The sequence below is a fragment of the Chiloscyllium plagiosum genome, unplaced genomic scaffold (genome assembly GCF_037043375.1).
Source record: "Chiloscyllium plagiosum isolate Xiang-an unplaced genomic scaffold, Cpla_swu_hap1 HiC_scaffold_44, whole genome shotgun sequence".
NCBI lineage: Eukaryota > Metazoa > Chordata > Chondrichthyes > Orectolobiformes > Hemiscylliidae > Chiloscyllium > Chiloscyllium plagiosum.
In genome coordinates, this window is record NW_028270182.1 from 10307558 (window position 1) to 10379646 (window position 72089).

The 72089-nt window shown below is 44.3% G+C and overlaps 1 protein-coding gene across 1 annotated transcript; it reads right to left on the bottom strand.

Annotated features, from left to right (window-relative positions):
* Positions 1 to 18389: 18389 nt before the first annotated feature.
* Positions 18390 to 56380, bottom strand: LOC148136906 (polyunsaturated fatty acid 5-lipoxygenase-like). Its single transcript, XM_087982817.1, has 14 exons — positions 56144 to 56380; positions 53140 to 53335; positions 51965 to 52043; positions 46016 to 46138; positions 41574 to 41677; positions 39590 to 39759; positions 37674 to 37817; positions 31085 to 31288; positions 30193 to 30279; positions 28883 to 29052; positions 23619 to 23740; positions 21746 to 21846; positions 20301 to 20471; positions 18390 to 19500 (listed from the first exon to the last, which is right to left on the bottom strand). The coding sequence occupies exons 1-14, from the start codon at positions 56291 to 56293 to the stop codon at positions 19318 to 19320; spliced, it is 2004 nt and encodes a 667-aa protein (XP_087838943.1). The 5' UTR covers positions 56294 to 56380; the 3' UTR covers positions 18390 to 19317.
* Positions 56381 to 72089: the final 15709 nt, after the last annotated feature.

A 72089-nucleotide genomic window follows, 5' to 3' on the forward strand; every position in this document is an offset into this window, starting at 1 on the left:
GCAAGCTGAGAACTGAATCTGCCAGGTACCTGCTCTGATTTCCATATTGAGTTTTCCAGATGTCTAGCATGTTTTGTGTATTGAGTAAGGTAGGAGCCTAATGAGGCAAGTTTCTTTTATTCTGTTGTGACTTATGGACGTCACCTCATCCCTAGTTACCCTTGAGAAGCTGCAGATGAGCTGCCTTCTTCAACCACTCATTTTAGTTTTCCTAAATAAACACAGGGTGTAAATTCAAATCTGCTACAGTGGTGAGATACCTAAGCTTATGGGCAAGGAACTGTACCCCTGTTGCTGTGAGCAGCAATGCCCCATCAGATTGGTTGTCCTGCAAGACTGTCTCCTGTTCTGAGAGAATTCCAGATGGATTGAGAAGCTGTGAAGCATTTTGAGGCAGGAAGAGATGCAGCAGTAAAAAAAAGTCCTTTCCATATTTCTGCCTGACTGAATTAGATTTCCTTTTCACAAACAGTATGATTGGGGTGCCCAAGTTCCTAATTCACCCTGCTCCACGAGGAAGCCTCCTCCCAGTACCAAAGGGATTGTGACCATGGAGCACATCATGGTCTCACTGCCGTCTCTCCATCAGTCCTGCCTACAGATGGCACTTCTCTAGATCCTTAAATCACCTGCAGTGGAAGATGGTAAGGAATTGATGAGTAATGTCAAGGTACTATCTATTTCTGAAGTAAAAGGCAGTTGAGTTCAATTAGGAATCCAAAATGAAATCTTAACGCTCACTGCATTGACTACAGAGATGAGAGCGTTGACTGCAGAGGAGTGATTGCATTAAAGAGATCTATCCTCTCTGTTCTTCAGAAGGATGAAACATGCACATTCTTTGTGGAGCACATGCTGAGGCTGTTCCTCAGAGAGTTAGGAGGTTGGGGTCATAGTCAAAGACACACCTTTGGTGCAACCAATGAAATCAGGAATGCACAAGAGGCAGGATTTGGAGTTGCACAGAGACTTCAGAGAATTGTCAGACTTGGGGGAGGTTCCAAAGGAAGTGAGGTTGTGGTGGGGTCAATGCAATGGGTCAGTGTGGGTCAGCGAACATCAGGGGTGGTGGGTGAAAGGGACTTGGTGCAAGTTGGAAGGAGGGTTTTGGATGATTTCAAGTTTAGGTGGGTTTGGAATACTCAAGTCTAAAAGAAAGAAAAGTAAGGATGAAGGTTACAGCAGTCGATGAGCTGAGACAGGGGCTTAGCTGGTGATGATACAGAGTTAGATATGGATAATTACAATGATGACCAGCTCAAGAGGTCATCACGGGCTTGAGCATGACCCCAAAGCTGCAAATAATCTGGTCCGGTTGGATGCAAGATCCCTGCATGGCTAAACAATGCAAGGCACAGAAACATAAGTGGGCCATTTATCCCATTGAGTCAGCTCCCTATTCAATGACATCATGGCCAATCTGATAATCAACTCAAATTTCCTGCTTTTTCCCAAAACTCTTGATTCCTTCTGACTGAAAATCTGTCTGTCTCAGCCTAGAGTATGCTTAATGACCTAGCCCAACAGTCCTCTTGACTGTCAATTGAGAGTTTGGCAGTTTCACTCCAACTTTTTATGAATGAATATTGTATGCAGTTTTGTTCTCCTTATTTAAGGAAGAACATAACAGCATCAGAGGTAGAGATTGGGCAGGTTTCCTGGATTGAACCTGGAATGCCTGGGTTGTCTTATGAGGTTAGGTCAGACAGGCTGGCTTGTTTCCACTAGAGGTTAGAAGAGTGAAAGGATATTTCCCACTGTGGGTCATTCCAGACCTGGGCGCACTGCCTTAAAATTCAGTAGGAGTGGTCAAACTTTCAGGATAGTGACAAGGAAAAAACCATTTCTCATTCAGGATTTCTGATCTTTTTTCTTCCATGGAATGGTGGAGGCTGGGTCATAGAGTCATACAGCAAAGAAACAATTCATCCATGCTGACTGTCCAATTCATCCATGCTGACCAATTTCCCTCAACTAAACCAGTCCCATTTGTCTACAATTGGCCTATATCCCTCTAAACCTTTCCCAGGCATGTAGCTATCTTTTAAATGTTGTAAATGTAGCTGCATCAACCACTTCCCCTGGCAGCTCGTTCCATACACAAATCACCCTCTGTAACAAAACATTGCCCCTCAGGTCCCTCTTAAATCTTTCCAATCTCATCTTAAACTGAAGCCCTCCAATTTTGGGTTCCCCTATCCTGGGGAAGATCTTTGCTATTCACCTTATCTATGCCCCCAAAACCTATTTGAGATCACCCCTCAGTCTCCTACACTTAAGTGAAAAAAGCCCCAGCCTATTCAGCCTCTCCTTATAACTTGTGAGAAACAAAGATCACTCACTTCAATAATTTCAGTCCGAGACAAGATCTGAATCAGTAGTGTCATTTATTTTACTCTTGCAAGACGGTGAGGTGTCCACTGTCCACAAGGCAGGGACACACACACACTGAATTCAAGTAGTACACAACATTTATGTAATTTGGTTCCTATTCTTTCATCCCATTGCTCCTCCCCTGTTTACATCTCCCACCTAAGACCGGCTCCCATTACTCTTGTTCATCTCTTGCCTTATCCGGTCTTGTCTGTGACAAAATGCTTATTTATGGCCTCACAAGGCCATTTGACCACATCCTGCTGTGGGCCATTCTCCCTTACTTGTTATGACCTTATGACCTCACGACTTCTTGATTGTGGTTTGTTCTTGTTTTTGCAGAAGCGGGAAAGATGCTTATAACTACTGTTTGTACAGGCATATCTAGCTTAACCCCCTCCCCTCACAGCACCTTAGCTATTTGTCTGTAACATCTATCATTCTTTGCAGGCACATTTCAGCTAATACAAAAACAATTATGTATTTCTTTCACATAGTTTTCATTCTTGCTGACTCAGCCCTTGGCTGAAACAATTATACACTGGTGCGAGTTCATTTACCTTGCATAAGTAATCATAATTGCAGAAATAACACTACTTTACCTATATCCCACAATTTCCCCTTTTTTCTTTAATTATCATTTGTTACCTTCTGCATTTTTCTGATGTCACTTCCAAATTGACGAGCATCTTACCTAAAAATTCATTTATTTTGGAAATCTCCCTGAGGTCACTTATTCCTTCAATGCACGGTGGCAAGCACTGCTGCCTCACAGCGCCAGAGACCCGGGTTCAATTCCCACCTCAGGCGACTGTGTGGAGTTTGCACGTTCTCCCCGTGTCTGCGTGGGTTTCCTCCGGGTGCTCCGGTTTCCTCCCACAGTCCAAAGATGTGCAGGTCAGGTGAATTGGCCATACTAAATTGCCTGTAGTGTTATGTAAGGGGTAAATGTAAATGTTGGGGTAAGGGTATGGGTGGGTTGCGCTTCGGCGGGTCGGTGTGGACTTGTTGGGCCGAAGGGCCTGTTTCCACACTGTAATGTAATGTAATCTAAAAATGTAATCTCCGAATGCTCTTTCGGGGCATTTGTTTCATTAAGGTCGTCACAATCAGTCTCTGGGTTAGCCCTCATATACAGGGTATGATTCAACAGCCAATGGCTACCAATACCTCTGCTACTACTCTCAGGGAAGTAATGATGGAAACCATCACCCCCTTCAATTTTCCAAAACATGACTCAAGCCATCCTGTGAGAGATGTGTCTACTCCTGACTTCTCAGCCAGTTCCTCAGCTAAGGTAGTCAATCCCCTTAAGGTGGCCAGAGATAGGAACTTCCCGAGGACCTGGGACAGTAGATATTAGGGAATAAACCTCCATTTCCTGTGGATTCAGAGCTGCTTCTTTCGTTACCTCATCAGCCAGTAATGTAGCTTTCCATTCTTTAATTAACAATGAATTAATGCAGTCATGTTTTAAATTAACCTTGAATAAATATGACAGGTCACTGAGACTGCGTGAAGGGATCCTGCCAATTAATATTGATTCAGGCTAGCACCACAATCGATTTATTGTAAATATTAATTATATATTATATAAATATAAAAATTATCTGTAATTCAGGGTGGAAACGCAACAAATGACCAAAACATTTTTAAAACTGTAATTGCGCAGTTCTATTTATTTACCAGTCACTTGTGCTTTCTCATTCTGTTTCTGTAATTGTTTTGCTCAAGTACATTCATTTTTAAGAACCTCAACAGATTTCATAGCACCATTTGCAGTTACTTCAGTCCCAATTTGGTGGCAGTATTTTGTCATGAGCGCAAAACTGATGCTTCGTGCCTCTCATCACAAAACTGTCACCATAATCCAATTAACTCTTTCGTTCCCCGTCTTGGTCTTAAATTTTAAGGATGACCTTGCTGCCCCTGTATTGACTAGGAAAACTCCGTCCTCTTTATAAAGTCCCACCTTTAAATTTATCAAGGGTTCCTGGTGGGTCCCTGGGGGCAGGAACTCCTGACACCTCTATTTTTCATCAAGGTTCATAAACGGTACTGTCTTCACTTCCTTTTTCAAATCTGGACACTCTCTCTTAAAGTGACCCGTCCTTTCACAGTAATAACATCCCACCTGTGGAGATTTCCACTTCGATCCTGGTTCCTGTCCACTAGACCCCTTAACATCTCCTCCCTGACCATTCCGGTTTCTTTCTCCTTTTAGTTTTGTCCTTTTCTTTATTATCTCATCAACCGTGGCTATCATTATTTTTGCCTTATGTTTCCACTTCTCATGTTACGTTGCCAGATCAATTGCTGACCCGATTTAACCAACTGAACAGCCTTAGGGCCACCTAATGGCCATTCTTCATCACCCAATGTTTTATTTAAAACTTGAGAATTTTTTAAAGAAATATTGCAATATTTCTTGCTCCCCATAACTTCAAATACCAATTCATCAATTTATGCTTGACTAACTTTAAAGCCTGTTCCTAACTTGTAAATATATTTATATTCATTGATTCAGTATTCAATATTTAAAATGTAAAATGCATACAGTTCCCAACTTTGAAATCCACCTATAATTACCCAGTTTTAGTCCCTTAATTTAAATCCAAAATTAGTTTGTTTTTTTTTCCCCGCGTGGCCACTCCCCTGTTTATATTTTTTCTTTTTTTTCCTCTTTTCTTTTCTTTTTTAATATTTAACCCCCACACTACCGCCTAACTGCAGCAGTGCTTATTTTTTCCCCAGCACCCATGGTGTGTGTGTGCAGGTGTGAGACACAGTGAGAGACACAAGGTGCACAAATCTTTATTCAATTTCCACCACCAGGAAGATTGGAAAACACCCGGGTGGCCAGTGACAAGCAGTACCCTTCACAAAAGGCAATGCTGTGTGATCAAACAGTGAAGGGGAGGGTAGGGACTAAATCAAAATAGAGTTGGAGGGGGAAATAATGCACTCCACACCCTGCGGCGCCTACCTCTCCCTGAACAACTCTAGGGTGTTGGTGGACACCGCGTGCTCCTTCTCCAAGGACACCCGGGCCCTAACGTAACCGCGGAAGAGGGGCAGGCATTCGGCCCTAACGATCCCCTCCATGGCCCGCTGCCTGGACCTGTTGATGGCCAGTTTGGCCAGGCCCAGGAGCAGACCCACGAGGAGGTCTTCGGACCTGCCCTCCCTCCTCTGTACCGGGTGCCCGAAGATCAGGAGCGTGGGACTGAAGTGCAATCAAAAGCAGAGGAAGAGGTTTTTAAGAAAATCAAAAAGGGAGTGCAAACGCCCACACCCAATATACACGTGGTCCACTGACTTCATAGCGCCACAGAACAAGCAGTTAGACTGAGAGTCCGTGAACCACCGCAATCTGCGGTTGCAGGGGACTGCTGCGTGCAGCACCCTCCACCCCAGATCCCCGAGAGAAAGGGGGAGAACTCCCGCGTCGAGAGCCCTCCACTGGGGATCCCCACCGCCCGGTGGCAAATGGGCACGCCAAGGCGTGTGCGGACGGTGGATGAGGGAGAAGAGGTGGACGGTGTGCAGCAGCAGTCTATACAGGGCCCACCTTTTTACCCCCTGAAAGGGAACAAAATTAAAATTCCAGAGGTGGCTCAGGTTGTGGGGCACAGGCTCCCGCGGGAAGTACGGGACCTTGGGGCCAATGTGAAATTCCGTCCGGGCTGGGGTGAGCGCGGACGGGATCCCACCGCACACCTGAGCGTCCTCCAACTGGTGCACTACGTCGGGTCCGAGCACCACCGTTTTAAGGGGTCGGATGGTGGTGGCCATGTACCGGACGTCTACCTCTACCCTGCTCGCTATGTCCTGCGGCAGTGTCCAGCCCAGGAAAATTAGTTTTCTTAAGTAGTCCTGACCAATCATTGCTCAATTACAATACTATAGATCGTGAAATAATCGGAGCTGCCTTAAAAGAATTTGTCTATTCAAGTTAAAAATGAAACTTCTAATGCATGAACAATGGCCGAATCCAATGTCACAGATATTAAACGTAGGATTTTGCTTTTACTACAATCTAATATTGAACTGAAACTTCAACTGTCCTCCATAAATCGCTTTTATGTAAGGATAAAAGAGATTAGTTAGAAACTGATAGTAAAGCAGTCATGACCTGTAAAAAGAACAGGAGTTATCTTTTTTTTTATAATCACTATAGAATCCTTAACCTTAAAAGAAATCATGTTAAGTTTCCATAATAAAAATCAGATTCAAAACAGTCCTGGAACTCAAGCTTCAGGGAATAAAGCGCAAACATTCAATCACCAACAAACAAATGTGCATTCAAACCAAATCACAAAGGGTTAAACTTTCTACCAACTGTACAGCTCTTTTCATTCTGTCTCTCTCACACACCATATCTCATAGACACTTTCTGAGCTTCCCGCAACAACACCTCTGGGTGCTCCTCGCTTCAGCCCTCTATCTTTTGAATATTTTTCTGGATGTCTGACCATGATTTAGTTACAAAGTGTACCCTCAGTAGCCCTTCAGCCACTAGCCCTTCCAAATGGAAGCATAACCAGATTCCTCCTGACTGTAAGGCTGTTTTTCATTGACATATAAATTCAAATATTTACCAACCCAGTCTTCATCCGACCCGTTCTTTGGCCAGAAGACGGCGGGACAAAGAATGGATTCCTTAGTCCATACAAAGCAACAATATTTAATCATCTTTTTCCCTTGTACAAGTATTATTTTTCCAATTCCACAACATCCTGCCCAACGGACTTCCTGGAGGTATGTTGTAAGGGATCCCGCCTCCATTTCCATTGCCTTTGTCTTCTTTTGTTCTCCCGGAGGCTATTTCCTTACCCACGGCACAGCCCATATTGAGTTCCTTCATTAATCCCTTATTAACTACTAAAACTCAATCCCGGCCACCAAAGCAGTACTTAAAAGTCAATTTTCTTACCCTGGTCTGTGCACAGAGTTGCCTGGCTCCTTTTTGCTGTATTTCCTAACAACCTCCTTTCACTGTCAGATTCAGATGTCTCCCTTGTGGGATTCGTACCAGTCGCCCAAGGGAGCGGACCAAACCGGGACACGAGACCACTCCACAATCGGGAACGGGACGTGTCTTCCCAGTGTCCAGGGCCAGCCATACCCCCCCCCCCCCCCGGCGATGGAAGAACATCCCGGACGGCCCCCAATTGTGTGAAACAAAGCTCACTCACTTCAATAATTTCAGTCCGAGACAAGATCTGAATCAGTGGTGTCATTTATTTTACTCTTGCAAGACGGTGTGGTGTCCACTGTCCACAAGGCAGGACACACACACACACTGAATTCAAGTAGTACACAACATTTATGTAATTTGGTTCCTATTCTTTCATCCCATTGCTCCTCCCCTGTTTACATCTCCCACCTAAGACCGGCGCCCATTACTCTGGTTCATCTCTTACCTTATCCGGCCTTGTCTGTGACAAAATACTTATTTCTGACCTCACAAGGCCGTTTGACCACATCCTGCTGTGGGCCATTGTTAGGTATATTCTCCCTTACTTGTTATGACCTTATGACTTCTTGATTGTGGTTTGTTCTTGTTTTTGCAGAAGCGGGAAACAGATGCTTATACCTACTGTTTGTACAGGCATATCTAGCTTAACCCCCTCCCCTCACAACACCTTAGCTATTTGTCTGTAACATCTATCATTCTTTGCAGGCACATTTCAGCTAATACAAAAACAATTAGGTATTTCTTTCACATAGTTTTCATTCTTGTTGACTCAGCTCTTGGCTGAAACAATTATACACTGGTGCGAGGTCATTTACCTTGCATAAGTAATTATAATTGCAGAAGTAACACTACTTTACCTATATCCTACAAAACTCAAACCCTTTAGACCCATTAACATCCTGTTAAGTATCTTTCCTGCACACTTTCCAATTTAACAACTTCCTTCCTATAACAGAGCAATCAGAATTGCTCCAAATGTGCCTCACCAATGTCCTGTACAATCTCAACATGACATCCTGGAGCGATCATGAAGCACATTCACTTGGCAATGTTTCCAGCAAGCCCTTCCACCAAGACATGGTGCACAAAATCAATCCTGGGATTGCAATCCTTAAGCCTGGGCAAGCTCAAATGCCTCTCCATTTCAGACTCAAGGGCACAGGTGCCACCAGCTTTTTCAGGTGGATCTGCCATGTACGGTTTCCAGCAGATTCCTGTTCAGGACTTGGGCTTGGCTCAAAGACTTTCTCCTGTGTGTGCATGTGAGAAAAATAACCCACAGACAGATTCGGCTCCAGATTCCCCACTTCTCAAATCCACTCAATCGTCCATCATACTCCCCGCGGGGTTGCTGGGGGTCGGTTGACACAATCCCATACAAATGGAGAAGTGGAGAAAGACATCAGTCTCTTTCAATCCGTCCCATCGGAGACGAGAAAGAGAGCCAGAATCTGGCTCACCTGCTTTAAGGAAGGGCGACCGGTGCTGCCCAATTTCTGGCGCCTACCTCCCTTTGACCGACCCTTCGTTTTATTTCAATTGTCCAGATTTGCTCCAAGCCGAAGCCGAAGCCTCACCCCGCGATGGGAGATCGAAAAGCCACTCCGGCCGGATCCCCCAGACTCGACGTCGGCGGTTAAACCGAGAGGACCCCGTGATTGTTCATCAGCCGCCCAAACCCGCTGTTATTATCAGCAGATTTCCCTCCCTTCACTCACCGCCATCTTGACCGTTAAGCGCTGCCCTCGAGCCCACGTTCAAATTTGAATCCAACGGTCGTGTCACGTGCCCGTCACAAACGGCGGGAGCCGAACCGCTCGCGAGCTTCTCCCTCAGCTCCACTCTATGAAAGCTCTTTCCCTAAAAGGGCATTAATGACACAAACGCTGCTTTTAGAACAAGGGTTTACTTTAATGAGACTAGCGTACGTTTCCAGATTTCTTAATTTAATTTCAGTTCCGAAGCCACCGTGATGCATTTGAACCCGTGTCCTGCGAGAATTATTGGTCAGGTGAGACAACCGCAACACTGTCATCTCCTCATCAGAGGAACAAGAGTAGTCCACTCAGCCCCTTGACGGTTTTTAAGGAGGAGGTGGATAGTTTCTTGTCAGGTGGGGGGGATTAAGGGTTATTAGGTTGGATGGAAATGAAGGGCAGAGCAGGGTTGAGGGGCCGAATGGCCCACTTCTATTTCATAGGTTGGTAAGAGCGTGAGAACTCCACTGTCAAGCTTACCAAGTTATTTCTTGTGAGAAGCAAAACTCACATATTAATAAATTTCAGTCTGAGTCAAATTCTGAAGCAGCAAATTGTACTGATACTTACTTGCAAGAACAGGTTCCTAACGAGTAACCACCCGATCTGAGGGTTACATTCTGATTGATGCTCTTCAGCTGCATCTCTCGGTCCTCCCCTTTCACCCCAATGGTTACGTTTGCTGTAGCGCGTAGCCTATCAAAGGCTCTAGCTTCACTCCACTTTTGTCTAGCTTCTCTCCGCCTCTGTTTACTTCTCCCATTACTCTAAGCTTGTGACTATCCTGGCATAGTTTGCTGTCATCGTGCGATCATCCTGCCAAACTAAATTCCATCCGTTGGCCACATCCCTCCTGAGACTGGCACACTATTCTCCTGTTACTGGTATATCTTGCTACACCGTCACTCTGCCCTATTAGTCATAGATAATTCTACCTGTTTTCGCTTCTCATTGTTTAATACTGGCATGCTCAGCCTAATTTTATAATGTAAACTTTTGCAGAAGCAACACCTATTCCCTTATTCTGCACAATTTTAACCGTATACCTTACATTTCTGAAAGTGCAAGAACCCAACTAATCACAAGCTATTTACTTTTTTTGCAGAGAAAACTGGGCGAATACAACGAGAAGTATTTCACCAAAGAGCAGGTGCAGAACATCATTGGGAAATTTCAAGAAGAGTTGAAGAAAATCGATAGTATGATCCAGAAATATGATGACAACCGGGCCCTGAAATATGAATAGATGCATCCTGATGACATTGAGATTAGCCGTCACCATCTGATGGGCAGAGCAATCTTTCCTTATGTACAATTTGGTCAGTAGTTATCTACTAATGTAAGATGGCTAGCATTAAGACAACTTTCCTAGCTCTGCACATGATAAAAGGTAGTTTCTCAAGGCATACTCGGATTAATTAATTATCTTAGTTATGTCAGAAATAATAATCATTGCAATACTAATGACTCTTTCACCCTAACTTTGGTCTAGTTTTATTGAATGAATAGATTTATTTAGAGCAATATGATCTTTGCTGTTAAAGTATTCATTTGAAAAACTCACTGTAACTCACTGACTTTTTATTCCCACAATAAAGGCATAACTTTTACTTTGCTTGACATCTTTTTTAGTCTTTTTCCATGTTACTGCAATCGACCAGGCAAAATTAGAGATTTGTAAGTGAGATGTTGGTGACTCTAGAGTCGTGGGTGAGTGTGGAATCGTTGGTGAGTGTGGACTCGTGTGGCTGTGGTGTTGTTGTTGATTCAGAAGTCACAGATTGCAAATCCCTGATACAAGGGAAAAAGGGGTGTAGGTTTGCTTCTGAGCTGTAGGTTTGATATCCAGACATTTCATTACCTGGCTAGGTAACATCATCAGCAGCGACCTCCAAGTGAAGCGAAGCTGTTGTCTCCTGATTTCTATTTATATGTTTGTCCTGGATGGGGTTCCTGGGGTTTGTGGTGATGTAATTTCCTGTTTGTTTTCTGAGGGGTTGATAGATGGTATCTAGATCTATGTGTTTGTTTATGGCGTTGTGGTTGGAGTGCCAGGCCTCTAGGAATTCTCTGGCATGTCTTTGCTTAGCCTGTCCCAGGATAGATGTGTTGTCCCAGTCGAAATGGTGGTTTTTTTCCTCCGTGTGTAAGGCTACAAAGGAGAGAGGGTCCCTACAAGAGAAAGAGGTGTTCATTTTTATGAAGTTCAGAAACTTCCTTGTGCTGTAATACATGACATTCTCAAGTAGCTGTACAAGGCCAGGTAGCATGTCCTGAATAAGCCTGTTTATGCTCTGGTGATGCCATTTTACATAAGCTGGAAGTTCTTTCTTGATTTACTCATGGGACATGAGTAGTATTTATTGCCTGTCCCTAACTACTCTTGAGAGGGTAGTGGTGAGCTGCCTTCTTGTGCTGCTCCAGTCCATGATGCCCTAAGGGAGGGAATTCCAGGATTTTGACCCAGTGACACTGAAGAACAGCCAATTATAATTTCAACTCAGCATGGTGACTAGCTGGGAGGTAAACCTGCAGGTGGTGATGTTCCCATGTTTCTGGTGCCCTTGTCCATCTAGATGGAAGTAGTTGTGAGTTTGAAAGGGGCTGTAAAGAACCTTTGGTGAATTTTGGCAGTATATCTTGTAGATGGTACACACTGCTGTTCCGAAGCATCAGTGATGGAGGGAGTAAATGAGTGTGTATGTGATGCCAGTCAAGCAGATTGCTTTGTCCTAGATGGCCACAGAGTCATATTGCGTGGAAACAGACCCTTCAATCCAACCAGCCCATGCTGAACATAATCTCAAACTAAATTATTCCCACTTGCCTGCTCCTGGTCCATATCCTTCCAAACCATTCCTTTTCATGTACTTATCAAAATGTCTTTTAAACATTGTAATTGTGCCCACATCTACCACTTCCTCAGGGAGTTTATTCCACAGGTCAACCATGCTCCGTGTAAAATCAAAATGCCCCCTTGTCTTTCTCTCATGTTAAAAACGTGTCCCCAGTTTTGAAATCTCCTAGGAATGACGAGCTTCCTGAGTGTTGTTGGAGCTTCACCCATCCAGGCAAGTGGGGAGTACTCCATCACATTCCTGACTTGACCCTATTTGGGGGATTCAGTAATGGTAACATTGAATGACAAGGGGCAGTGGTTAGATTGTCTCTTATCAGAGATTGTCTGGCATTTGCGCGATGTGAATGTTTCTTGCCGCTTTTCAGTCAAAGCCTGGATAATGTCCAGACCTTATTGCATTTGAACATGGACTGCTTCAGTAACTGAGGCGTCGCAAATGGAGCTGAACATTGTGCAATCTTTGACAAACTCTCACTTCTGACCTTCCATTGGAGGGAAGGTCATTGTTGAAGCAGCTGAAGATGGTTTGGCCTCAGAAACTAGCCTGAGAAATCATAGAACATAGAAGAATGAAGCGCAGTACAGGCCCTTCGGCCCTTGATGTTGCACCGATCGAAGCCCACCTAACCTACACTAGCCCACTATCCTCCATATGCCTATCCAATGCCCGCTTAAATGCCCATAATGAGGGAGAGTCCACCACTGCTACTGGCAGGGCATTCCATGAACTCACGACTCGCTGAGTAAAGAACCTACCCCTAACATCTGTCCTATACCTACCCCCCCGTTAATTTAAAGCTATGCCCCCTTGTAATAGCTGACTCCATACGTGGAAAAAGATTCTCACTGTCGACCCTATCTAAACCCCTAATCATCTTGTACACCTCTATCAAGTTACCCCTAAACCTTCTTTTCTCCAATGAAAACAACCCCAAGTGCCTCAGCCTTTCCTCATACGATCTTTCTACCATACCAGGCAACATCCTGGTAAACCTCCTCTGCACCCGTTCCAGTGCCTCCACATCCTTCCTATAGTATGGCGACCAAAACTGCACACAAAATCCCTGCAGAGATGGTCTGGAACTGAGAAGACTGACCTCCAATGGATGTTGGGCCATGGAATCCGACTGAAGAAAGATGACATGTAATTAAAATAGAACTTACTTGTTTGGTCCATTACAAAATTTGAGACTTGGAAATATTCCACACGTTTTAATAAGCGTGAAGCATCAAAGAACGAGAATGACCCCTTTGGAATGGGGAGATTAGGTTAGATTCTCTACAGTATGGAAATATGCCATTTGGCCCAACAAGTCCACACTGACCATCCGAAGAGTAACCCACCCAGACCCATTTCCAGACATTTACCCCTGACTAATGCACCTAACATTATGGGCAATTTAGCTTGGCCAATTCACCTAACCCGCACGTCATTGGACTGTGGGAAGAAACCCATGCAGGCAGTCAGCCGAAGGTGGAATTGAACCTAGGACCCTAGTGCTGTGAGGCAGCAGTGCTAACTATGGAGCCACCATGCCGAGAAACGTAACAATGTAGGAGAGATTGAATGTAAAGATTAATTGTGTTTGTTTAAATCCTACTCAGAGATATTATACATTCTGGTGGTTTTTGGGAAAGAACATTCAGGAGTTAAGGACAGTGAGGGACAAGTGACCAACCGCTTATGGTCACGTTTGTAGAGTCTTCACTCAGACTCAGACCATCAGACTCAAATACTCTCAATCCTCTTGAATGGTGAAAACTGACAAACACTGAGCCAGGTCTCTCCAATCTTGGAAGACCAGTCATGCCTGCCCCATAAATCATAGTGAGCCTCGTTCACCCTCCCCTCCTCGGTAAAGTCGACCCATTGAAATAATGCAGCTACAGCTTTCAAAACCACAGGGTCATAAGAGTCATACAGCACAGTCACAGACCCTTTGGTTCAACTCATCCCTCCCAACCAGGTTTCCTAAACTGAACTTGTCCCATTTGCTGGCATTTGGCCCATATCCCTCTAAACCTTTCTTATTCATGTATCAGTCCAAACATCTTTGAAATGTTATAATCATACCTATCTCGACCACTTCTAATTGATTCCACATTTCAACCACCCTCTGAGTGAAAAAGTTGCCCTTCAGGTCCCTTTACATCTTTCCCCTCTAAGCTTAAACCTATGTCCTCTAGTTTTGAACTCCCCTACCCGAGAGAAAAGAAATCTGCTATTCACCTTATTGTGTGCACCTCATGATTTTATAAACCTCTATAAGGTCATCCCTCAGTGTCCTACACTCCAGTGAAAAACGTCCCAGCCTCTCCTTATAACTCAAACCATCTAATCCTGGCTATATTCTTGCAAATATTTTTTGCAGCCTCTGCAATTTAATAATATCTTTCCTAGAGCAGGGCAACCAGTAGCTCCTGTCAACAACCAATGAGGTATTTTGAAGTGTAATCATCCATCATGAGCTCCCAAGAATAATGATCCAATTATCTTTGTTAGTGGTATCAGATGAGAGATATATATTTGCCAGGAATCAAGGAAAACTAGTCTTTCCACATCTACCCTGTCAAGTCTGCTAAGAATCTTGTGTTGTCTCTCATTCTTGCAAAAGCCAATGAGTACATGCCCAATCTACTTAACCTCTCCTCATAAAACAATCCCTCCATACTAGGAAGTAACTAAGTGAACCTTCTCTAGACTGCCTCCAACGTCAGTCTATTTTTCCTTACATAAGGAGCCCAAAACTGTTCACAGTATTCCAGCTGGGGTCTGACCAGTACCTGTAAAGTTTAGCTGCTAGTTGTTTTGTGACTTATGGGCGAGGACTCCCAAATCCCTTTGTTCTGTAACTTTCTGGAATCTTTCTCCACTTAAATAATATTCAGTTCCTGTATTCTTCTGGCCAAAGTGCCAAACTTTACCTTTTCCCACTTTAGATTCCATCTGCCAAGTTTTTGCCCATTCATTTACCTGTGTATATCTCTCTGCTGACTGTCATGTCATCCTCTCTTCTTTGCACACACCGTCTTCCCCTCCCTCTTCAATTTTTGTGTTATCCACAAATTTGTTGATAGTATATTCACTTTCCTCATCCAAGTTGTTAATGTACACTGTAAGCTGAAAATGTGTTGCTGGAAAAGCGCAGCAGGTCAGGCAGCATCCAAGGAACAGGAGAATCGACGTTTCGGGCATAAGCCCTTCTTCCTGAAGAAGGGCTTATGCCCAAAACGTCGATTCTCCTGTTTCTTAGATGCTGCCTGACCTGTTGCGCTTTTCCAGCAACACATTTTCAGCTCTGATCTCCAGCATCTGCAGTCCTCACTTTCTGCTCAATGTACACTGTAAGTAAATGTGTCCCCAGCACTAATCCTTGTAGCACACCACTAATTACAAGTTGTAATTTAAAGTCACAGGAATTCTTGAAAAGGGTGCTGGAGCCTAGGAAATGCACTTGCATTTGCATTACAAGCAGGACAAAGGGAGGATGCAGACAATGGAGACTGAGCTGGGAGGACACCCTGTGGCTAATTTTGAGAAATGGGACCACTCCTGGAAGGAAGAGGGGCAGGGTCTAGAGCACTGATAGAATCGTGGGTGGTGCAGGGCATGTTGCAGGTCCTTTCCACCAATGGGAACTCATTGATCTGATTCCTCCAGAAATCTGGCACGTTCTGGCACCTGATGGTAAACTATTGTGTTCAGAATAAGATTAATGTCATCCTGTCCACCCATAGTAGCCACCTGATAGCTGCTTTATCCTGTAAGGCAAAACTAGGGTGGCATGGAAGCTCAGTCGTTAGCATTGCTACCTCATAGTGGCAAGGACCTGGGTTCGATTCCAGCCTTGGGTAACTGTCTGTATGGAGTTTGCATATTCTCCCTGTGTCTGCGTTGGTTTCCTCCCACAGTCCAAAGATGTGCAGCTTGGGTGAATTGGCCAAGCTAAAGTGCCCATAGTGTTCAGAGATGTGAAGGTTAGGTGGATTATTCAGGGGAAAACGTACTGTAATGGGTCTCGGTGGGATACTGTTCAGAGGGTCGGTGTGGACTTGTTGGGCCAAAGGATATGTTTTCACATTGTAGGGATTCTAATTCCATTGTGAGGTGGCTCAGTGGCAACCAGGGACTTGGGTTCAATTCCAGCCTGGGGCGACTGTGTGGAATTTGCACATTCTCCCTCTGCCTTCTGGGTGCTCCAATTTCCTCCCACAGTCCAAACGCGTGCAAGTTAGGTGAATTGTCTATGCTAAATTTCCCCACAGTATCCAGCAATGTGCAGGTCAGATGGATTATCCATGGTTAATGCTGGGACTGGTGCAGATTTGATCAGCTGATGGCCTCTCCCTGCCCTGAAGGGGGAAATAGGCCTCAAAAAGCAGTTTTTTAATCATGTCCATTCATAGCCAAGTAAATTGGGTTCACCAATCCACCTGACAACACTACTGGCAAAATTACCGTTGAAGAAAGATCAAGGTGCATGCTCTGTGTGAAGGAGACTTCAGCCGATTGAGAGAGGCTGAGTGAGTGAACTGGAAATTTAGTTCTATCAGGAATTCATTGCAAAGTGGGACAGAGGTGGCTTAACTAACAGCAAGAAGTACTCTAGCATGAGAGTTGAGAGGAAGAGGATAAAAGGTGTGCATCAAGAGGCCTATTTGCAGTAAGACCATCACAAATCATGGCAAGATGGGGAAAGAGACCAACTGGTAAGTCAGTTTGGTGAATATTTCTAGTCTACAAGGTAAAAGTAAGATCTTCAATTTTTATTTATGTTACCAAAGGATTTCTTTTTCCTCTTCTTCTATAAAAGCTGGTGAAGTAAAAGATCAATACTGGTGTTTTTTTTAATGAAAAATATAAAGACCAGAGAATCTGCAGTAATTAATTTACAAAATAAATCAAGTATGATATGGTGACAGGATGAGTGTTGTGACGTGTTGCTGCTGCAGCATATGGAACCTGCTGGACACCAACGCGATCCAGGGCAACACTGCTGTAGTGCATTTGCAGTTCGAGGAACTTGGGATCCAAAATGAAAAGCTGGAGTCTGACCTGACCCTTTGCACCAGAGTGCAGTCACACCCCCTCAGATTTGATTATCCAGGATTGGTCTGTGATTGCAAGAAGGGGGGTGTGACTGTGGAACTAGGAGGTTGCTTTCGAGGAGTTTCAGCCCCTCCAATTTTCCAACACAGAATCCCTACAGTGTGGAAACAGGTCATTCGACTCGTCGAGTCTGGGCCAACATCCGAAAAGCAACCCACCCAGACCTATCCCTGTAATCCTGCATTTTCCATGACTAAGCCACCTACAGGCCATTTTCCCATGGGCAATCCACCTAAACTGCACATCTTTGGAACTGTGGAAGGAAACCGGAACATCCAGAGGAAACCCATGCAGACACGGGGAGAATGTGCAAACAGTGAAGAGGTTCTTGCATGCTGTGCAGATGAGAGTGTGGACTGAAGGGAAGATGAGCAAACTGACACCATAGCACAGGAAGCCATTCAAGTGGGAGAAGGAAATGGGAATGTAGTGATAGAAGGGGACAAGGGGGTAATTGGGTGGGATAGATAATGTTTTCTGCAGCCATTAATATGAGTACCGAAGGCTACATCCTTCCATATTTGGCAGAAATTTTTCTGCACATCCAAACATCATCTCCTGCACATCTCCAACATCATTTTCTGCACATCATCTAATGTGTCCATTGCTCTCAATGTGGTCCCCTCTACATTGGGGAGTCAGGATGCCAACTCATGGAACATTTCAGAAAACATCGCTGGGACATGCATACTAAACAACCCCACCCTCTGTGGCCCACCACTTCAACTCTCCCTTCCCCCCCAGCCAAGGACATGTAAGTGCTGGGCCTCCTGCACTGCCAAATCCTAGCCACCCAACATCTGGAGGAAGAACACCTCATCTTCTGCCTTAGGATCCTCCAACCACATGACATCAATGTCGATTTCACTAGCTTCATCATCTCTCCTCCCCTCACCTCATCCCAGATCCAACCCTCCAACTCGGCACCACCCTCTTGAACTGTCCTACCTGTCCACCTTCCTCCCACCTATCGACTCCACCCTCTGCTTTCGACTTATTACCATCGCCCCCCCCATCTGTATCTACCTATCACCTTCCCAGCTAAATTCTGCCCAGCCCCACCACCCCCTCCCATTTATCTCTTAGCCCCCTTCCCGACCTCCATATTCCTGATGAAGGGCTTATGCCCGAAATGTCGCTTCTCCTGCTCCTCGTCTGCTGCCTAAACTGCTACAATTTCTATGGTTACAGACCAAATCAAACCCCCTCAAAATATTCAGAAGATAGTCTAGACTTTCTTATTTTAAAGGTAAATGTAAGGTGTTGCATTTCAGGTGAAATTAGATTGATCAAACTACTGGATTTAAAGCAAAATATAGTTTATTCTTCCACTATTGTTAAAATTCAACAAAAGAAAGAGGGAATTGGAATAATTTAACTCTACTGGAAAACCTAACAGAATAATAGGTACAGTAACTATCACTAATTAACTGTTCCAAGGTGGCAACATCCCATAAACAGACTCTTGTAAAAAGGCAAAATCGGAAAATAGATTGTGGCGCACCCAACTCCAGGAGCCCAGGAGGAAAGAAGCAGCAAGAGAAAATTCTGAGAGAGTGTAGCAGCCAGAGGAGATTTACTGCAGTTTCCAATCCTGCTGAGACGCCAGCAACAAGTGCTGTGACTGAAAACAAAAAAAAATTAACTGAAAATCCTGGTTGTGTGAGAGCTTGACCACACCCATTTGGATTGCTTCTATTTTTCCAACATTAAAAACAAGTTCAAAGCATCACTAGCTGTTTACTCTCATGGCTGTGGTGGACTTTCTTTCATCCCTGCCTTAAAACCTCTCATCAAAAAACAACAGGACATATGCACCTCTGAAGGCCATTGTATCATCAAAACGTATTAATGACTTGGATGAGGAAAGTGAATGTACTATTGCCAAGTATGCAACACTGACATCGGTGAGGGGGCAAGTGGTGAAGATGACTCAGTGTCTGCAGGAGAGATATAAACTGGTTAAGTGTGTGGATAAAAAAAAATTGACGTGGAATATAATGTAGGGAAATGAGAGGTAATGTACTTCAGCAGCAAGAATCCAGGAGTTGAATATTATTGAAGTGGGAAAAGACTGCAGAAAGCTAAGAACAGAAGGATTTGGGAGTCTTCATTGATAAATCATAAACAACTATCATCCAAGTTCAAGGGGTGATAAGAAAGGCAAATGGTATGTGATCCTTTATTTCAAAGGGAATGGAGTATAATGTTAGGAATATCCTGCTAATGAGGGCCTTCAGATGGTGATGCTGTTCTCAATGTTCTTCGGACACAGGTAGTCATATCTCAGGAGCAGCTTCTCATCACGTTCATCACAGACTAGATAAGCAATTTCTTTTAACTTGTCTTGAAATCTCCCAATGATTGTCTTCACGTTCTCTTCAGTGAAATATTTCTCATTGTAATCGCCAAGTTTCCTCTGCAAAATATGGAATATTTTTAGTTGAATTCAGGCACTTCAGTAATAACTTGGTGAACTTGATATTAGAGGGTCCATGCTCTGATGGATATATGAAATAGGAGCAGAAGCAGACCATTTGGCTACTTAGTCACACAACCCTCTGAGAGAAAGAATTCCCCTCATTTACAACAGTTCACTACCCCCTGGCTGGGTGGGGTGTGGAGTGGGGGGGGTGGGTGGTGGGAACAGGGAAGGTAGCTGGGAATGTAATAGGCAGATGGAGGTGGGAAGTAATGGTGATAGTTCGGAGTGGGAGATGGAGCAGGTAGGTGGGAAAGAAGATGGACAGGTAGGACAGTTCAAGAAGGTGGTGTCAAGTTGGAAAGTAGGACCTGGGATAAGGTGGGGGAGGGGAGATCAGGAAACTGGTGAAATCAACATTGATCCAGTGTGATTGGAGATGAGGTGTTTTTCCTCTCGGCTTCGGGTAGCTAGAATTTGGTAGTGGAGGAGGCCCAGGACTTGCATGTCCTTGGCAGAGTTGGGGGGGGAGGTGGAGTTGACAATGATCCCAACCTGCTAACTCTTTGAGAAATGGCCTCTCAGGGTGTGCCCCACAATATACATATACACTTCATTCTTCTGAGCACCAGGGAGGATAGATCTGTCTGATTCAACCTCTACTCCTAAGTCAATGCTACCATCTCTGGAGTCAATGCAGTGCGCCTTCAAATTCCACTTTCCATTCCTGGTTGGACTCATTCCCCCCCTTCCTTCAGAAATGGGGAAGATGTAGAGTTTGTTCATCAATTCCTTACCATCTCCCATGGCTTCTGATTAAGGATCGAGAGAACTGACATTTGTAGGCAAGACTGGTGCAGAGATGGTAGTGATTCCATGATGTGCTCCATGGTCACGATCCCTTTGGTAGTGGGAGGAGGCTTCCTCATGGAGCAGGGTGAGTTGGGGACCCAGGCACCCCAATCATACTGTTCAAGAAAGGAAAGGAAATCGAATTCAGTCGGGTAGAAAGAAGGAAAAGACTTTCATTTACAATTGCATTTCCCCTGCCTCAAAATGCTTCATGGCTTCGTAATCCATTTAGATCAGGAGACCAATCTCCTTGGCATTTGCTGCTCACAGCACTAGGATACAGTCCAGTGGGCATCTTGCCCACTCTAGCAAATTTAAATTTACACTTGGTGTCTATTTAAAAGTGAAAAACTGAATTGGCCAATAGAAACCCATTGTTCTTCTTTCAGTCACACCATTGGATCTTTCTATTCACCCAAAGATGAATGTTATCCCCTGTTTTACATTTCAGCTGAAAGACCAGCCCCTCTGATAGAGCAGCACTCTTTTGGTACTCCAGGGGGGGAAACTGGAAAACTGGCAAATTAGACATACTGGACTAACTCTTCTTTTCTACTTTGAAATGGAAGCTAGGAACAGGAACTCTTACTCCAGAGGCTTAGGCAAAGGCACGGCCTGTTATAATACTGAGCTTGTATACATCAAAACGTGCCGGGTTCAGTCTGTGTGCTGCCTGACCTCAGTCAGGGAACCTGTTATCTCAGTAATGTTGAGCCAGATTCGATAAAAACTGAGCCAGACTGCAGATGACTACCCATGTGTAATACTGTCCCTGTAATAATGTTCAAGACTGTCTCTCTCCACAATCCTCTATGACACCCCTTCTGCCTCAGTCTCTGTTTCTCACTCTCAATTTCCTCTTCTTTATGACTGTCTTTTTCTCTTTCTTCTTTCTCTTTTTCTCTCACTCTCCTTTCCTCCTCTTCTCTCTCTCTCTCTTTCTCTTCATCTACCTCCCCAGTCTTTTTTTTTCTCTCTCTCTCTCTCTCCCTTGTCTCTCTATCTCTCTTTTTCCCTCGCTCCCTCTTCCTGTATTTCTTATTTCCTGGCCCCTCTCCCTCTCTTCCCTTCTCTCACTCTCTTTCTATCTTTAACTCTCTTATCTAATCCCTTTTCTCTCTTTCTCTCCTTATCTCTATCTCCTTGTCTCTTGTCATTCTTTGCTCTTGCTCTGTTCCCATGTCTCTCTGCTTTCCATCTTTCTCTCGCTGCTCTCTCTCTCCTTGTCTGCTCTGCTCTCTCTTCTTGATTTTATCTCTCCCACTCTTGTTCTTCCCTTAGCTACTTTTCTCTCTCTCTCTATCTCTATCTCGCTCTCTCTCTCTCTCTCTCCACCCCCCCCCCGCCCCCCCCACTTTCTGTCTCCCTGTCCTGTCTGTGTGGTGGTTACCTGTGCATTATTCAGGGCTGCATGTTGGGCACTGCATGTGAAGATAATCATGGTGAGGAATGTGCAGAGGTCGTCCCTGGTGTGGAATGATGTCGGAAATTCTGAAAGACAAACACCGTTTCACAGGATGTATCGGGGAGCAAATCGAAGGAGCTTTATGTGGGATGATGCTTGCACCAGGAAAGCTGAGAAAGGGGTGACCCCCTTCGCCAGCTCAAACATCTCCCACTTTCATGAGCACAAGAGTACATCAAAGCTCTCAGTTTTTACATGTTAGAAGATGTTAGAAGCAAGATGTTAGAAGCAAGAGTAGGTCCTATGTCCCTTCAAGTCTGCTCCACACCTCAACTCCACTTTTGTAGGACCACAGGTGGCCATTCAGCTCTTGTCAGCTTCACCATTCAATGAGATTGAGACTGATCCACATCTCCATATAGCCATACTTATCCATTTCACTTGGAAACACAAATATTTCAATCTTCATTTAAAATCTACAATTGATACAGCATCAGTTGCCATGTGCTATAGATAGATGCACAATGCCCCAAGAGAGGGAATTTCAGGATTTTGACCCAGCAACGCTGAAGAAATGGCAATATATTTTGATTCAGAATGGTGAATAGCTTGGAGGGGAACTCCCAGCAGGTGGTGTTCCAATGCATCTGCTAACCTTGCTGTTCTAGATGGAAGTGGTCTATTCCTGATGAATGGCTTTTGCCCGAAATGTCAATTTTCCTGCTCGTCGGATGCTGCCTGACCTGCTGTGCTTTTCCAGCACCACTCTAATCTAGACATAGATTTGGAAGGTGCTACCTTGGTGAATTTCTGCAGTGTGTCTTGTAGATGGTCCACTCTGCTGCTACTGAGCATTAGTGGATGTTTGTGGATGTGGTGTCAATCAAGCAGCTGCTTTGTTCCTGGATAGTGTCAAGCTTTTTGAGTGTTGCTGGAGCTGCACCCATCCAGGTAAGTATTCCATCACACTCCTGACATGTGCCTTGTAGATGGTGGACAGGCTTTGGGGAGTCAGGAGGTGAATTTTTGCTGCAGTATACCTAGCCTCTGACCTGCTCTTGTGGCCTCTGTGTTGAATTTCTGGTCAGTGGTAACTCCCAGAATTCTGACAGTGGGTGATTTGTTGCTGACTGTCTTATAGTGATGAGTACTACCTTTGTTCTTTTGACCAACGGAAACAGTCTATTTATTTTTTTCAAATTCTTCCATAGTTTTCAGGACCTCTATCAGGTCATTCCTACCCTGCCCCCTCTACCCCAGTACCCTAGCTTTCACTTTACAACAGTGTAAAGACCAAACCTTTTTATTTTTCTATATTGTTTTATTGTGGACTGAAATGAGAAAAGGACTGTTTGCAAATCAAAGGTTGTGGGTGAAATTGCTGCACTTTTTTAAAGCAAGTTGGTGAATCTCATTATAAGTGCTGTTTGCACTGCTACTTTGGTCAGGCAGTGAGGAGGCTATTTATATAGACCTATCAATTTTCCTTGTACTGTATGAGCTTGCATTCTTAGAATCTCTATAAGGCCATTTGGCCCTTTAAGACTGCACTGATCGTCTGAAGATGATCTCATCCAGACCCAACCTCCACTTACTCCCATAATCCTACATTTCCCTTAGCTAATCTGCCTAGCCTGCATACCCTCGGACAGTTTAACATGGCCAATCCACCTGACCGACACATCTTTGGAATGTGGGAGGGAACTGGAGCACCCATGGAAACCCATGCAGACATGGGGAGAATGTGCAAATTCCACAGACGTCCGAGGCTGGAATCAAACTTGGATCGCTGGAGCTTGTGAGGTAGTAGTGTTAACTACTGAGCCACCATGTTGCCTCGAACGTATTACGCACTTACCAGAGTCTCCAATACCTTCAAGTCCAACTTCAGTGAGGTCCTTGATCCAGGCCTGAAGCTCAGAGTCATCTTGAATTTCACTGTCTTCCTTATAGTAATACATCACAATTCCAGTGACAAACCTGAAAGTTATTTTCAAATATGTTAAGGATCAGGAATGAAAAAGTGTTAAAAGATGTAGTCTGTCAGGCCTTATGAATTCTTATTCGAGATGTATGAACAAATGGAAAGGTCCATTTTTTGACATTTGACCCCTCAGATCTTCCATGTAGGTGCTGGTGGACAGTCTGTTTGAGCCACAGAGGACAATGTGGTGATCGTGTCTCCCCTAGTACTGTTCTAATTAAGGAGTTTAAGGATTTTAATCCAGCGATTATAAGGAAGGATCTTTATCCCAGCTCAGGTTAATGTGAGAGTTGGAAGGGATCCTGAAAGTGATAATATTGAGACTCACCTGCAGTCCTTGAAATGTATTTTATGCCTTTTAAGAAAGTTGCTTAAAAGATACAATGACCATCTCAAAGTTGAACGTTTTTACCACAAGGTGTGCGAAAAAGGATCATACATTTTTCCGTTTTGGACTATAAACTATAAGTCAAATGGTGCCCAATTTTAGATGAGCATATCTATCTTGCTTTTTAGAGCAATGACATTGTCTGATTATTGAGTCAGAGCACCACTCGGTATCATTAAGTTAAAGGAAAACTGCCTGATGACAGCCTCTGACTGACCCAGCTGCAATTTGCTGCTGACTGGTAGGAGCAGTGCAGCGAGAACCATTCAGAGCCAGAAAGTAGAAAACGTCTTTCTCCCTTCTACTGAGTGAAAAGATAGAAAAGCCAAAAAACTTAAAAAAGAATTCTAATCTAAGAGAAGACTTAAATCTATCTGATCAACCATCAAATTGAAAAATGACCATCGTTCTACTGACAACAGTAGGTCAGTACGGTGAGAGGCTTAAAGGGGAGTAGGCAGGAAGTTCTGTTCCCATGCATCTGCTGCCCTTGTCCTTCTAGACAGTAGCTGTTATAGGTTTGGAAGGAGCTGTCTGAGTATCTTTGGTGAATTTCTGCAGTGCATCTTGCAGATGGTACACACTGCTGCAACTGAGGTGAAGGCTGTCAATGTTTATGGACATGGTGTCAATTAAGCGGGAGCTGCTTTGTGGTGTGAGCTTCTTGAGATTTGTTGGAACTGCACCCATTCACGCAATTGGGGAGTATGTGATCACACTTCTGACTTGTGCCTTGTAGATGGTGACAGGGGAGCCAGGATGTGCAGAATTCCTAGCTTCTGACCTCCTCTCCTAGCCATTAAATTAACATGGGTCATTAAGTTTAGTTTCTGGTCAATGGTTAAACCCCCCTGTGGTGTAAAATTCCAAGCAGTGGAATGTGGTGAAACGGTTAAAAATTATGTCCCAATACATGTGTGAATCTAACCGGAATGGAGGTGTTGCTTAGTCCCGTGTGAATCTTCTTATCTGTATGTAACCAGAATGGAATGTGTTTTTTAGCCTTGCTCTGCTGTTCACATGCATGTTTATATCTGGACAAGAGTATATCAGCTGGAAAAGTCTCCAGTTCGGTGAGTCTGCTCCGGGGTTACGTTTAACCGCCGAGCGTGGGTTGTTGGCAACCGCTCTACGAGAACTGACGGCTCCCAGTTTTGGTAACATGTAGAGTGAGTATAAGCCAGACCCGTTCTGGCGACGCTGCGGGGAATAAAATGCCCATATTCTAGCAGACTCGCCTCTTGGTCGTTTGTTCTGTGTCAGACTACTCTCCTACGAACCTGACCTTGAGAATTTTTTAAAACATTTGGCGTAGTCGAGCAGGGTCAATCGCAATTGAGGAGAGATTTTGATACAGAACAATGTTTTGGAAAAAGACTAAGAAACCAGAAGAACAAACTGTGGAGGTCCCGACCGTCCCGGGATGGCATGGATGTGGGCATGTACGTGGCAGTTTGTTTGAGAAAGGATCCCAGTCCTGCCGAAGAACCCCTTGCCTGGGGTACAGCGGAGGATGTGGGCATGTCCAAAAAGCTGAAGCGGAGTTAACAGAATTGAATGGGATTGAACTGAACTGAACTGAGTGGAACTGAAGTGAATCAAATTGAACGGAACAAAATGGAACTGAGCTAAATTGAATTGAAATGGACGGAACTGAATTGAACACAATTGAATTGAACTGAACAGACCTGAACTGAGCTGAATTGAATTACACTGAATTGACTGAACTGAAATTAACTGAAACGAATTGAACTGAATTAATCATAATGTAACACATGTATTGGGCCAAGCAGTGGAATGTGGTGTAAAATTCCAAGCAGTGGAATGTGGTGAAACGGTTAAAAATTATGTCCCAATACATGTGTGAATCTAACCGGAATGGAGGTGTTGCTTAGTCCCGTGTGAATCTTCTTATCTGTATGTAACCAGAATGGAATGTGTTTTTTAGCCTTGCTCTGCTGTTCACATGCATGTTTATATCTGGACAAGAGTATATCAGCTGGAAAAGTCTCCAGTTCGGTGAGTCTGCTCCGGGGTTACGTTTAACCGCCGAGCGTGGGTTGTTGGCAACCGCTCTACGAGAACTGACGGCTCCCAGTTTTGGTAACATGTAGAGTGAGTATAAGCCAGACCCGTTCTGGCGACGTTGCGGGGAATAAAATGCCCATATTCTAGCAGACTCGCCTCTTGGTCGTTTGTTCTGTGTCAGACTACTCTCCTACGAACCTGACCTTGAGAATTTTTTAAAACACCCCCCCCCCACAGAATATGGAGATTCTGATGATGCTACCATTGAATATCAAGTGGTGATTGTTAGATTCTCCCTTGTTGGAGATAGTCTTTACCTGACTATCTCCAATAAGGCCAGCACAGTGGCACAGTGGTTAGCACTGCTGCCTCACAACGCCAGAGACCTGGGTTCAGTTCCCACCTCAGGCAACTGTCTGTGTGGATTTTGCACATTCTCCCCGTGTCTGCGTGGGTTTCCTCTGGGTGCTTAGGTTTCCTCCCACAGTCTAAAAATGCGCAGTTTAGGTGAATTGGCCATGCTAAATTGCCTGTAGTGTTAGGTGTAGGGGAATGGGTCTGGGTGGGTTGCTCTTCGGAGAGTCGGTGTGGACTTGTTGGGCCAAAGGGCCTGTTTCCACACTGTAAGTAATCAATCCCGATTTGGAGATGCCAGTGTTGGACTGGGGTGTACAAAGTTAAAAATCACACAACTGATGAAGGAGCGTCGCTCTGAAAGCTAGTGTGCTTCCAATTAAACCTGTTGGACTATAACCTGGTGTTGTGTGATTTTTAATCTAATTCCTGTAATCTAAAATGTCACTTGTCACTTATCAGCCCAAACATAGATATCGTTCAAGTCTTGCTGCACTTGAACATCGACTGTTTCAGTATCTATGGATCATGAATGGTGCTGAACATTGTGCAGTCATCAGCAAACGTCCCCACTTTTGACCTTATGATGGAGAGAAGGTTATTGATTAAGCCATGGAAGATGGATAGATCTAGTACCTTCTCCTGAGGAACTCTGGCAGTGACATCCTGGAGCTGAGATGACTGACCTCCAACAACCACGACCATCTTCCTTTGTGTCAAGTATGACACTAACCAGCAGAAAATGTCCCTCCCTGATTCCCATTAACTCTAGTTTTGTTAGTTCTCCTCAAAATCACATTTGTTCAAATGTGATCTTGATGTCAAGGGTTGTCACTGTCACCTCACCTCACCTCTGGAATTCAGCTCTGTTGTCCATGTTTGAACTGAAGCCATAATGAGGTCAAGAACTGAGTAATCCTGGTAGAACCCAGAAGGAGCACAGATTGTTTCCTGCAGCTCAGAAGGTGCAAGTGTCACCCCACTATTTAAGAGAGAAAACAAGGAACCAGAGACCAGTTAGCCTGACTGCAGTAGTAGAGAAAATATTCTAATATTTGTTTGGCCTATATCCCTCTAAACCTTCCCTATCCATGTCCCTGTCCAAATGTCTTTTAAATGTTGTAATTGTACCTGCCTCTATCACTTCCCCTGGCAGCTCATTCCATACATGCACCGTTCTCTGTGTGAAAAGGTTTTCCCTCAGGTCCCTCTTAAATCTTTCCCCTCTCACCTTAAACCTATGTCCGCTAATTTTAGAGTCTCCCCCAACCTGGGGAAAAGACCTTGGCTATTCATCTTATCTAGTGCCCTCATGAATTTATAAACCTCTATAAGGTCACCCCTCACCCTCCGATGTCGCAGGAGAAAATGTCCCAGCCTATACAGCCTCTCCTTATAACTTAAACCCTCCAGTTCCAGTAACATCCTGGTAAATCTTTTAGCACAATTTAGATTTTTATTTGGATTTTTGGAAGGTTTTAAACAAGGGTCCGCACGAGAGATTAGTAAGCAACATTAGAGCACATAGGATTGATGATACAGTCTGAGAATCGATTAATGGGCAAAAAAACAGAAAGTTGAAATAAAAAGGTCATTCTCAGTTGGCAGGCTGTAACCAGTTGGTTAATATAAAGATTAGTGATTTGATCCAGAATGTTCATAATCTATATTGATGATTCAGATGAAGGGAGCAAATGTAAGGTTTCCAAATCTGATGATGACACAAAATTGGACAGGGAGTGTGAATTGTTGCAAAGACATTTCAAGGGAATATCAACAGGCCAAGTGAGTAGGCAAGGCCATGGCAGATGGAATGTGATGTTGAACACAGACACACTTTCTCTTCACAGTGATGCTGAGGCTGCTGAAATTGAAAATGTACTGGGACATGTAATATGATTTGCTAAACTCCAAGACACTCTGTTGAGAAAAGTACTGTTTCAATCAAAGATGTTTCCACGGACTCAAGAGTGTCTATTGAAGTGAACAGGTAAATGAGCCAATGTGAACGTGACCACTACGAACCAGATATATCTTCGCACTTTGGCCTCTGTAGCTGCAGTGATTGACATAAAATTACTCAAGCTGCACCACCATCTGCTGAAGGAACTGATGTAGCATCTGATGTAGATGTAGATCCCTGATTGGGGTTGTTAACCTGGGCCAATCAGGGAGCCTTGGCTGACAGACATAAACAGAGTTATTTCAGGTCACCTACACTTCTAAGCTGGAACTGTTCCTGGAGATTTGACTCTGATGTGTTCAACAGGGTTACTGATTGTCGAGGGGTTTTGCATGTGCCAGAAAATTGATGAGACACTGCCCTGAGAGCATTCCCGTCACTAGAACAATCAAAATGATCACTTACTCATGAATCGCTCTCCACAGGAGCAGGCCATCATCCATGTAACAATACCCTTTGAGTTCTGTGACTCCACGGTCCTTCAGGTTTTCTGGCAGACACAGTGACCGGTATGTTAGCCTTTGAAAGGCTTTTGAACACAGCAAATGAAAATCATCTTCTTTGACACCAAACATCTTTGGAAAATAAGAGACAGATTAAATCCCATTTATTGGCAGAACCAGCATTGATTAACCCAGCTCCTGGATAAACACTGGCCTCTAAGGTTTGTTTGGATTATGTTTCTGAGAAAGTGATGTGTAAGCCTAAAGATGACAACAAGAGGTGGCCTGGTTTAAATAAGCAGAAGACATATTGAAAGCGATTTAGCATTCAACAAACTTGCACACTGTCACAAAGGCAAAGCGGAAAGCTAACAGTCACAAGGCACTCATACATAATAGGATCACTTACTATGTGAACAACCAAAGAACTGAAAATGCTGGAAATCAGGAACAAAAACCGAAATTGCTGGAGAAACTCAGCAGGTCTGCTAGCATCTGTGGATAGAGAAAGCAGAGTCAATGTTTCATGTCCAGTGACCCTTCTTCATAACTGAAGGCCACCTCATTGCTATTGTCACTGTACTATAAACATTAACTCTGCTTTCTCTCTCCAGATGCTTCCAGACCCTACTGAGTTTTTCCAGCAAGTTCTGATTTTGTTACTTATCATCTGCTTCATCACAGGGTATGTTTCTAACCCAAATACAAAGCTGAGAAAAAAGGAAGAAACCTGTGATGGTGAGTCAGCCATGGCTCAATGGGGAACACTTGGTCTGAATCAAACAGTGATGAGGTTAAGTCTTACTCCAGAGGTTTGCATATCGGCTGACACTCCCAGATCACAGAACTGAGAGAGTGCTGAATGTTCAACATAACGGCACCATCGTTCAGATGAAATATTGAACTCAGGTTGTATCTGCCTCTCCAGAGGATGTAGAATATCCCATGGCTATGATTTTAGAGAAGAGCAGGTGAGTTATCTTTGGTGTTCCAGAATAACACTTTTAACTCAATCATTGACATGCACCCATGCACAAACAGGCCTGAGATTCCAGAGCTAATGCAAGTCCCATTAAAACACTAGACAAAGCCATAACCATGTGAAAATTCTGCACATTACATTTTCACTGGATTAGTTACAGTGAAACTCAAACATCGCTAATCCAAGCCTTAGCTTAATATCTTTCACTTGAATAAGCACAAATGAATTAGAATTTATGTGAGTTGCAATTAAAGACTCAGAACTGAGAGATTACATAAATCAGAACTCACTTGGCTGATATATCCATTATTGCCTATCAGTTTTATTCTAGCAACGGTGTTGATATGCATCGTGTACTTCACATGAGGAGCCAGCAGCTAAAATGGAAACATAACATTTGTAATATCCAAAAATGGTAGTGAATGTTTGCAATTCACAGCCTGGGAGATAAGAACATAGGTATACCACACAGTCTGCAGCGGTTCAAGAAAGCAGCTAACCACTATTTTTTACAATGCAATTAAGGGTGTGCAATAAATGCTGACCTAGCCGACAATGCTAAGATCAGAAGAATAAATGTTTAAAAGCTTGAAGTAGTGTAGAGGAGATTTTACACAAATATTGATTGGACTGGAGAATTTCAGTGATGAAGAAAGCTTGCATAGTCTAGGCTTGATTTTTTTTTGGAATAGAAGAGGCTGGAGAAATCCTACTCTGAAGTCTAAAAACTCTGTTGGACCAAGATTGAAGGGATTGGAAAGGCCTGTTCCCCATGGTTAAAGGGTCAATAAAAAGGGGCCATGGTTTTAAGATAAGTAGTCAGTGAGTCACAGTGATTTCAAGGGGAAATGTTTCGCTGCAGGGTCTGGAATTCACTGCTTAAAAGGGTAGTAGAGGCAGAAATGTTCATAACATTCAACAAGTATTAGGATATCCACATGAAGAGCCCTAACCAACATGGTTAGAGACCAAGAGCTGGAAAGTAGGATTAGGTTTGATGGCTCCTTATCGGATGGAAAGGACACAATGGGCCAAATGGCCCCATTCCCTGCTGTAAATTCCTTTGATTCTACGGTGCACAGATCAGGATTCGATGACATTCCCACCATCAGTTTAGCCGCTATCACCAGCTGCAATTTCCCTGGATTAAAATGGAGTCACATTCTTCCTCATGCTTTGTACCTTGTAAATGGGGTGCACGGACGGCAGTTGCCTGAGAGTGGCCATGCTGAATGTCTCAGCAATCAGGTGAGTTTTCAGAAGGTGGGAGACCATCTCAAAATGTTGAAAATCACAGCTCCGCACCCACATCTTGGCCAGCATCCAGTCGAGCTCAGCATCCGAGGGAAGGAAAATGGGATTGTCTTCTCCCGGGGTCTGCTTCAGCTATAAGCAACAAGAAAGATGAATATGGAGCATCAGGAAGCTTATGTATCATACATTATGGTATGGAAAGGTGGATGGATTTTAAGGTGGGAATTTCAGAGCTTGGGATCCAGGCAGAATGGCCTGCAGTGGGTATGCGAAATCAGGGATGCAAATGAGGCCAGAGTTGGAGAACAATGGAGATCTTGAAGGCTGGATAAGGTTACAGTAATAGGAAAGCATGAGGCTATTAGAAACAAGGATGAAACTGTTAAAGTTGATGTTGCACCAGATCGTTCATCAGGCGTGTTGTAAGAAGCAAATGGTGTCTGAGATATGTCACTAAACAGATGAAATATGTTAGCTAATGTGAAGTAATGATCAACAAATTTGGCAGGACATATTTTTCAAAAGGAGTTGATTATATCATGGGTGTGAATTCTAAGTCACAGACATTGTTCACACAGGGCACCAACAATGAGTCAGTTCTTACAGGTGATAATCTGTGCCGTTTGTACAGCAGCAAATGTCTGAGGAACTGAACCAATGATTTGTAGTGGTAGTTGTCTGTTTTTAAGCAGAATGTACTAGTATACCTCTAAAGCCATTTCTAATGCCTCATTGAGTGACTTTGTGTCTTATCTTCCAAACCCAACTCATGGAGCTACAGGTCTTTTGGGGGATCTGCTCATGCAAATCATCAATTCTTAGTTTATCTATAAATTTGTTGCATGGAATATAATGTAAAAGTTAAAACCAGGAATATAAAAGGTTAGAATTGAAGAAGCACAGTTATCAAAGCTATACTGCTAGACATATGAAAGGATTTTGATTTGATTTGATTTACTATTGTCACATGTACCTAGGTACACAGTACAGTTTTGCATGCAGCACAGGCAGGTCATGCTATACAAAATGCATAAGAGTAATAGGATAGAGCAAGAAATACAATGTTATGGCTGCAGAGAAGGTACACAAAGAGTGAGACCGACAGTAAATTTAAACTTTGAGAGGTCCATTCAGACATCTGATAATAACAGGGAAGAAGCTGTTCTTGAATCTGTTGGTAAATGTGTTTAAGCTTTTACATCTTCTGCCTAACGGAAAAGGTTTGGAAGAGATTATAACTGGAATTGGAGGGCTCTTTGATGATGTTGGCTGCCTTTCTGAGGCAACGGGAAGTGTAGATGGAGTCAATGGATGGACGATTGTCTTGTGTGATGGTCTGGGTTGTGTTTACAACTCTCTGTAGTTTCTTACAGCTGAAAATGTGTTGCTGGAAAAGCGCAGCAGGTCAGGCAGCATCCAGGGAACAGGAGAATCGACGTTTCGGGCATAAGCCCTTCTTCAGGAAAGGTCTGAAGAAGGGCTTATGCCCGAAACGTCGATTCTCCTGTTCCCTGGATGCTGCCTGACCTGCTGCGCTTTTCCAGCAACATATTTTCAGCTCTGATCTCCAGCATCTGCAGACCTCACTTTCTCCTCGTAGTTTCTTACAGTCCTGGATACAGCAGTTGCCATTCCAAGCCATGGTGTATCTGGATAGAATGTTTTCCATGGTGCATTATGAAAATTGGTAAGTCTTTATGGACATGCCAAATTTCCTTAGCCACCTGAGGAAGTAGAGATGTTGCTCTGCTTTCCAGACAATTACATGAACATGGGTGAACAAGGACAACGAAAGGGGAAGATGATGGATTAGGAATTGGTTTATATAGTTATAAGTGTTTGAAAGGATTACAGAAAGTTCAGACCAAGTAAGAGAAGCACAGAAGCAGCAGAATTAGGAACTCCTTGGAGCTGGAGTATTAGTCAATCCAATGCAGTTACAGATGGCATCAAATACCAGTAATCTATAGAAGCCTTCCAAATTACCTTTCAGCTGGGGAGTAAAGAGACATCTCAGAGTTTGTGAGTAAAGTTAAAAATATTGGTGGGCAAGGGAATTTAAAAAAAAATTATGCAGAATTACAGACTGGGAAAGCTTAAAGTTAAGAACAGTACCTACAGCATAAGTTCACGTATCTATGCCATAGGGACAGCCACAGTAAGGGAAATTACATTTATAGTGAGGGCAATAAAAAAACAGAAGCAGAAGCCTGAATTAAATTAGTAAAGAGGCAAGTTTGAAGCAGAAGCAGACAAGGTCTAACAGAAGAAGAAAGTTAGCTCTTAGAGCTAACAGGATCACAAGGTATAAGAGAAAAGTGGGAACAGGGAACTGTTGGGATAGATGATCAACTGAGATCCTGTTGAATGGCGGAGCAGGCTCAGAGGGCCAAATACCCTACTCAAACAGAGTTGAGATTTTTTTTAACAGGAATACCCAAAATAATTGAACATAGAATCATAGAGATGTACTGCACGGAAACAGACCCTACGGTCCAACCCGACCAGATATCCCGTCCATGCCGACCAGATACCCCAACCCAATCTAGTCCCACCTGCCAGCACCCAGCCCATATCCCTTCAAACCCTTGAATGCAGCATCACACTGATGGACCCAGGAGCATTCTACATCCATTAATGAAAGAAAATTGAGACATAGCATGCAAGAATTAGAATGGATGTCATTACCCTATTTAGGAACCCAATCAGTTGATGCTCAAGGACAATGACTATACCCAAATCCAACGGATCCATCCAAATTCATGTTGACATCACAGCTCAATGGGGTGGTGTTCAGACACATCTATCCTATGTCTACTGTCGGTGAGACTGGAGAATGATGAGGAGCCAATGACTTAGTGGTACTATCACTAGGCTATTAATACTGGGGACCTGGATTCAAATCCTACCATGGCAGATGGTGGACCTTGAATTCAATAAAGAACCTGGAATTGAAGGTGTAATGATGAACATGAGATCATTGCTGATCATTGGAAAAATCTTTCTTGCTCAATGATATCTGTTTGGGAAGGAAATCTGCTATTCTGATCCTGTCTGGCCTACACGTGACTCTAGACCCACACTAATGTGGTTGACTCTTAACTGCCCTCTGTGCAAGTAGGGATTGGCAATCAATGCTGGGCAGCACGGTGGCTCAGTGGTTAGCACTGCTGCCTCACCACACCAGGAACCCGGGTTCGATTCCCACTTTGGGTGCCTGTCTGTGTGGAGTTTGCACATTCTCCCCATGGGTTTGCTCCAGTTTCCTCCCACAGTCAGGTGGGAGGTGCAGGTCAGGTGAATTGGCCATGCTAAATTGCCCATAATGTCAGGTGCATTAGTCAGGATAGAAGTAGGGAAATGGGTCTGGGTGGGTTACTCTTTGGAAGGTCAGTGTGTACCTGTTGGGCCAAATGGCCTGTTTCCACACTGTAGGGAAGGGCACCCGCATTCTATGAGTGAATTTAAAAGAAAAGTTGGCTAAATTATTTAAATGTAGACCCTTTCGAAACACAATGTAAGCATTAGTTTCGGCTTGTGCCATTTTTGATACTGCATTTGGGAGTTTCAGCTTCAACAGATCACCATTTGGGATTGCCTCACCTCCAGAGATGTTTCAAAAGACTACATGCAGTCTTTTGCAAGGTCTTCAAGAAGAGACATACCATTTGGATGACATGGTGGTACATGGGTAAACAGTGGAGAAGCATCATCAGAGTGTAGACACATTCTTAAAATACTCGTAGGCAGAAAGCCTCATTCACAACTCTTCAAAGGCATTCTTCAGTTCACATCTTGGCACTCGTTGTCAACAACAATAGAATAATGGCAGACTTATGGAAAACCAAAGGCAAAACAAGGCATGTGGGCTACTCTGAAGTCAGTTTGTGACTTACAAATATTTTTATGGATGGTAAACCAAACCTTTGCTTCAATTGGCAGCCACTGAATATGGGGTGAGAGATCAAGAGTATGTTACCATTCACTGAAAAGAAGTTGCACAGACTAAATGTCTACTGGGTTGGCCATGGAAACGTATGTTGAGCACCGACAGCATTTCATGATCTTGGCCATCTTACTCATTTGTAGTGAGCGGGTGGTTGTTCCACCCTTACGTCTACACAAGATATGCCAGGGACTATTGGGGATTACCAAGTGCAGTCAGCAGCATGGTGTTCCGAGATCTCCAAAGAGGTTGAAGATCTCAGAGCAGACTGAGAAGTTTGAATTAGTCACAAGCCACAGCAATGAGAGACACTAATACCTGGCATTTGCCCTGCAAGACCATAGGCATTTATGAGCACAGACCTATTCATTTTTAATTGGAAGTCTTGTCTTGTAACTATTGATTAATTAATGGATTGAGGTGAGGATGTTATGTACCACCACCATGGATGTGATCATCAGGGTCTTGCAGGAAGTATTTGCAAAGCACATTGATAGAACACATTTTGCTAATGTGTGCTTCAGCCAGTCTGCTGCCAGTTCTGAATCTGAGTGTCTCATGAGCCCACTGAAATAACCACAAACAAACAGGTGGGCTCCAAACAATCAGGTCACTTTTGAAAAGAAATTCTGACTTTGACACAGCATTGTTATGTTACCAAGCCATCCCACTCCAATTAGCCTATCACCACCAGAGTTGCTGGTGGGCAGCAAGTCAAAGAGTCAGTTCCCTATACAACCAAATCTCCGCAGATGTGCTCTTTGGACTACCAATCTGTATGTGGGGAGGAACAATTTTAATGCATGCATCACACTACAGTAGGCGTCACCATGAGATATGATTGACATACTTGTGTGCAGGCCAAAAAGTGTGGATCGAAGATCTTAGCAAGAAACATATGGTCATTCGAGGAGCTGCAGACCAGCAGTGATCTTATATTGTTCACACACCCTAAGGAGGTGTATGAGGTAACCCCTGAAACTAGAACTTATTGTGGATCAATCATCTACCACTGCCTGACTGAGATGAACCCAACGAGGAACATCATAACGAAAGGGACTGTGACAATATACACTTCAAACATTTTATAACTGTTCATGGATTGGAAAGAATTATCAAACATAAACTACTACACATTGATTGAAAGAAGCAGCAATAACTCCTTTTTGGTTAAACTGTTTCTTGAGATGAACGGAATATTGAGAAATTATTTATAAAAAGAAGTTGCAGCAACATGTGAATTAACCATTCCTGGGGATGAAGAAGCTACAAAAACAACACAAACTGTTTCCAGGGAGAGAGGAGATAACACCTATTTGATAATCTGCTGCCTCATGTCAAATGCCTGCAGAAGTAATGTTCTGAAGTAAAGGGGTTAATTGCAGAAAGAAAAGCTGTGTTTTAAACAGAGAGCTTTATAACAAGGAATAAAGGAGCTATTTTTAATAAGAAGGCAAGCTGCAGATTTCAAGTCTCTGAAGGTGTAATCAATGTTGGGGGTGAAAGAATCTAAAGGGTATCAATAATGTTACACTGCAAACTTAAAAGGGAGAAAACTGTGCAAGAATCCAACACCAGAACAACTCAACAGCAGAATTTCAAAGAACAACACTGCAGAAGGACTGAATCCTGGAAACATCCAGAGGCAGATCACTATTGGTTGAAACCATAGAGCCATAGAGTTGGTCTTTGGTACACGCTGAACGGATATCCCAAACCAATCTAGTCCCATTTGCCATCATTTGGCCCATATCCCTCTAAATTCTCAATAAAATCCAAAAGAACTATGGATGCTATAAATCAGAAACAAAATCCAAAACAGAAACAGATCCTCAGAAGGGTCACTTGACCCGAAATGTTGACTCTGATTTCTCTCCACAATGCTGCGAGACCTGCTGAGCTTTCCCAGCAATTTATGCTTTTAAACCCTTATCATGTATCCATCCAGATGCCTTTTAAATGTCTATTGTACTTTTCATACTTATTTGCTAACATGGAATAAATTTCATCTTGTAAAGCCAAGAATCTCTCTTGGTTAGACAACAAAATAGTTTTCTTCTGCCACACAAGACCAAGTGGACACTGTCGATTATTTTTTAATTATTGATTTTGTGGAATATGGGTGTCACTGGCTGGCCAACATTTATTGCCCATTCCTAGTTGCTTTTGAGAAGATGGTGGTAAGCTACCTTCTTGAACAGGTATAGTCCACCTGCTTTGGGTTACCCCACAATGCCATTAGGGAGGGAATTCCAGGATTTTGATCCAGTGACAATGAAGGAATGGCAATATACTTCCAAGTCAGGATGGTGGGTAGCTTGGAGGGGAACTTGAAGTTGGTGGTGGAGTTCCCATGAATCTCCTGCCCTTGTCCTTCTAGGTGGTAGTGGTCATGGATTTGGAAGGTGAAGATCTTTGATGAATACCAGCATACTCAGACCAAGGTCAACAAAAATGGGAAGTCAGCCTCATACAACATAGTGATAGCGGTTAGGATTTCTCACACAATATGGTGGTCTACAGTGGTAATTGCTCATAAAATAAGAAGTAATGTGAGTCTACAGATCCTACCTGGATAGCAATGGGTATCATGTAGTTCTGTTCATTACGGTAAAGCAGGCAAATAGGTACTGCAGTGTACTGCTGCACACCTTCAATTACATTGGCAGGAATTCCATCCAAGATCTCATAATTGACAATATAGATATTTTCATTCTGAAACAAGCACAAACAGGAATGGTTATACAATCAGGCACTGTCTGAATACAATATCAATGTGGATCATCTTATAATTGCTGAATCCCAATGCTGTTCTGGCTGGCCTCAAGTTCCATCAACAAAAATTCAACCCAAAGCCTTGCTTTATTTACACTTACACCAAGTCACTCACCACCATCTCTTGAGTTCTGTTTGGCCTCCAGCCATGTCCTCTGAAATTAAAATTCAATCACATAGCTGTGGGTCTGCAGTCAAGTGTAGGCCAGACCAGGTAAGGACATAGAACATTACAGCACAACACAGGCCCTTAGGCCCTCTATGTTGTGCCGACCTGTGAAACCAATCTGAAGCCCATCTAACCTATACTATTCAATTATCATCCATATGTGTGGGAAAAGATCTGCCACCCTGCCTACCCACAGCATGGCCACAGGGAACATAGGAAATCAAGCCTGTCTAAACCATACAAGTAACATCCAGAATACCTCAGCCTTGACCAAACAAGCTGACAAGGGAAACCAGACATGACCATAGTCACTCACAGACCAGGGAATACCCTTCCCAAGACAAACTAACAATAAGCTTCTTGGACCCAATCAACACAGCTGTCCCAAAGCCCTAAGGGCAATCTCATACCCCAGTGATACCAAAATCACACAAAGGACAGGTCAGACAGAGAGGCATCAGAATACCTTGCTCACAGGAGGGAAACAATGGAAACAACTTGCTGCTTTAAAAGGAACATTCTCACCTACCCTCAAAGAGAGCTGGAATCTCCTGATCCCATTAAAAACTGTGTGATGCTGCCAGGATGCTTCATTGTATCTATAATCAGGACATTCTTCTGATAACTGCTTTGCAGTGATCACCATTATAACTGGATTATTTAATTATCAAATACATTGCATTTTCCCTATTTTTAATTAACATCATTGGACAAGATTCCTATAAAACCTGGCTTGATTTTCAGCTCGAGGAAGAGAATTCCGGCTACCCAGACAGACTGTCTGTGCTGTTTTAGCTTAGCCAATTTCTCTTCCGCAATATCGCTGTGTTAATAAACAGTCAATTTCACTTCGATCTGTGTTTTGTGATCTCTGTTTTATTGGGCTAATTTCTCCAACAATATGTTTATCCAATGACCATTTAAATGCCCTTAAAGTTGGTGAGTCTAATACTGTTGCAGGCAGGGCATTCCACACCCCTACTACTCTCTGAGTGAAGACCCTCCCCTCTGACATTTGTTCTAGATCTATCACCCTTCAATTCAAAGCTATTTCACCACATGCTAGCCATCACCATCCAAGGAAAAAGGCTCTCACTGTCCATCCTACCTAATCCTTTGATCATAGAGTCACCTTGTATAGGACAGTCGATATCCTTTCCTGAAAGGAATTAGTGACCCAGATCGACCTTAATGTCAATCAACAGTGATCACCATGTGAGTGAGCTTTCTAAGATCACATTTTATTGGATTCAAATTTCACCCTGTGTCCTGGTGAGATTCAAACCCCTGCCCCCAGTACATTAGCCTGAGATTCTGGATTGCTAGCTGAGTGACATCAGCATAATACTACCTCCTTCCAATTTGTCATGAGCTAACATGGCACTCAAATAAGGTATTCCGAAACTTACGTTCCTCTTTGGATATCAAATTTCTCAGAAGCTGTAGGGAAAGAGTCAAATTTCTATGCTGTGCTCAGCAAGAATTTTACATCTCCTGGTTCAATCTCTAGTCCTCAATGTGAAGGAGTAAAACACCAATGTACCTCTATCTCTTGCTTCAGTGTGGAGTTCCTGAGAGATGTCCTGACCATGTCATCTGTCACAGGGAAGTTTGGTGGGATTTTGTCGCATTTCTCTATCAGGACTGGGTTGAAGCCATTCAAAAACTGGTTACCGAAGAACCAATCCTCCTTCCAATGATGCTTGGCAAACACTGCAAATGAAGGAACAGGGGGTGGGGGTAGAACATAAAGAGCTGGTAGTGCAGAAATAGCAAGATGCCGTTAACAACAACTTAAAGCCAACCCCGTAGAAGTCCAAGTGAACATAGTCATTCTCTCCTCAACAACCAGCCCTACAAGTCAATATTAATCATAGAATCCCTACAATGTATTCAGCCCAACAAGTCCTTACCAACCCCCTGAAGAGCATCCCAACCCAACCCTTACCCTATCCCTGGAAGCCTACATTTCCCATGGCTATTCCACTTCATCTGCACATCTTTAGACTGTGGAAGGAAACTGGAGGACCCAGAGGAAACCTACACTGAGACAGGGAGAATGTGCAAACTCCACACAGACATTCGCCATTGGGAAATGCTAGAATCTAGGTCAACAAGTGGAATCCCATGGGAATCAGTATTGGGAACTCAACTGTTTTTAATCTAGTTGTTTCGTAATACAGAACTTGAGTATCTGTAAAAAAAGACACAACGTGTCAAACTGTTTGGTCTTGCACTCATAAAAGCAGAGAAAGTTGGGACAGGAGAAGGCTATTGAGCCCTTTGAAGCTGACGCCCACACCCCCCCCTCCCCCCATTCCCTACCTCGTGAGCAGTGGAAGATAAATAGTTCAGCATATTCAAGGCTGAATTATAGAGTCAACAAGGGAGTCTACAGTTCTGGAGGAGTTAGGCATGCAGGAATCTGGGGTTGAGACCAAAGATCAGCGATGATCTTATGCAGCATGCTTGATAGGCTAAATGGACTTTCCCTGCTCCTATTTCTTATGATCTTGTGACCTTCTGAACAACTCCCTTGCTCTCGTCGTCACCTTCAGCATCGCAGAGTCATACAGCATGGAAATAGACCCTTCGGTCCAACAAGTCCATTCCAAACATAATCCCAAACTGTCTGCTTCTGCTTCATATCCCTCCGAACATTTCCTATGCATGAACTTACCCAAATGACTTTTAAATATCCTTTGAATCAGTTCAATGGGATCTTATGTATCCAACTGAGAGGGCAAATTGGGTCTTAGTTTTGTGTTTGAAATGTTTTGCCCTCAGTCTGTCTGTATTTTTGACATAGAATCATTGAATTCCACAGCGTGGAAGCAGGCCATTTGGCCCACCGAGTCCATACTGACCTCTGGAGAACATCCTACCCAGTCTACCCCCTTCCCTGTAACCCTACATTTCCTATCGTTAACCCACCTAACCCACACATCTTTTTGACTGTGGGAGGAAACCAGAGTACCCACACAGGCATGGGCAGAACATGCAAACTCCACCCAGGCAGTAGTCTGAGGGTAGAATCAAATCTGGATCCATGGTGCTGTGAGGCAGCAGTGCCAACTACGAAGCTACAGTACAGTAAGTGTACAATGTAAATGTCAAGAGTATTTCAATTGTATGGAGGCACCTGAGACTGGCAAAGCTGAATGGAGACAAGTTGAATTTGACTGCATTCCATAATTTTCTATTCAAAATGTTTTATAATGTATTTTTATGAATTTTATGAATGAGGTATGTTTTGGAGGGGAAACAATACATGGTACAAAGCCAGAAAGATATGGTCATCAGTGCGTGTAAACCTGCCCAGTACCTCTTTTCCAACAATGGCTACTCTAAAGAATATTTAATTGGCAATAAAATCAGGAGGTAATTAAAGGTTCCACAGCAATGTAGGTTCTTTCTTTCTATTTGGTCACTTGCTCATCATAAGTGTACTGTTGATACTTTAGTGGTACTACCTGCAATGACAAGCTCAACCTCCCCTCTCCTAAATATTGCCAAATTTCCATTACCTGCATGAGAATGGTTGACACAAAAAATGTGATTAAAGTCCTCAACGGTGGTCCAAGAGCATTCCAACTTGTTCACTTTCTCCTTCAGCCAGAGTTCTGAAAGGCTAAAGAAATTGTGATAAGAGCTATTTGTAGTATATTATTATCATTACTTTGCAATTTGAATTCAAAAGTGGAGAAAAATGAATCTGAGTTTTTCGCTCCGTGAAGGTGACTTGTAACTTTCAAGAAAGGGTCAGAAAGTCGCCTTAAACTGTGAAATAAAGGCAATCTTTCCAAGAAAGAGACTTAAGCTAAATGACTCAATCTGCTATATTGGGGAGTTAATTGCAGATCATTTGTTGAGTTTTATCATCTAGCGAAATGAACAGTCAGTGCTACCAGTAAGTTGAATTCAGATGTCATACAATCAGAAGGTCGGTTTTAATTTCTAGATGTCTCCAGGCTCTAAGAATCTCCAAGTTGTCGGAATTGGATAGAAATCTCCAGTCTATCAGTGCTGGAAATAAATCTTAAGCTGTTTCTTGTGAGTTCATCTATATTTATGTATCTCTGGGAGAGAAAGAAAAAATCACATTTGGTGAATGTGCAGGAAGTAGGTTAAGTAAGAATAAAAAGGTCTATTGTCCATGGCATCAAAATGCACTTGCCAACCAATCAGAACTCTCTTCTCATTCAGTATAGGTATTAGTATTAATTTTCCACATAAATTGGCTCCTTGGTCATTGACATAATGAATGCAAGTCAAAAAGCTTTGACAAGATGTGTTTTTCTTTCAGTAATATGTGAGGAAGTAAGTTTGAAGAGTTAACATAAGAGTAATAATTTATGGGGGTTGAGTATCTGTTAAGAACATTTCCGGGAAAAGAGTTAAACCTTTATTGTTGCTGTTCATGAAAAGATCTTTCCAAAGAGTCTTATAGATATATAACTGTTTTTTTTTCTTAAAGAAACATGGAAAATTAGAACATAGGAGGAGAAGGAGGCCATATTGGCCCTTCTAGCCTATTTCACTACTCAATATGATCATAGTGGTCATCTAACTCAGTATCCTGTTCATGCTTTCTCCCCCATCCCTTTGATCCCGTTATCCCTAACAGTTATATCTAACTCCTTGAAAATATGCAATGTTTTGGTTTCAACCACATTCTGTGGCAGAGAATTCCATAGGCTCACCACTCTCTGAGTAAAAACCTTTTTTTTTCAAAATCCCTACAGTGTGGAAACAGGCCTTTCAGCCCAACAAATCCACCAAAGAATATCCTACCCAGAACAATTCCCCTATTACTCTACATTTACCCCTGACTAATGCGTCTAACCGATACATCTCTGAACATTATGGGCAATTTAGCATGGCCAATCCAACATAAACTGCACATCTTTGGATTGTGGGTGGAAACCAGAGCACCCAGAGGAAACCCACACACACACAGGGAGATTGCACAAACACAGTCGCCCGAGGTTGAGAATTGAACCCGGGTCCCTGGTGCTGTAAGGCAGCAGCTCTAGCCACTGTGCCGCCAACTTTCTTCTCATCTCAGTCTGAAAATGCCTACCTTTGGTAATTCACGAGCATTTATTTTTGTGTAATAAACTTTGATGTGCTTTTGTTAAAAGTACACTGGCAGCCTCATGCGAATATTCTCAATGACTGACCAACACTGTAAACAAATTGCAAAACAAATCTGACTTGTGTATTGTTACCAGCTGCTGGGATTATATTAAAACAAACACAACAGACAAAGTTTAAACATTGACAAAATAGAGGATTTCAAGATGGTGGAGGTTTTTGATGGCATGTGGACAGGAAAATGATTCATTGGTGACTGAGCTAAGAACCGGGGCATTTAACAGATTTAAATTGATTTGCAAAGGGGATGAGGAAAATTGATTTTACTCAGGGAGTTGTTGCATTCTAGAATGTACAAATGTAGCAAAAGCAGATTACATAAATGACTTTAAAACTGATTTGGACACAATCTGAGTGTGTGAGACTGAGAATGACTGTTCCTTCAAAGGGCTAGCACAGACACAACAGGCTGAATAACTACTTAAGTTTCGATATTACTCTGATTATTGATCTATCTTTATTGGGTATCTTCCTTGGGATTTGATCTGGGAATGCTGTATAAAGTGAATGCGGGTGTACAAAGGTATCCAGTATCAGACCCTGACTGACTGAGAACTCAGGAATAGTAGTAACAGGATTTGGTGGCAGTAGTAACAGTAGTAACATAAATTTGCTGATGATACTAAGCTGGGTGGCAGGGTGAAATGTGAGGAGGATGTTAGGAGATTACAGGGTGACCTAGACAGGTTAGGTGAGTGATCAGATGCATGGCAGATGCAGTTTAATATGGATAAATGTATGGTTATCCACTTTGGTGGCAAGAACAGGAAGGCAGATTACTACCTAAATGGAATCAATTTAGGTAAAGGGGCAGTACAAAGAGATCTAGGTGTTCTTGTATACCAGTCAATGAAGGTAAGCATGCAGGTACAGCAGGTAGTGAAGAAGGCTAATAGCATGCTGGCCTTCATAACTAGAGGGATTGAGTATAGAAGCAAAGAGGTTCTTCTGCAGCTGTACAGGGCCCTGGTGAGACCACACCTGGAGTATTGTGTACCGTTCTGGTCTCCAAATTTGAGGTAAGGCATTATGGCTATTGAGGGAGTGCAGCGTAGGTTCACGGGATCAATTCCTGGAATGGCAGGACTACCTTACGCTGAAAGACTGGAGCGACTGGGCTTGTATACCCTTGAGTTTAGAAGACTGAGAGGGGATCTGATTGAGACATATAAGATTATTAAAGGATTGGACACTCTGGAGGCAGCAATCATGTTTCCGCTGATGGGTGAGTGCCGAACCAGAGGACACAGCTTAAAGATACGGGGTGGACCATTTAGGACAGAGATGAGGAGAAACTTCTTCACCCAGAGAGTGGTGGCTGTGTGGAATGCTCTGCCCCAGAGGGCAGTGGAGGCCCAGTGTCTGGATTCATTTAAGAAAGAGTTGGCTAGAGCTCTCAAGGATAGTGGAATCAAGGGTTATGGAGATAAGGCAGGAACAGGATACTGATTAAGAATGATCAACCATGATCATATTGAATGGTGGTGCAGACTCGAAGGGCAGAATTGCCTCCTCCTGCACCTATTGTCTATTGTCTATTGTCTATTGAATACTGGGCCCAGTACCAAGTCCATTTCCAGCGATTATAGGGCACATCAGTCAGTACCAGGTCACATTTTACTGACCATTGGTTTCGGTGCTAAATTTGCAGCAGTAAACCTGTCATCACAGAATCGCAGAATCGTTACAGCGCAGAAGGAGGTGACATTCCCCTGCCTTCTCCCTGTAATCCTGCACATTCCTCTTTCTCATGTTAACTGTCTAACTCCTTTTTGAAATCCCCAGTTGAAACTGCTTGCACCACACTCTCAGGCAGCACATTCCAGATCCTAACCACTCGCTGCGTGTTTTGCTTATTTTGCCAATACATTAATTCCATGCCCTCTGATTCCTGCTCCTTTCATGGAGTGTTTCCTTATCCACCCTATTCAATACCTCTCCTGATGTTGAACGTCTCTATCAAATCTCTTCTCAACCTTCTCTAAGGAAAACAGTCCCAACTTCTCCAAACTAGGGGGTGGCATGGTGGCACAATGGTTAGCATTGCTGCCTTACAGCGCCAGAGACCTGGGTTCAATTCCCACCTCGGGAAACTGTCTGTGTGGAGTTTGCACATTCTCTCCGTGTCTGTGTGGATTTCCTCCAACAGTCCAAAAATGTTCAGGTTAGGTGAATTGGCCATGCTAAATTGCCCGTAGTGTTAGGTGAAGGGGTAAATTTAGGGGAAAGGAGGGTTGGTGTGGACTTGTTGGGCTGAAGGGCCTGTTTCCACACTGTAAGTAATCTAATCTATCCACATCATTGAAGTTAATTGTCCCTGGAATCATTCTTGCGAATCTTACTGGACCTTCTCCAGTGGCCAATACTGGACATAATATTTCAGTTGAGGCTGAATTAGTGTCTTAAACAAGCTCAATGTAATCTCTTTGATCTTGTTCTCCACCCCCCCTAACATAAAGTGCTTTCCATGGTGGCTTGGCACGGTGGCTCAGTGGCTAGCAGTGCTGCCTCACAGCGCCAGGGCTTGATTCGAGCCACATCCTACCTGTGTTTGTGTTTCCTCCGGGTGCTCCAGTTTCCTCCTGCAGTCCAAAAATGTGCAGGTTAAGTGGATTGGTCTTGCTATAATTGCCCCGCAGTGTCCAGGGATGTGCAGGCTAGGTGGATTAGCCATGGGAAATGCAGGTTTACGATGATAGTGTAGGTGGGTGGGATCCTCTTTGGAGGGTCAGTGTGGACTCAATGGGCTGAATGGCCTGCTTTCAAACTGTAAGGATTCTATGCTGCCTTTCATCCAGACTGTGATACTTACCTCTCTATCGCGGAGAATTCAAAACCGAGTTCTTTCACACAACTGAACCTCAAATCCATATGGAGATCATCCACTGATCGAGCATCAATACACTTTGGCAATATCGAGGGTAATTCCCTCCACCTAGAACACAAAGGGAGGAACCATTCAATCATGAGGCGGAGACATGTTTGTATAAATATCAAATTATCGAATTAGACCAGGATTCGGTAGCGTTAATAAAGGTTTAAAATTAAATGGAAAACACTTTCTGGCAATAGCAAGTCCCAGGGAACTGAAGCCAATGAACACATTTTAAATTATAACAGACATTATTACTTCTATATAAAGTTAAGTTTTTCATCCTATTTAATCATGTTATCTATTAAAAAGTTCACCTGTCCATTCACTTTCACATTCTTTCTTAAACTTTTCTTACAACGAGACTACAACACTCTGAGCCCAATTATTTGGTTCAATCACTTGGCTTGATTAAGTCTAAGTTGAAACTTTATTGCTGGAACAGCACAGCAGGTCAGGCAGCATCCAGGGAACAGGAGACTCGACATTTCGGGCACAGGCCCTTCTTCAGGAATGAGCAGAGAGTGTTCAGCAGGAGAAGATAAAAGGTAGGGAGGAGGGACTTGGAGGAGGGGCGTTGGAAATGTGATAGGTGGAAAGAGGTCAAGGTGAGGGTGATAGGTCGGAGTAGGATGGAGGCGGAGAGGTCAAGAAGAAGACTGCAGGTCAGGAAGGCGGTGCCGGGCTGGAGGGATTCGGCTGAGACAAGGTGGGGGGAGGGGGGATGAAGAAACTGGTGAAGTCCAAGTTCATCCCCTGTGGTTGGAGGGTTCCCAGTCGGAAGATAAGACGCTCCTCCTCCGACCGTCGCGTTGTTGTGGTTTGGCGGTGGATGAGTCCAATGACCTGCATATCCTCGGTGGAGTGGGAGGGGGAGTTGAAATGCTGTGCTACAGGGTGGTTGGGTTGGTTCGTCCGGGTGGCCCAGAGGTGCTCTCTGAATCGCTCCGCAAGTAGGCGGCCTGTCTCCCCAATATAGAGGAGGCCACACCGGCTGCAGCGGATGCAGTAGATGATGTGGGTGGAGGTGCAGGTGAATCTGTGGCGGATATGGAAGTTTCCTTTGGGGCCTTGGAGAGAAGTGAGGGGGGAGGTGTGGGCGCAAGTGTTGCACCTCCTGCGGTTGCAAGGGAAGGTGCCGGGAGTGGAGGTTGGGTCGGTGGGGGGTGTGGATCTGACAAGGGAGTCGCGGAGGGAGTGGTCTCTACGGAAAGCTGATAGGGGAGGGGAGGGAAATATATCCTTGGTGCTGGGGTCTGTTTGGAGGTGGCGGAAGTGACGGCGGATGATGCGCTGTACATGGAGATTGGTGGGGTGGTAGGTGAGGACCAGTGGGGTTCTGTCCTGGTGGCGGATGGAGGGGCGGGGCTCAAGGGCGGAGGAGCGGGAAGTGGAGGAGATGCGGTGGAGGGCACCGTCGACCACGTCGGGGGGGAAATTGCGGTCCTTGAAGAAGGAGGCCATCTGTGTTGTACGTATTTTGAACTGGTCCTCCTGGGAGCAGATGCGGCGGAGACGAAGGAATTGGGAGAATGGGATGGCGTTTTTACAGGGGGCAGGATGGGAGGAGGTGTAGTCCAGGTAGCTGTGGGAGTCGGTTGGTTTGTAGTAAATGTCCGTGTTGATTCGGTCGCCTGAGATAGAAACAGAAAGGTCTAGGAAGGGGAGGGAGGAGTCCGAGACTGTCCAGGTGAATTTGAGGTCGGGGTGGAAGGTGTTAGTGTAGTGGATGAACTGTTCAACCTCCTCGTGGGAGCACGAGGTAGCGCCGATACAGTCATCAATGTAGCGAAGGAAAAGATGGGGGGTGGGGCCAGTAGGGTATGTGGATTGTTCCACATACCCTACGAAGAGGCAGGCATAGCTGGGGCCCATGCGGGTGCCCATGGCTACTCCTTTTGTTTGGAGAAAGTGGGAGGATTGGAAAGAAAAGTTGTTCAGGGTGAGGACCAGTTCGGTCAGTCGAAGGAGGGTGTCGGTGGAAGGGTACTGGGTGGTACGGCGGGAAAGGAAGAAGCGGAGTGCTTTGAGTCCTTCGTGATGGGGGATGGAGGTGTACAGGGACTGGATGTCCATGGTGAAGATGAGGCGTTGGGGACCGGGGAAGCGGAAATCCTGGAGGAGGTAGAGGGCGTGAGTGGTGTCACGAACGTAGGTGGGGAGTTCTTGGACTAATGGGGACAGGACCGTGTCGAGGTATGCCGAGATGAGTTCGGTTGGGCAGGAGCAGGCTGAGACGATGGGTCGTCCGGGGCAGTCAGGTTTGTGGATTTTGGGCAGGAGGTAGAAACGGGCGGTGCGGGGTTGTGGGACTATGAGGTTGGAGGCGGTGGATGGGAGGTCCCCTGAGGTGATGAGGTTATGGATGGTCTGGGAGATGATGGTTTGGTGGTGGGGGGTGGGGTCAAGGTCAAGGGGACGGTAGGAGGAGGTATCTGCGAGCTGGCGTTTGGCCTCAGCGGTGTAAAGGTCAGTGCGCCAAACTACTACTGCGCCTCCCTTCTCAGCTGGTTTGATGGTGAGGTTGGGGTTGGAACGGAGGGAGTGGAGGGCTGCGCGTTCCGAGGGTGAGAGGTTGGAGTGGGTGGGAGGGGTGTGGGAGTTAACGGAGGGAGTGGAGGGCTGCGCGTTCCGAGGGTGAGATTAAGTCTAATTCAGTTAACTCAGTCGGAGTATTGTGTATAGCTGTGAGTACTACGGCATATGAAAGAAGCGAATGCAATGGAGAAAGAGTGCAGAGTGCAGAGAGCTCCGGGAAACAGAAACTTCAGATATGAGGATAGATTGAAGAAGTTGGGAGTTTTGAAGAAGACAGACATTTCTCCCTGAGTAGTAGAAGGCTGAGGAGAGATCTGATTACGGTCTCCAAAAGCAAGAGCAGGCTAGACTGAGTAAATGTTCCCTCTTGTAAAAGTGAGAGGGCATGGATTTAAAGTGATGGGCAAACAAAGCAAGAGGAATGTGAGAAAAGACTTGGTAACATTACAAGTAGTAAGGGTCTGGAATGCACTCCCTGGAAATGTGGTGGAGGAAAGTTCAATTGAGGCATTCATGAGGGGCATTGGATGGTTATTTGGATAGTAATGATGTTCAGGAATAAAGGGAAAAGGAATAAAGGGATTGGCACAAGGTAATCAAGCCAGACTAGATAATAGAGCCAGTACAGGTAGGAGGGGCCAAATGGCCTCCATCTGCACTGTATAATAATTCCAAGATTCTGTCTAGAGACTGTTGCATGTGTTGCAAAGCCAATGCTGCTACCTTGTGGTTAGGGCAGTTTGCTCCCCCCATTCCTCTTTCTTTGACTAGGTATAATTGGTGTATAATGGTAGAGGAAAAACACCAGGAACCAATGTTCCCACACCATTGCTCGGAAATTCAAATTGTTTCTCGGGATTATTGGTTATACTCTGATTACATTGCTTTCCTGTGAGATTTATTGTTTTAACCGCTTTCTAATGAATTCTTAATTGCATTGAGATTCATTTATATCGGTGCTTATCCTTGATGATAACTTGAATAGAACTGAATCATAGAATGAGAATATTGCTTCAATATGCACAATGTTAACTCAGTTGTATCCATCATCCATATTCTATTAAATGACCAAACAGTTCCAATGTCCTTTAACAAAAATAGAGGTTGCTGGAAAGTTGCAGCAGGACTGGCAGCATTTGTGGAGAGAAATCAGAGTTAACTTTTCACTTCCAGTGACCCTTCTTCAGAGCTGATGGTAGCGAAGAAAAGCATGCTTTTTCTGAAGAAGATAGATGTTGGGAAGGGGGAAGAGTATATTATAGGGGGAGATAGAGCATAATGAGACAGAAAAACAGAGTCATAGAGATGTGCAGCACGGAAATGGACGCTTAGGTCCAACTTGTCCATGCTGACCAGATATATTAAACTAGTCCCAAAACCCAGCATTTAGCCCCTATCCCTCTAAATTCTTCACATTCATATACTATTCTAGACGCCTTTTAAATGTTGTAATTGTACCAGCCTCCCACCCTCTGGGGTGGCATGGTGGCTCAGCGGTTAGCACTGCTGCCTCACAGTGCCAGGGACCCACTTTCGATTCCAATCTCGGGTGACTGTCTACGTGGTGTTTGCACACTCTCCCCATGTCTGCGTGGCTTTCCTCCGGGTGCTCTGGTTTCTTCTCACAGTCCAAAGATATGCAGGTTAGGTCAATTGGCCATGCTAAGTTACTCATAGGGATGTGTAGGTTAGGTGCATTAGTCAGGGGCAAATAGGGGAATAGGTCTGGGAGGGTTACTCTTCAGAGGGTCGGCGTGGACCTGTTGGGCCGAAGGACCTGTTTCCACACTGTAGGAATTCTAATTCTAGCTCATTCCATACACACACCACCCTCTGTACGATAAGATTGCCTCTTTGATCCCTTTTAATTCTTTCCCCTCTCACCTTAAACCTATGCCCTCTAGTTTTGGATTCCCCTACCCTGGGGAAAAAAACCTTGAGTATTCATCCTATCCGTGCCCCTCATGATTTTATAAACTTCCATAAGGTCACCCCACAGCCTCCAATGTTCCAGAAGGATGAATTCTAGGAGAATGAATAGCCACTGGTGGCTGCTGAGTTTCCTTAGCACTTCTGCAATTCTTTTAATTTCAGATCTTCAGCATTCACAGTGTTGTGCTTTTATTTGGCTAGTTCTTTGAGGAGGTGACAAGACAGGTCGACGAAGGTCGAGCAGTGGATGTGGTGTATATGGATTTCAGCAAGGCACTTGATAAGGTTCCCTATGGTAGGCTTATTCATAAAGTCAGGAAGTATGATATACAGAGAGATTTGGCTATCTGGATTCAGAATTAGTTGGCTGTCAGAAGGCAGAGAATGGTTGTAAATGGAAAGTATTCTGCCTGGAGGTCAGTGTTGAGTGGGGTCCTGCAGGGCTCTGTTCTTGGGCCTCTGCTCTTTGTAGTTTTTATAATGACTTGGATGATGAGGTCAAAGGGTGAGTTAGATGACGCAAAGGTTGGAGGTGCCAGGATAGTATCGAGGGCTACTGTAGGCTACAGCGCGACACAGACAGGTTGCAGAGCTGGACTGAGAAATGGCAGCTGGAATTCAACCTGGATAAATGCGAAGTGATGCATTTTTGAAGGTCGAACTCAAATGCTGAATATAGGATTGAAGGCAGGATTCTTGGCAGTGTGGAGGCACAGAGGAATCTTGGTGTGCAAGTACATAGATCCCTCAAAGTTGCCACCCAAGTGGATAGGGTTGTTAAGAAAGCATATGGTGTTTTGGCTTTCATTAACAGGGGGATCAAGTTTAAGAGCTGCAAGGTTTTGCTACAGCTCTACAAGTCCTTGGCGAGACCATACTTGGAATATTGTGTCCAGTTCTGGTCGCCCTACTATAGGACAGATACAGAGGCTTTGGCGAAGGGTAAAAAGAAGGTTTACCAGGATGCTGCCTGGACTGGAGGGCTTGCCTTATAAAGAGAGGTTGAATAAGCTCAGACTTTTCTCTCTGGAGAGGAGGAGGAAGAGAGGTGACCTGATCGAGGCATACAAGATAATGAGAGGAACGGATAAAGTCAATAGCAGAGACTTTTCCCCAGTGCAGGATTGACTGGTACGAGGGGTCATAGTTTTAAGATATTAGGAGAAAGGTATAGAGGAGACGTCAGAGGAAGGTTCTTTATGCAGAGTTGTGAATGCATGGAATGCGTTGCCAGTGGTGGTGGAAGCAGAGTCATTAAGGACATTTAAGTGACTGCTGGACATGCACATGGATAGCAGTGAGTTGAGGGGTGCTTCGGTTAAGTTATTTTATTTTACATTAGGATTAACCCTCGGCACAACTTCGTGGGCCAAAGGGCCTGTTCTGTGCTGTACTTTTCTATGTTCTATGTTCTATTACCGATAGAGCTGTTGTTTCTCCCGTAGTTCATTCTTACGATGACACTGGAACACGGGTCCATCATCATAGATTCTTTTAGCTGAAACAGAACATGCATATGTTAATTACAAAAGGCAATAACCAAGGAAGACTGAGAACTTGGGAAGTTTAACTACTATACAAAGAGAATCATGGATTTTAGGAAGGTGTTATGACTTTAAATCTAATTCAGATGTTTAGACTGTTTATACACAGAATAATGGACACTCGGGAATGAGTTACAGACTAAAGCCAACTGAATGGTTCATTTCAGAAACTTTATTTAAAAATTCATGGGTATTGTCAGATAGGCCAGCATTTATTAACCATCCCTAAATGCCCAGAGGGCGGTTAGGAGTTAAGCACATTGGGTCTGGAGTCACATGTAGCCCAGACCAAGTAAGGACAGCAGATTTCCTTCCTTAAAAGGCATTGGTGAATCAGATGCTTTTTTTAAGGAACAACAGTGGTCCCCATAACGCTAGCTTTGTGCTTAAGATTTTGATTGAATTTAAATTTCCTCGTCCACCTTTGAGGGATTTGACCCTTTCGGTAGTGGAGGTTCTGAATTACTAGGCCAGTGACATGACCATTACAGCACCACCTCCCCGGCAATGGGAATGTAGAGTGGCAAACCGAATCTAATCATGGGTTTGGAATGGGTTACATACAAACTCCAATTTCGTGAGGCAGTCAAACAATGGAATTATACCAATTGAATGTGTTGGCAAATCGGTGCCACTACTCAGGGGAGCTGCACTTGTAGAGAAATGTGACAAATAAAGTTGCACACCTTTGGAATAAATTTCAGGCCCAGGAGCTTACTTTAGGTGGTGTAGAGAAAATGTCCTGTAACATGCCTGGAATGGAAGATTTGCCTTCAAAGGTGTTGCCCTTCTGATAAGGCTTTAAACCAAAGTTATGTCACATGGGTGTGATAGGTCCCATGGTGCTACATCTATGAAGAGCAGGGGAGTTCTCTTTGGCATCCTGTCAATATCTATTATTCCACCAGAATCAACAAAAGAATGATTGTCTGGTCATTCTCTCCCTGAGGAACATGCTGTGTGTAAATTGTTTTGGGAAGGGCTCTATGAGGATGCATGTTACTTCCATGCTTTGCTTCTCCTCAACAATCCCTGGATTTTCCGACTTACCTGTTCCTTCCCGGAGGCTTATGGTACAGTTGGCCAGCCACTTGTAGCAGGGGAAATGGAAGGTGTTTCCCTCGGGGGTCTCCACCGTCACACAGCAGCAGAACCAGTAATCTTGGAAGTAGAATGGAGTTACTTGCAGCTCCACAAAATTAATGCTCCCAAGGTCCCAGTCACTTGCAATTTCATAGTGATCCACCTGGAAAGTGAGGGTGAGGAAGCGAACAGCATGTCAAGAAGCTCCAGTCACAAATTGGATTCTGATTGTCGGGTTGGTATTCCGTCGTGAGGTTGGTTCTGATTATACGGAAGAAATTGGGATGCTGGGACCAGCTGTCTGTTTCTCTTCACTCACAAGGAGTGCTGGAAAGATATTTACCTCTTTCATGCAGACAGTCCGGAAAGAACAGGTAGGTAGTGCAGGAGTCTCCTGGGGTCCCACACACTAACCACTATTCCATTTTGGAAGCTGATGAGGGCGCTGGTAACTCAGAGTAATGCAGTCAGAGCCAAGCTTCTGGGAGCACAAACGGCTTGACTGCACAGGGTGGGAGGAAGGAGAAAGGAAGGGCAATTGTGATAGGGGATTCTTTAGTTAAGAGTAATAACCAGGTAATTATACAAGGGGATTTCAACTTTCCCCAACATAAATTGGGATTGTCATAATGTAGAGGGTTTAGAGGGGGCATATTTCTTGAAATGTATCCAGAGAGTTTTTTGCATCAACACATAGAAGGCCCAACAAGGGACAGCGCAGTGCTGGATCTGGTTCTGGGGAAAGAAGCCAGAAAAATGTTTGGTGTGGCAGCAGGAGAACATTTAAGTGATAGCGACCACAACATGGCAAGGTTCAAATTTGTTCTGAAAAAAAGGAGGTCTGCAAAAGATGGCTTTAGATTGGGGGAGGGTAGGTTTCATTGAATTAAAGCAGGATCTGACCACGGAAGACTGGGAACAGCTCCTTGCAGATAAGTCTACAGTGGAGCTATGGTGGGAGGAGAGGAGGCATTCAAAAAGGAGGTGGGGTGTATACAGGTCCTTTAAAGGGAAATGCATGAGCAGTAAGTTCTAGGACAATTCAGGACTGGACAAAGAAAAGTAGGGCTCGTAGCAAGTCCAAAGGGAACAATTCAGCTGTGGCCCTAGAGGAATGCAGGAAGTGCAGGAGAGAATTTAAGAAAGCAATTAGAAGAGCAAGAAGGGGGCATGATAAAAGACTTACTAACGGGATTAGGGAGAAAAGAAAATGTTTTATAAATACATTAAAGGAAAGAAGTTAACCAAGGAAAGAGTAGGACCCATTAGGGACCAAGGGGGCAACCTGTGTGAAACCACTGTATATTAGAAGGGGGTTGAATGAATACTTCTCTTTGGTCCTCACTCTAGAAGAGGAGAACGTAGGTATGGAATTCAGAAAAAGGAACTGTGAGGAACATGCACAGTTTAACTTAGGATATGGAGATGTATTGGAGGCACTGTCGGCCTTAAAATCAGGCAAATCTCCTGACCTGGATGAATTGTTTCATAGACTGCTGTGGAAGGTGAGGCAGGATATTGGAGGGGTTCTGACACAAATTTTTTAATTCCTCTCTGGCCGCAAAGAAGGTGCCAGAGGACTGAAAACAGCTAATGTTGTTCCACTTTTTAAGAGAGGTAGTAAAGATGAACCAGGAAATTACATGATGTGGAGGTGCTGGTGTTGGACTGGGGTGGACAAAGTTAAAAATCATACAACACTAGGTTATAGTCCAACAGGTTTATTTGGAAGCACTAGCTTTCGGACCACTGTTCCTTCTTATTTAGGGAAGGATGTAAATATATTGAAGACAGTTCAGAAGGGATCTACTCGATTGATACATGGGATGAATTAGTTCCATCCAACTCATTCATGCTGACCAGGTTTCCTAAACTAAACTAGTCTCATTTGCCTGAGTTTGGCCCATATCCCTCTAAATTCTTCTTATCTATGTACCTGTCCAATTGTCATTTAAATATAGCAGTTGTACTCATCTCTACCACTTCCTCTGGAAGCTTGTTCCATTTAGGCCCCTCACGCATTTTTAAATCTTTCACCTCTCACATTAAACCTGTGCTCTCTAGTTTTGAACTCCCCTACCCTTCAAAAAAGACCTTGGCGATTTACCTTAAAAATGCCCCTCATGATTTTATAAACCTGGATGTGGTCACTCGTCAGCCTCCAACCTCTAGTGAGAAAAGTCCTGGCCTATCCAGCCTCTCCTTATAACTCAAAACTTCCAGTTTCTGTCACACCCTTGTTAACCTTTTTTGCAGTCATTCCAGTTTGATAACACCCTTCCTGTAGGGGGTGACCAGAATTATGTGCAGTGCTCCAAATAAAAACCTCACCAATGTCTTGTGCAGTGGTAATCTGACATCTCAACCCCTGTTCTCGGTGCTCTGAACGATGAAGTCAAATGTGCCAAACACCTTCTTCACCACTCTATCAACCTGTGACACCACTTTCGAGGAATGACGTAATTGCACCCCTAAGCCTCTCTGTTCTCATGTTATGAGGACAGGCTGAGAGTATAGAAGAGTGAGGGTTGACTTGATTGAAGGGTATAAGATACTAAACGGTCTTGTTAATGTGGATGAGGAAACATATTTCTTCGTGTAGGTCAGTTGAGCACATCCATGTCAATGCTAGTTTCCCAAACTAAACTAGTCCCATTTGCCTGAATTTAATCCATAGCCTTCTAAACATTCCCTCTTCATGTACCTGTCAAATGTCTTTTAAATGTTGGAATTGTACCCACCTCTATCACCTCCCCTGGCAGATCATTCCACATAGGAACTACCCTCTCTGAAAAAAATTGCCCTTCGGGTCCCTTTTAAATCTTTCTCCTCTCACCTTAGAATTTCATTGCATCTAAGGACTATTGTGACACACATGCAAATCTTTCAATTCAAAATTATTTCTCCAATCGAAGCACCGAATGATATTGATCGCAACAAGCTGCTGATTTCTGCTGGAATATATACTCACAGTTTCCTGCTTCAAGTCATTGTGCAGCCATCTGTTCACACTAGCCTTGTGACTCTTCTCCCTCTCTCCGATCAGGGTGCAGAAGACATAACTCTCGGTTCCTGCATACAAGCCTGTCCCAGTCTCAATCATGACTTTGTAAGTGATCATATTCTAGCACTGGCAGAACTTCCAACCTCTGACGGTGTGGCAAGGAAAGCAGATGCAGTGTTTATATATGAAACAGAAAAGGAAACCAGGGATTTTTCTGGGGAAACAGCTGACATGCCATCTCACAGGAAATTCTGTTCTAACTGTTTCGACATCAGGCAGGGAGGAGGGACAGAGTAGAGGTGGTTCACGTTGTGTGTTCGATATTGGAGTGCCCCTCAAATGTGGGTAGGACCCTGCCCCTTCCTTTATCATTGTCTTCTCCACATTTGCTTTCTGAATCTCGCCCTCCTATCCCACCATCACTGTTTTGAGAATCGATCTTTTTCCCCTAGTCTGCCTGTTCAAGGATATCATGCACAGGTCTTGCACCTGGACCTCCTGGCTCAGAGTCATGGGCACTACCACCAGGACCCTGTCTCTGAGCCATAATAATCACATATCAATACAAAGGTCCCACCTTCTCAATCTTGCCCTTGGCATGGTGACCCTCAGGCTAAACCACCACCATTGGAACTCTCAGAAGTAAGGTCCCTACCACTGCATCACACGTGCCCCTGCGAATAATCAGTTGAGGGTCCGATAATCCAAGGTTGCAAATATAAGGAAATTGGCCCAACAGCCAGGAACAACGTGAGACAAATCTCCTCTTCAGTAAGTGATCAGGATTTGGAGTGATAGGGCAGAATCTTCACAAGCCTTGAATGATACGATGTTGGGAAAATAGTTGGGAAAATTGGATGAGTATCCAGCAATGAGCTTCTCATTGTTAAGAGTATGAAGTTCTGATTTCCAATCAGATTCTTGCTAGTGAGTGGCGAGAGACCTATTTGCACTAATTGTCTTGCATTACCATCCTCAATATTGATCAATCTCACTTCATTGATTTGCAGTTGCCCATTCAACCGCCCACCACCAGGAAACTAGAGGTTGAGAACTCCTTGTGAAAGCCAGGAATGGTCACTGGGCAACTGCCTGCTCCTACAGTCCTCCAGCTTGGATACCCACTAGCAACATCTCAGGACACACTCCACAGGCAGTGACCATGTATACCCCATGTGCATGGAGTCTGGCATCAGGCAGCTACCAGTCTAAATGCATCCTGATTGGCACCTCTCTGATTCATGTACGGTGCCGCACTTTGGACCAGCTCTTCTCAATGCAGGCAGGGAGTGGCACCCAGCTCCTGGACCAGGCTGCAGCTCAGGGTTCCTCTTGGCACTCACTCCTTACCTAGATTATGCATTACCTAGATTCTCTTACAATCTCCTCCTTGCCTATCCTTGCTTTGATGTCACCCAGCCTGAGCTAAAAGACTAACGGTGTTTCTGTTGTGCCTGGCACTTTAGCATAGGCACAACAACAGGCAACGTATCAGTCAAGAGGGTGGACATGTTGCTATAGGATTTCAGGCTATATTCATCTCACACCAGCCCCTTCATAGAATGCCCACAATGTTGAAGCAGGCAATTCCACCCATCGAGTCCATACCAACCCTCCAAACAGGGTCTCTCCCAGATTCATCCCTCCGCCCTATAACCCTACATTTCCAATGATTAATCCTCCGAGCCTGAACATCCTGGACACAATGGGCAATTTAGCGTGGCCAATCCAGCTAACCCACACATCTTCGGACTGTGGAAGGAAACCCACACGGACACAAGGAGAGCGTGCAAACTCCACACAGAGACAATCCCCGAGGATGGAATTAAACCTGGGTCTCTTGCACACTGAGGCAACAGTGCTAACCACTGAGACACTGCGCCACTCCCAACCAGTCGATGGTGGCCCAGAGGGAGAGAGCAGTAATGTTTGTAAATGAAGGGACTGATCCTCCATTTTGAAGTGTACAAAATTAGGTTGGTGCCTTCTTCAATTTTATGGGGTTTTCCATTGGGGGATACCCTCACCAACCTCACCTCACACCCCTTTCATCTCATTCGCCACCATATCCTTCAATTCCTTCCCGCACTTGCATCTACGTGGCAAACAAACTGCACATGCTTTTAGAAAATGGTCATGTCTCAAAATCTGAGGGGAGTGGCCACAGAGTCATACAGCACAGAATCAGAGCCTTAGGCCCAACTAATCCATGTTGACTAGATTTCCCAATCTAAACTGGTCCCATTTGCCAGCATTGTGCCCATATCCCTCTCAACCTTTCCTATTCACATACTTGACCAAGTGTATTTTAGACGTTGCAGCTGTAACCACATTTACCAGTTCCTCTGGCAGCTTATTTCACACACCCACCGCCTTCTGTGTTAAAAAGTTGCCCCTTAGGTCTATTTTAAATCTTTCCCCTCTCACCTTAAACATATGCCCTCCAGATTTGGACTCCCCCACCCTGGGAAAAAGACCTTGGCCATTCACCCTATCCATGCCCCTCATGATTTTATAAACTTCTATAAGGTAACCCTTCAACCTCCAACACTCCAGGGAAAATAGCCTGAGGTAGCCTCTCTCTGTTGCGCAAACCCTCCAACCCCAGAAACATTTTTTTCTGCACCTTTTCAAGTTTAACAACATCCTTCATGTAGCAAGGAGACCAGAAATTGAATGCAGTATTCCAAACGTGGTCTGACCAAAGTCCTGTACAGCCACAACATGACCTCCCAACTCCTGTACTCAATGCACTGACCAATAAGGGCAAGCAAACTAAATGCCTTCTTCACCACCTTGTCTGCTGGTGGCTCCACCAAGGAACCATGAACCTGTGCCCCAAGGTCTCTTTGTTCAGCAACACTCCCGAGGACCTTACCATTGAGTGTATAAGACCTGTCCTGATTTAGTGGCGATTGGAAATACCATGCTGGGATGCAGGGGATATTACAGTTGTCAAGGGTGGGCAACAAAATATAAGGTGGGGTGGATGATAGAGCATTGAAGGAAAAGGGGTAATACGGAGTTGGGAAGTCACTGACAGTTTGAACTACTAACCTGATATGTTTACTCAATACAGGTAAAGTAGGGAGGTGAAGGTTTATATAGATCAGATGGGGGGAGCATGAGGGGCCTTCACCATAAATTAAAGCGCCCTCACTATTGACCCTCTATCAGGTCTCCTCTCACCCTTCTCTGCTTTAAAGAAAACAACTCGAGCTTATTCAGTCCCTCATCACAGCAAAATCGCACCATTCCTGAAGAGGGAACATGTACATTTGCAGAGCATCCAGAGGAAACCCACACAGAAACGGGGAGAATATGCAGACTCCACACAGACTGTCACCAGAGGCAGGGTCCCTGGTGCTGTGAAGCAGCAATGCTAACCACAGATGGGAAATGCAGTGATGGGCTTGGATAAGATGCTCTTTGGACGGTCGGTGTAAATTCAATGGGCTGAATGTCCTGTCTAAGATTCTATGATTCTAACTGGTACAGTGGTCATTGACAGAAATTGTGCAAAAATACACTAAGATCAACCTTTGATAACTTGTGATCATCTGGTCTTTGTCCAGGGACTGTCGTTTCTTGGAAAGTCTTTTCTACGTTGACTTTCTGTTCCCATTTCTTACTTTTCTTGCAGAAAAATGACTGTGAAGCAGAGCAGTGCCACGAGACCATTGGGTTACAATGTTCTCACTTTCCCCTTCAGGGTTTTACACAGTTATTCAGCACCTTCCATCACAATCCTTTACATGCTGATTCCATTCAATCTGTTTTGTTTACTGCCTCTCCTCTCCCTTGGCCAATTCACATACATTTCAGGGCCTCTCAATCTGGGAGAGTGGTCGTTTACTATACAATCTGTGCTCATGCCACCCATACGTGCTGGAGTCTAACGGTATACAAGAGGTGGAGGTTCTGGCATGTTAAGAATACATTCCCAGTAGCAGTAACTGGCAGTGAGCAGTTAGCTCAGTTGGCTGGATGGCTGATTTATAGCACAGAATGAAAAATGCAGCACAGATTCGATTCCTATCCCAGCCAAGGTCAACTATGGGTATGTGGAAGAGAGAGAAAACAAGAGTTAATGTTTCGAATCTGAGATGACACCACGTTAGAGCTCAATAAACAATGTTTCTTGTTGCTTTGCTGTGACATGGAAGTTTCTGGGTCTCCACAGGACCTGCTATGGTCCCTGGGCATTTTCTCATAGCGGGTGCAGTGCTGAACGTTTGACATCCCAATGGCCGTCCTGTCTAATTCTCTCACAATCCAAGAACGGGAAGGATTGATGGCAGCTCTGTCATCTCTGGTGCGGGCAGGAGAAAGAGTCACGAGATGTACAGCATAGAAACAGATGCTTTGGTCCACCTCGTCCATGCCAACCAGATATCCTAAATTAATCTAGTTCCATTTACCAGCACTTGACCCAAATCCCTCTAAACCCTTCTTATTCATATACCCATCCAGATGCCTTTTAAATGTTGTAATTGTACCAGCCTCCACCACTTTCTCTGACAGCCCATTCCACATACACACCACTCTCTCAGTGAAAAAGTTGTTTTTAAGGACCCTTTTAAATCTTTTCTCTCTCACCTTAACCCTGTGCCTTCTAATTTTGGTCTCTCCTACTCTATGAAAAAGACCTTGGCTATGCACCTTGTCTTGACCCTCATGATTGTATAATGTCATCACTCAGCTTCCAATCTTCCAGGGAAAATAAAGCCAGCCAATTCAGCCTCTATCTCTGACTCAAACCCTGTATACCCGGCAACATCCTTGTAAATGTTTTCTGCACCCTCTCAAGTTTAACAACGTATGCATAGAACAACAGAGCACATAGCAATGTAAGAGCTGGGAACAGGAGAAGGCCATTCAGCCTGTTCCACCATTTAAATATGGTTGTGGCTGATCTGATTCCAGCCCCACATTTATTACAATCATGATGATCTCATTCCAGCTTCAACTCCACTTTCCTGCTCGCTCCTCTTAACCCATTAGTAACTGTTTATCTTCTCCTTAAATTTACTCCGTGTCCCAGCAGCCACCACACTCCGGGGGAGTGAATTCCAGAGGTTCACGACCCTTTGAGAGAAGTAATTCCTCCTAATCTCTGGTTTAAATCTGCCGCCCATTATCCTAAAACTGTGACCTCTCGTTCCCCACATGGGGAAACATCTTCTCTCCGTCTCCCTTGTCAGTTCCCTTTAGTGTGTTCTAGACAATTAGATCATCTCTCATTCTTCTGGAAAGTATAGGCCTAAACTGCTCAATCTCACTGCGTAAGACAAACCCCTCAATCTTTGGAATCAATCAGGTTAACCTGCTCTGAACTGCCTCCAATGCAACTTCATCTCTCCTCAAGTCAGAGGATCAGAGTTTTTATTAATTACTCCAGATGTACCTGTACATGTGTGTATTTGTATGCATGTGTGTGTGTGTAAATGAGTGTGTTTGTGTTTGCATGTGTATTTCAATGTGTTTCAACTTTTGGGGGATTTATATGTGTGATTCTGTATTTGGGTGTTTATGTCTCTGTGTATATCTTACTTGCAATGTTTCTGTGTGTGACTGTATGCGTGTGTGTGAGAGAGAGAGAGAAAAAAATGTGTGTGTCTGTTTGAGAGAGCGTGTGCATGTGTGCAAGAGAGAGTCTATAATTGGGTATGTGCGATTGACATTGTGTGTGAAAGAGAATGTAAATGTGTGTGTAGGAGAGAGAGAGAAGTGTGTGTGTGTGTTTTGTCAGTGAGTTTGTGTGAACATGACATTGAGTGTATGTAAGCACGAGATTGTGTCAGTGTGAGCTTGTGAGTGTGTGTCAATGTGAGATTGTGAGTGTGTGTTTCAATGTGAGATTGTTTGTGTTTGCGTGTGTGTGTCTGAGAGTGTGTGGGAGAATGTGTTTGTGTATGTGTGAGAGTGGGTGTATAAGATTGTGTGTGTGCATGTGGGTGTGAATGTGAGATTGTCTACGTTTGTGTATGTGCGTGAATGAGAGTGTGTGTGTGAATGTATTTGATTTTAGATTTTAGATTACATTACAGTGTAGAAACAGGCCCTTCGGCCCAACAAGTCCACACCGACCCGCCAAAGCGAAATCCACCCATACCCCTACATTTACCTCTTACCTAACACTACGGGCAATTTAGCATGGCCAATTCACCTGGCCCTGCACATCTTTTGGACTGTGGGAAGAAACCGGAGCACCCGGAGGAAACCCACGCAGACACGGGGAGAACGTGCAAACTCCACACAGTCAGTCGCCTGAGGCGGGAATTGAACCCGAGTCTCAAGCGCTGTGAGGCAGCAGTGCTAACCACTGTGCCACCGTGCCGCCCACATTTGTTTATGTGTTGGAGTGGATGTGTCAGATTGTGTTCATATATGTGTGAGAGATTGTGTGTGTTTGTGAATGTGTGTGACATTGTGTCTTGTTTGTGTATGTGCGTGTTTGTTTATGTATGTGTGTGAGAATTTGTGTCTGTGCATGTGTGAGACTTGGTGTGTGAGACTGTCTGAGTGTGTGTGTGTAAATGTGTGAGAATGTGTGAGTGAGTGTTTCTGTCTGCAGTATTATGGGGATGCAATCTACCAACATGTTCTCAGGGCAATTAGGGTTGGGCAAGAAATGTTCACCCAGCCAGCAACACCCACGCCTTGTAAAAAGCAGAACTTGAAATTCTTCCTGTTAAATTCAAACAAATCTCAGACGAGGTGTGCATACACCCAGACTTTCAGTTTACCTGCAGCATTGGGTTGTCACAGATTCCGGCTTCGGGCGACTCTCTGTGTGGAGTTTGCACATTCTCCCGTGTCTGTGTGGGTTTCTTCCGGGTGCTCCGGTTTCCTCCCACAGTCCAAAGATGTGCGGGTCAGGTGAATTGGCCATGCTAAATTACCCATAGTGTTAGGTGCATTAGTCAGAGGGAAATGAGTCTGGGTGGGTTACTCTTCAGAGGGTCGGCGTGGACTGGTTGGGCCGAAGGGCCTGTTTCCACACTGTAGGGAATCTAATATCAGTTTGGAGCTGGAAATGTGTTGCTGGAAAAGCGCAGCAGGTCAGGCAGCATCCAGGGAACAGGAGAATCGACGTTTCGGTCAGTTTGACCCAGCAGTGGGAATGGTTACATATAAAGTCACATTCCAGACTGGGATAATGGAGAACGCGGGAACAAACAGCCCTGTTTACTGTATGCTGGTCGGAGAGTGTGGAGAGAGCCAGAAAACCCTCATTGACAATGGGCTGCAAGCAGACTTGGAGTGAGGAGCTGTAAGTAGGTTGTGCAGCTCAAAACCTGCACTCAAAATAACCATTCAGCCCTGGGGGCAGTGGAGCTGATTTCTTGGAAGAGGGAAGAATTTCATAATCCTGGAATTAATCCAGAAACTCCTACAAATAGGCAGAGAATCTGATGAGCACCAGGGGACAGCTAGACCTTCCACCATGCAGAAGCACACGAAGATCAGCCTTCCATAACTTGTGATCAGCTGACCTTTTCCAGGGATTATCTTTTCTTAGAAAGTCTCTTCTCTGTGTGCTTTCTGTACCCATTTCTTACCATTTCTTGCAGAAAAATGACTGGGAAGCAGAGCAGTGCCACGAGACCATTGGGTTGCAATGTTCTCACTTCCCCCTTCAGGTTTTTACACAGTTAAACTTTGCCTTTATTCAGCACCTTCTACCACAATCCTTTACATGCTGACTCCATTCAATCGGTTTTGTTTACTGCCTCTCCTCTCCCTTGGCCAATTCATATACAGTTCACGACCTCTCAATCTGAGAGAGTGGTCGCTTACTATACAATCTGTGCTCATGCCACCCAAATCTGCAGGAGACAGAAGATAGACAAGAGGTGGAGGTACTGGCATGTTACGAATACATTGCCAGTGGCAGTAACTGGCAGTGGTCACTTAGCTCAGTTGGCTGGATGACTGATTAACAGTACAGAGTGAAACAAGCAGCACGGATTTGATTCCTATCCCAGCCAAGGTCAACTGTGGGTCTGTGGAAGAGAGAGAAAACAAGAGTTAACGTTTTGAATCTGAGATGACACCATGTCAGAGCTCAATAAACAATGTTTCTTGTTGCTTTGTTATGACATGGATGTTTCTGGGTCTCCACAGGACCTGCCATGGTCTGTGTGCATCTTCTCATAGCAGGTGCAGTGCTGAACATTGGGCATGCCAGTGCCCGTCCTGCCTAATGCTATCACAGTCCGAGAAAGTGAGGGACTGATGGCAGCTCTGTTATCTCTGGTGTGGGCAGGAGAAAGAGTCACAAGGATGTACAGCATAGAGACAGATGCTTCGCTCCACCTCGTCCATGCCAACTAGATATCCTAAATTGATCTAGTTCCATTTGCCAGCACTTGGCCCAAATCCCTCTTAATCCTTCTTATTTATATACCCATCCAGATGCCTTTTAAATGTTGTAATTGTACCAGTCCCCACCACTTTCTATGACCGCTCATTCCACACACGCACTACTCTCTGTGTGAGAAAGTTGTTTTTAAGGTCCATTTTAAATCTTTTCTCTCTCACCTAAACCCTGTGCCTTCTAATTTTGGTCTCCCCTACCCTATGAAAAATACCTTGGCTATGCACCTTGTCATGCCCCTCATGATTGTATAAGGTCACCCCTCAACATCCAATGCTCCAGGGAAAATAAAGCTAGCCAATTCAGCCTCTCCCTCTGACTCAAACCCTGCAAACCCGGCAACATTCTTGTAAATGTTTTCTGCACCCTCTCAAGTTTAACAACATGTGACCTTGCAATGTAAGAGCTGGGAACAGGAGAAGGCTATTCAACCTGTTCCACCATTTAAATATGGTCGTGGCTGATCTGATTCCAGCCCCACATTTATTACAATCATGGCTGATTTCATTCCAGCCTCAACTCCACTTTCCTGCTCGCTCCTCTTAACCCATTACTAACTGTTTGCCTTCTCCTTAAATTTACTCCGTGTCCCAACAGCCACCACACTCCGGGGGAGTGAATTCCTCCTAATCTCTGGTTTAAATCTGCCGCCCGTTATCCTAAAACTGTGACCTCTCGTTCCCCACATGGGGAAACATCTTCTCTCCGTCTCCCTTGTCAGTTCCCTTTAGTTTGTTCTAGACAATTAGATCATCTCTCATTCTTCTGGAGAGTATAGGCCTAAACTGCTCAATCTCACTGCGTAAGACAAACCCCTCAATCTCAGGAATCAATCGGGTTAACCTGCTCTGAACTGCCTCCAATGCAACTTCATCTCTCCTCAAGTCAGAGGATCAGAGTTTTTATTAAGTACTCCAGATGTACCTGTACATGTGTGTATTTGTATGCATGTGTGTGTGTTTAAATGAGTGTGTTTGTGTTTGCATATGTATTTCAATGTGTTTCAACTTTTGGGGGATTTATATGTGTGATTCTGTATTTGGGTGTTTATGTCTCTGTGTATATCTTACTTGCAATGTTTCTGTGTGTGACTGTATGCGTGTGTGTGAGAGAGAGAGAAAAAAAAATGTGTGTCTGTTTGAAAGAGCGTGTGTATGTGTGCAAGAGAGAGTCTATGATTGGGTATGTGCGATTGACATTGTGTGTGAAAGAGAATGTAAATGTGTGTGTAGGAGAGAGAGAGAAGTGTGTGTGTGTTGTCAGTGAGTTTGTGTGAACATGACATTGAGTGTATGTAAGCACGAGATTGTGTCAGTGTGAGCTTGTGAGTGTGTGTCAATGTGAGATTGTGAGTGTGTGTTTCAATGTGAGATTGTTTGTGTTTGTTTGTGTATTTGTGGTTGTGTGTGTGTATCTCAGAGTGTGTGGGAGAATGTATTTGTGTATGTGTGAGAGTGGGTGTATAAGATTGTGTGTGCGCATGTGGGTGTGAATGTGAGATTGTCTACGTTTGTGTATGTGCGTGAATGAGTGTGTGTGTGTGTGAATGTATTTGTTTATGTGTTGGAGTGGGTGTGTCAGATTGTGTTCATGCATGTGTGAAAGATTGTGTGTGTTTGTGAATGTGTGTGACATTATGTGTTTGTTTGTGTATGTGCGTGTTTGTTTATGTATGTGTGTGAGAATTCGAGTCTGTGCATGTGTGAGACCTGGTGTGTGAGACTGTGTGAGTGTGCGTGTGTAAATGTGTGAGAAGGTGTGAGTGAGTGTTTCTGTCTGCAGTATTGTGGGGATGCAATCTACCAACATGTTCTCAGGGCAATTAGGGTTGGGCAAGAAATGCTGACACAGCCAGCAACACCCACGCCTTGTAAAAAAGAGAACTTGAAATTCTTCCTGTTAAATTCAAACAAATCTCAGACGAGGTGTGCATACACCCAGACTTTCAGTTTACCTACAGCATTGGGTTGTCACAGATTCCGGCTTCGGGCGACTCTCTGTGTGGAGTTTGCACATTCTCCCCGTGTCTGTGTGGGTTTCCTCCGGGTGCTCCGGTTTCCTCCCACAGTCCAAAGATGTGCGGGTCAGGTGAATTGGCCATGCTAAATTACCCATAGTGTTAGGTGCATTAGTCAGAGGGAAATGAGTCTGGGAGGGTTACTCTTCAGAGGGTCGGCGTAGACTGGTTGGGCCGAAGGGCCTGTTTCCACACTGTAGGGAATCTAATATCAGTTTGACCCAGCAGTGGGAATGGTTACATATAAAGTCACATTCCAGACTGGGATAATGGAGAACGTGGGAACAAACAGCCCTGTTTACTGTATGCTGGTCGGAGAGTGTGGGGAGAGCCAGAAAACCCTCATTGACAATGGGCTGCAAGCAGACTTGGAGTGAGGAGCTGTAAGTAGGTTGTGCAGCTCAAAACCTGCACTCAAAATAACCATTCAGCCCTGGGGGCAGTGGAGCTGATTTCTTGGAAGAGGGAAGAATTTCACAATCCTGGAATTAATCCAGAAACTCCTACAAATAGGCAGAGAATCTGATGAGCACCAGAAAAGACAGGGGACAGCTAGACCTTCCACCATGCAGAAGCACACGAAGGTCAGCCTTCCATAACTTGTGATCAGCTGACCTTTTCCAGGGATTATCTTTTCTTAGAAAGTCTCTTCTCTGTGTGCTTTCTGTACCCATTTCTTACCATTTCTTGCAGAAAAATGACTGGGAAGCAGAGCAGTGCCACGAGACCATTGGGTTACAATGTTCTCACTTCCCCCTTCAGGTTTTTACACAGTTAAACTTTGCCTTTATTCAGCACCTTCTACCACAATCCTTTACATGCTGACTCCATTCAATCGGTTTTGTTTACTGCCTCTCCTCTCCCTTGGCCAATTCATATACAGTTCACGACATCTCAATCTGAGAGAGTGGTCGCTTACTATACAATCTGTGCTCATGCCACCCAAATCTGCAGGAGACAGAAGATAGACAAGAGGTGGAGGTACTGGCATGTTACGAATACATTGCCAGTGGCAGTAACTGGCAGTGGTCAGATAGCTCAGTTGGCTGGATGACTGATTAACAGTACAGAGTGAAACAAGCAGCACGGATTTGATTCCTATCCAAGCCAAGGTCAACTGTGGGTCTGTGGAAGAGAGAGAAAACAAGAGTTAACGTTTTGAATCTGAGATGACACCATGTCAGAACTCAATAAACAATGTTTCTTGTTGCTTTGTTATGACATGGATGTTTCTGGGTCTCCACAGGACCTGCCATGGTCTGAGTGCATCTTCTCATAGCAGGTGCAGTGCTGAACATTGGGCATGCCAGTGCCCGTCCTGCCTAATGCTATCACAGTCCGAGAAAGTGAGGGACTGATGGCAGCTCTGTTATCTCTGGTGTGGGCAGGAGAAAGAGTAACAAGGATGTACAGCATGCTTCGCTCCACCTCGTCCATGCCAACTAGATATCCTAGATTAATCTAGTTCCATTTGCCAGCACTTGGCCCAAATCCCTCTTAACCCTTCTTATTTATATACCCATCCAGATGCCTTTTAAATGTTGTAATTGTTCCAGCCTCCACCACTTTCTATGACCGCTCATTCTACACACGCACTACTCTCTTTTAAGGTCCCTTTTAAATCTTTTCTCTCTCACCCAAACCCTGTGCCTTCTAATTTTGGTCTCCCCTACCCTATGAAAAAGACCTTGGCTATGCACCTTGTCATGCCCCTCATGATTGTATAAGGTCACCCCTCAACATCCAATGCTCCAGGGAAAATAAAGCCAGCCAATTCAGCCTCTCCCTCTGACTCAAACCCTGCAAACCCGGCAACATTCTTGTAAATGTTTTCTGCACCCTCTCAAGTTTAACAACATTTGCACATAGCAATGTAAGAGCTGGGAACAGGAGAAGGCCATTCAGCCTGTTCCACCATTTGATATGGTTGTGGCTGATCTGATTCCAGCCTCACATTTATTACAATCATGGCTGATTTCATTCCAGCCTCAACTCCACTTTCCTGCTCACTCCTTTTAACCCATTGCTAACTGTTTGTCTTCTCCTTAAATTTACTCCGTGTCCCAGCAGCCACCACACTCCGGGGGAGTGAATTCCACAGGTTCACGAGCCTTTGAGAGATTTAATTCCTCCTAATCTCTGGTTTAAATCTGCCGCCCGTTATCCTAAAACTGTGACCTCTCATTCCCACATGGGGAAACATCTTCTCTGCGTCTCCCTTGTCAATTCCCTTTAGTGTGTTCTAAACAATTAGATCATCGCTCATTCTTCTGGAGAGTATAGGCCTAAACTGCTCAATCTCACTGCATAAGACAAATCCCTCAATCTCAGGAATCAATCGGGTTAACCTGCTCTGAATTGCCTCCAATGCAACTTCATCTCTCCTCAAGTCAGAGGATCAGAGTTTTTATTAAGTAGTCCAGATGTACCTGTACATGTGTGTATTTGTATGCATGTGTGTGTGTGTAAATGAGTGTGTCTGTGTTTGCGTGTGTATTTCAATGTGTTTCAACTTTTGGGGGATTTATATGTGTGATTCTGTATTTGGGTGTTTATGCCTCTGTGTATATCTTACTTGCAATGTTTCTATGTGTGTGACTGTATGCGTGTGTGTGAGAGAGAGAGAAAAAAAATGCGTGTGTCTGTTTGAGAGAGCGTGTGTATGTGTGCAAGAGAGAGTCTATGATTGGGTATGTGCGATTGACATTGTGTGTGAAAGAGAATGTAAATGTGTGTGTAGGAGAGAGAGAGGTGTGTGTGTGTGTTTTGTCAGTGAGTTTGTGTAAACATGACATTGAGTGTATCTAAGCATGAGATTATGTCAGTGTGAGCTTGTGAGTGTGTGTCAATGTGAGATTGTGAGTGTGTGTGTCAATGTGAGATTGTTTGTGTTTGTTTGTGAATTTGTGGTTTTGTGTGTGTGTGTGTCTGAGAGTGTGTGAGAATGTGTTTGTGTATGTGTGAGAGTGGGTGTATAAGATTGTGGGTGTGCATGTGAGTGTGAATGTGAGATTGTGGTTGTGTATGTGCATGAGTGAGTGTGTAAAATTGTGTGTGAATGTGTTTGTGTATGTGTTAGAGTTAGTATGTGAGAATGTGTGTGCGCGTGTGGGTGTGAATGTGAGATTGTCTACGTTGTGTATGTGCGTGAATGTGTTTGTTTATGTGTTGGAGTGGGTGTGTCAGATTGTGTTCATGCATGTGTGAGAGATTGTGTGTGTTTGTGAATGTGTGTGACATTGTGTGTTTGTTTGTGTATGTGTGTGTTTGTTTATGTATGTGTGTGAGAATTCGTGTCTGTGCATGTGTGAGACTTGGTGTGTGAGACTGTCTGAGTGTGTGTGTGTAAATGTGTGAGAATGTGTGAGTGAGTGTTTCTGTCTGCAGTATTGTGGGGATGCAATCTACCAACATGTTCTCAGGGCAATTAGGGTTGGGCAAGAAATGCTGACACAGCCAGCAACACCCACGCCTTGTAAAAAGCAGAACTTGAAATTCTTCCTGTTAAATTCAAACAAATCTCAGACGAGGTGTGCATACACCCAGACTTTCAGTTTACCTGCAGCATTGGGTTGTCACAGATTCCGGCTTCGGGCGACTGTCTGTGTGGAGTTTGCACATTCTCCCCGTGTCTGTGTGGGTTTCCTCCGGGTACTCCGGTTTCCTCCCACAGTCCAAAGATGTGCGGGTCAGGTGAATTGGCCATGCTAAATTACCCATAGGTAAAAACAATTACTGCAGATGCTGGAAACCAGATTCTGGATCAGTGGTGCTGGAAGAGCACAGTAATTCAGGCAGCATCCGATTACCCATCGTGTTAGGTGCATTAGTCAGAGGGAAATGAGTCTGGGTGGGTTACTCTTCGGAGGGTCGGCGTGGACTGGTTGGGCCGAAGGGCCTGTTTCCACACTGTAGGGAATCTAATATCAGTTTGACCCAGCAGTGGGAATGGTTACATATAAAGTCACATTCCAGACTGGGATAATGGAGAACGCGGAAACAAACAGCTCTGTTTACTGTATGCTGGTTGGAGAGTGTGGGGAGAGCCAGAAAATCCTCATTAATAATTGGCTGGCAAGCAGACTTGGAGTGAGGAGCTGTAAGTAGATTGTGCAGCTCAAAACCTGCACTCAAAATAACCATTCAGCCCTGGGGGCAGTGGAGCTGATTTCTTGGAAGAGGGAAGAATTTCATAATCCTGGAATTAATCCAGAAACTCGTACAAATAGGCAGAGAATCTGATGAGCACCAGAAAAGACAGGGGTCAGCTAGACCTTCCACCTCAGCAGGAGGCTGAGTGGCTAATCTCTATGGAACTGGCTCCACACAAAGCAAGCCCAGAGAGCTGGGGGAGGGCAGATCATCCATGATGCCCAAGCCTCATTGGGGAAGGGCTGTTTCATTTGTAATTTCACATGGCAGGGTTCAAATCCCTCCTTGCTCTCAACATCACCCTCCTCCCTCACCTCCCTACCTCCTGTTCTCTCCTCTAGCCCGACAATCTCTGCACTCTGATTCCAGCCACCTCCCCATGCCCGATTCTTTTTTGAGCACCCTGGGTCCCTAAGCTCTGGAATAGCCTTCCTGAAAAGCTTCATGCCAATCTCTCTCTCCCTCTCTTTCTCTCTTTCTCTTTCTCTCTCTTTCTCTTTTGCTCTCTTTCTCTTTCTCTTTCTTTCTCTCTTTCTCTCTCTCTCTCTCTCTCTCTCTCCCTTCCCCTGAGTCTTTGAACGTTTTCTGGGTCAGCCAGCCCCAGTAACCCCTGACACTGCACTGGTGTCACTGTCGAACATGTCCCTATGAAGCACCTTGTGGGACCTTTCACCACCTGAAGGTGCCAGACCATTGCAGGTTGCATTTGTTGCTGGACTATTTGACTATGGACAGCAGTGCAGCCCAGTCTTGCTCAACACGGTGTCCACGGAGTGCCAATTCAAGGCAGGAAGCCTAATAAGACATTTCTTTATAAGTCAACCCCTTCATTCCAGGAATCGGCCCAGTGAACCTCTTTTGAACTGCCTCCATTGCCAATGTGTCCTCTCTTAAAGGCAGGGACCAAGTGGGGAGGTGATGGCCAATTGGTATTATTGCTGGACTCTTAATCTCATGCCCTGGTAATGTCCTGGGGACCAAGGTCCAAATCTAGCCACAGCAGGTGGTGGCATTTGAATTCAGTAAAAATCTGGAATTGCCAGTCTAATGACAACCATGAATCAATTGTCAGTAAATCCCATTAAATTCACTCATGTCCATTAGGGAGGGAAGCTGACATCCTTACCTGGTCTGACCCACATGTGACTCCAGACCCACAGCAATGGGGTTGAGTTTGAACTGCCCTCTGGGAATTAGGGATGAGCAATAGATTTTGGGCCCAGCCATTGATGCATTTATCCCATGAATGAATTGTTTAAAACTGTACACAACACCCTAGATGCACACCTGGTTGTATCCCAAGACATACAGCATAGGATCCCTACAGTGTGCACGATCATTTGGCCCATCGAGAGTGCACC

Coding starts and splice junctions, on each gene's coding strand:
- LOC148136906 (XM_087982817.1), bottom strand. CDS start 56,293: ATGATCACTTACAAAGTCATGATTGAGACTGGGACAGGCTTGTATGCA. Junction 29,053..30,192: donor ATAATGGATATATCAGCCAA/GTGAGTTCTGAT, acceptor TATTTTCCAAAG/ATGTTTGGTGTCAAAGAAGA. Junction 19,501..20,300: donor ATCAGAAGCCATGGGAGATG/GTAAGGAATTGA, acceptor CATATTTTGCAG/AGGAAACTTGGCGATTACAA.